Source organism: Lissotriton vulgaris, unplaced genomic scaffold, assembly GCF_964263255.1.
Source record: "Lissotriton vulgaris unplaced genomic scaffold, aLisVul1.2 SCAFFOLD_323, whole genome shotgun sequence".
NCBI classification, from domain to species: Eukaryota; Metazoa; Chordata; class Amphibia; order Caudata; family Salamandridae; genus Lissotriton; species Lissotriton vulgaris.
The window spans coordinates 1,239,707-1,311,795 of record NW_028251421.1 but is presented as its reverse complement, the minus strand read 5'-3'; positions in this window follow the sequence as shown (position 1 = coordinate 1,311,795).

Here is a 72,089-nt window from a genome sequence, read left to right as displayed (position 1 = left end):
CGGGAAGTTAATTAAATACCATTTGGAGGCATTTAATGTTCAAGCAAAAACGGCTGATTTTCGACAAAAGAGATAACACCCCCCCATTACGTCATGCTTCAGAAATGTGGAAAATGGTCCGTTTTCAAATGTTTTATTTTTGAACGTCAGTTCACATTTGTAGGTGGATCATTAGTGTTAGAGCTAATATTAGCATGTTTAAAGTGATTTTCATGCTTCCAGGGGCCCTAAACACAAGATTTATGAAATGGTTAAAAGTGCATGAAAATGGCCAATTTACTCACTCTGAGTTCTCAAAAAGGGTTTCTTTACCCCGGGAAGTTAATTAAATACCATTTGGAGGCATTTAATGTTCGAGCAAAAACGGCTGATTTTCGACAAAAGAGATAACACCCCCCCATTACGTCATGCTTCAGAAATGTGGAAAATGGTCCGTTTTCAAATGTTTTATTTTTGAACGTCAGTTCACATTTGTAGGTGGATCATTAGTGTTAGAGCTAATATTAGCATGTTTAAAGTGATTTTCATGCTTCCAGGGGCCCTAAACACAAGATTTATGAAATGGTTAAAAGTGCATGAAAATGGCCAATTTACTCACTCTGAGTTCTCAAAAAGGGTTTCTTCACCCCGGGAAGATAATTAAATACCATTTGGAGGCATTTAATGTTCAAGCAAAAACGGCTGATTTTCGACAAAAGAGATAACACCCCCCCATTACGTCATGCTTCAGAAATGTGGAGAATGGTCCGTTTTCAAATGTTTTATTTTTGAACGTCAGTTCACATTTGTAGGTGGATCATCAGTGTTAGAGCTAAAATTAGCATGTTTAAAGTGATTTTCATGCTTCCAGGGGCTCGGGAAGTGAATTAAATACCATTTGGAGGCATTTAATGTTCAAGCAAAAACGGCTGATTTTCGACAAAAGAGATAACACCCCCCCATTACGTCATGCTTCAGAAATGTGGAAAATGGTCCGTTTTCAAATGTTTTATTTTTGAACGTCAGTTCACATTTGTAGGTGGATCATTAGTGTTAGAGCTAAAATTAGCATGTTTAAAGTGATTTTCATGCTTCCAGGGGCCCTAAACACAAGATTTATGGAATGGTTAAAAGTGAATGAAAATGGCCAATTTACTCACTCTGAGATGTCAAAAAGGGTTTCTTCACCCCGGGAAGTTAATTAAATACCATTTGGAGGCATTTAATGTTCAAGCCAAAACGGCTGATTTTCGACAAAAGAGATAACACCCCCCCATTACGTCATGCTTCAGAAATATGGAGAATGGTCCGTTTTCAAATGTTTTATTTTTGAACGTCAGTTCACATTTGTAGGTGGATCATCAGTGTTAGAGCTAAAATTAGGATGTTTAAAGTGATTTTCATGCTTCCAGGGGCTCGGGAAGTGAATTAAATACCATTTGGAGGCATTTAATGTTCAAGCAAAAACGGCTGATTTTCGACAAAAGAAATAACACCCCCCATTACGTCATGCTTCAGAAATGTGGAAAATGGTCCGTTTTCAAATGTTTTATTTTTGAACGTCAGCTCACATTTGTAGGTGGATCATCAGTGTTAGAGCTAAAATTAGCATGTTTAAAGTGATTTTCATGCTTCCAGGGGCCCTAAACACAAGATTTATAGAATGGTTAAAAGTGCATGAAAATGGCCAATTTACTCACTCTGAGTTCTCAAAAAGGGTTTCTTCACCCCGGGAAGTTAATTAAATACCATTTGGAGGCATTTAATGTTCAAGCAAAAATGGCTGATTTTCGACAAAAAAAATAACACCCCCCCCATTACGTCATGTATCAGAAATGTGGAAAATGGTCCGTTTTCAAATGTTTTATTTTTGAACGTCAGTTCACATTTGTAGGTTGATCATCAGTGTTAGAGCTAAAATTAGCATGTTTAAAGTGATTTTCATGCTTCCAGGGGCTCGGGAAGTTAATTAAATACCATTTGGAGGCATTTAATGTTCAAGCAAAAACGGCTGATTTTCGACAAAAGACATAACACCCCCCCATTACGTCATGCTTCAGAAATGTGGAAAATGGTCCGTTTTCAAATGTTTTATTTTTGAACGTCAGTTCACATTTGTAGGTGGATCATTAGTGTTAGAGCTAATATTAGCATGTTTAAAGTGATTTTCATGCTTCCAGGGGCCCTAAACACAAGATTTATGAAATGGTTAAAAGTGCATGAAAATGGCCAATTTACTCACTCTGAGTTCTCAAAAAGGGTTTCTTCACCCCGGGAAGTTAATTAAATACCATTTGGAGGCATTTAATGTTCAAGCCAAAACGGCTGATTTTCGACAAAAGAGATAACACTCCCCCATTACGTCATGCTTCAGAAATGTGGAAAATGGTCCGTTTTCAAATGTTTTATTTTTGAACGTCAGTTCACATTTGTAGGTGGATCATTAGTGTTAGAGCTAATGTTAGCATGTTTAAAGTGATTTTCATGCTCCCAGGGGCCCTAAACACAAGATTTATGAAATGGTTAAAAGTGCATGAAATTGGCCAATTTACTCACTCTGAGTTCTCAAAAAGGGTTTCTTCACCCCGGGAAGATAATTAAATACCATTTGGAGGCATTTAATGTTCAAGCAAAAACGGCTGATTTTCGACAAAAGAGATAACACCCCCCCATTACGTCATGCTTCAGAAATGTGGAGAATGGTCCGTTTTCAAATGTTTTATTTTTGAACGTCAGTTCACATTTGTAGGTGGATCATCAGTGTTAGAGCTAAAATTAGCATGTTTAAAGTGATTTTCATGCTTCCAGGGGCTCGGGAAGTGAATTAAATACCATTTGGAGGCATTTAATGTTCAAGCAAAAACGGCTGATTTTCGACAAAAGAGATAACACCCCCCCATTACGTCATGCTTCAGAAATGTGGAAAATGGTCCGTTTTCAAATGTTTTATTTTTGAACGTCAGTTCACATTTGTAGGTGGATCATCAGTGTTAGAGCTAAAATTAGCATGTTTAAAGTGATTTTCATGCTTCCAGGGGCCCTAAACACAAGATTTATGGAATGGTTAAAAGTGCATGAAAATGGCCAATTTACTCACTCTGAGTTCTCAAAAAGGGTTTCTTCACCCCAGGAAGTTAATTAAATACCATTTGGAGGCATTTAATGTTCAAGCCAAAACGGCTGATTTTCGACAAAAGAGATAACACCCCCCCATTACGTCATGCTTCAGAAATATGGAGAATGGTCCGTTTTCAAATGTTTTATTTTTGAACGTCAGTTCACATTTGTAGGTGGATCATTAGTGTTAGAGCTAAAATTAGGATGTTTAAAGTGATTTTCATGCTTCCAGGGGCTCGGGAAGTGAATTAAATACCATTTGGAGGCATTTAATGTTCAAGCAAAAACGGCTGATTTTCGACAAAAGAAATAACACCCCCCCATTACGTCATGCTTCATAAATGTGGAGAATGGTCCGTTTTCAAATGTTTTATTTTTGAACGTCAGTTCACATTTGAAGGTTGATCATCAGTGTTAGAGCTAAAATTAGCATGTTTAAAGTGATTTTCATGCTTCCAGGGGCCCTAAACACAAGATTTATGGAATGGTTAAAAGTGCATGAAAATGGCCAATTTACTCACTCTGAGTTCTCAAAAAGGGTTTCTTCACCCCGGGAAGTTAATTAAATACCATTTGGAGGCATTTAATGTTCAAGCAAAAATGGCTGATTTTCGACAAAAGAGATAACACCCCCCCATTACGTCATGTATCAGAAATGTGGAAAATGGTCCGTTTTCAAATGTTTTATTTTTGAACGTCAGTTCACATTTGTAAGTTGATCATCAGTGTTAGAGCTAAAATTAGCATGTTTAAAGTGTTTTTCATGCTTCCAGGGGCTCGGGAAGTTAATTAAATACCATTTGGAGGCATTTAATGTTCAAGCAAAAACGGCTGATTTTCGACAAGAGATAACACCCCCCCATTACGTCATGCTTCAGAAATGTGGAAAATGGTCCGTTTTCAAATGTTTTATTTTTGAACGTCAGTTCACATTTGTAGGTGGATCATTAGTGTTAGAGCTAATATTAGCATGTTTAAAGTGATTTTCATGCTTCCCGGGGCCCTAAACACAAGATTTATGAAATGGTTAAAAGTGCATGAAAATGGCCAATTTACTCACTCTGAGTTCTCAAAAAGGGTTTCTTCACCCCGGGAAGATAATTAAATACCATTTGGAGGCATTTAATGTTCAAGCAAAAACGGCTGATTTTCGACAAAAGAGATAACACCCCCCCATTACGTCATGCTTCAGAAATGTGGAGAATGGTCCGTTTTCAAATGTTTTATTTTTGAACGTCAGTTCACATTTGTAGGTGGATCATCAGTGTTAGAGCTAAAATTAGCATGTTTAAAGTGATTTTCATGCTTCCAGGGGCTCGGGAAGTGAATTAAATACCATTTGGAGGCATTTAATGTTCAAGCAAAAACGGCTGATTTTCGACAAAAGAGATAACACCCCCCATTACGTCATGCTTCAGAAATGTGGAAAATGGTCCGTTTTCAAATGTTTTATTTTTGAACGTCAGTTCACATTTGTAGGTGGATCATCAGTGTTAGAGCTAAAATTAGCATGTTTAAAGTGATTTTCATGCTTCCAGGGGCCCTAAACACAAGATTTATGGAATGGTTAAAAGTGCATGAAAATGGCCAATTTACTCACTCTGAGTTCTCAAAAAGGGTTTCTTCACCCCGGGAAGTGAATTAAATACCATTTGGAGGCATTTAATGTTCAAGCAAAAACAGGTGATTTTTGACAAAAGAGATAACACCCCCCCATTACGTCATGCTTCAGAAATGTGGAAAATGGTCCGTTTTCAAATGTTTTATTTTCGAACGTCAGTTCACATTTGTAGGTTGATCATCAGTATTAGAGCTAAAATTAGCATGTTTAAAGTGATTTTCATGCTTCCAGGGGCTCGGGAAGTTAATTAAATACTTTTTGGAGGCATTTAATGTTCAAGCAAAAACGGCTGATTTTCGACAAAAGAGATAATACCCCCCCATTACGTCATGCTTCAGAAATGTGGAAAATGGTCCGTTTTCAAATGTTTTATTTTTGAACGTCAGTTCACATTTGTAGGTGGATCATTAGTGTTAGAGCTAAAATTAGCATGTTTAAAGTGATTTTCATGCTTCCAGGGGCCCTAAACACAAGATTTATGGAATGGTTAAAAGTGCATGAAAATGGCCAATTTACTCACTCTGAGTTCTCAAAAAGGGTTTCTTCACCCCGGGAAGTTAATTAAATACCATTTGGAGGCATTTATTGTTCAAGCAAAAACGGCTGATTTTCGACAAAAGAGATAACACCCCCCCCATTACGTCATGCTTCAGAAATGTGGAAAATGGTTCGTTTTCAAATGTTTTATTTTTGAACGTCAGTTCACATTTATTTATTTAGAATTTTATAGAGCGCACGGCTACCTCCAGAGGGGGTGTCCCGGCGCTAAGACTACTTGATTATCACAGAGGGGGATACTGAGTTCATGAAAAATCTAGAGATGTGCAGAAGCTTTGTAGGCTAGTGCTTAGAAAACAGCCATGTTTTCAGTTTACGGCGGAAGACTTGTTCTGATTCAGAAAACCTGAGATCCAAGGGAAGACTGTTCCAAAGCTTAGCGGACACAACGGTAAAGGTTCTGCCACCAGTACGCGTGAGTCTGAAGCGAGGAACCGTCATCAGGCGTAGACTATTAGATCTCAGATGCCTTACTGAAGAAGCTATATTAAGCCTTTTGCTCAAATAGCAGGGGCCAATGCCATTAATTGCCCTAAAGGCAAGGGTCAGAACCTTAAAGTCAATGCGGCGGGCAATTGGGAGCCAATGAAGCTCCTCTCGGTAGGCTCTGACCGAGTTGCGTGGAGGGATGTTGCCAATCAGCCTTGCAGCCGCATTTTGTATAATCTGAAGTCAATCAATAAGGTATTGGGGGGCACCGGCATAGAGGCTGTTGGCATAATCAAGGTGAGACGTAATGAGTCCCTGAACCACTGTTTTACGGGAAGACTGGGGGAGATAGGGAAAAATCTTCCTGATCATGCACAATTTATTAAAGCAAGCAGCCGCCACTTTATTAACCTGGATTTTTCCAGACAAGGTATTGTCAAATATAAAGCCCAGGTTGTGGGCTGAATGCACTGGTACAGGAGGAGGGTCCAGAATGGTAGGCCACCAGAGGGTTGAAGGGGGAGCAGTTTTCTGGCTGAAGAAAAGGACCTCTGTTTTTTCAGTGTTAAGGGCAAGATGGTTAGCAGCCATCCAAGTGCAAATATTGCCAAGGCAGTTTCGAAAGTTGGAAAAGAGGGAGTCAGAATGGTCTCTAAATGAAAAAACAAGTTGTAGGTTGATCATCAGTGTTAGAGCTAAAATTAGCATGTTTAAAGTGATTTTCATGCTTCCAGGGGCTCGGGAAGTGAATTAAATGCCATTTGGAGGCATTTAATGTTCAAGCAAAAACGGCTGATTTTCGACAAAAGAAATAACACCCCCCCATTACGTCATGCTTCAGAAATGTGGAAAATGGTCCGTTTTCAAATGTTTTATTTTTGAACGTCAGTTCACATTTGTAGGTGGATCATTAGTGTTAGAGCTAAAATTAGCATGTTTAAAGTGATTTTCATGCTTCCAGGGGCCCTAAACACAAGATTTATGGAATGGTTAAAAGTGCATGAAAATGGCCAATTTACTCACTCTGAGTTCTCAAAAAGGGTTTCTTCACCCCGGGAAGTTAATTAAATACCATTTGGAGGCATTTAATGTTCAAGCAAAAACGGCTGATTTTCGACAAAAGAGATAACACCCCCCCATTACGTCATGCTTCAGAAATGTGGAAAATGGTCCGTTTTCAAATGTTTTATTTTTGAACGTCAGTTCACATTTGGTGGTTGATCATCAGTGTTAGAGCTAAAATTAGCATGTTTAAAGTGATTTTCATGCTTCCAGGGGCTCGGGAAGTTAATTAAATACCATTTGGAGGCATTTAATGTTCAAGCAAAAACGGCTGATTTTCGACAAAAGAGATAATACCCCCCCATTACGTCATGCTTCAGAAATGTGGAAAATGGTCCGTTTTCAAATGTTTTATTTTTGAACGTCAGTTCACATTTGTAGGTGGATCATTAGTGTTAGAGCTAAAATTAGCATGTTTAAATCTATCAAGGATGCGGAAAGTTGTAGATTTAAGATTCAACTGTCCCCCAACGACTCACTGTCGGGGCTGCTGATTTACCGGCCTCCGGGTAATATCAAGCAGTTCGTGAACTCTCTGCTTGAAGAGGCCCCAATGCTAATAGCGTCGGCACCCAATTTTCTCCTGCTTGGAGATTTAAACCTACATTTCGACTCAGCAGAGGATAAAGTTGCAAACGACCTAAGATCCGAACTTGGGTTGGGGAACATCACCCTCCATAATCAGGAGCCCACCCACGTCAAGGGCCACTTATTGGATACAGTGTTTTCTAATCTTCCCCTTCTCTCCATGTCACCGTCCCTGCCTCTCCCTTGGACTGATCACTTCCTGATCCCCTTTCAAATGGGTTTTGTTACAGCTCCCCCACCTCCCCCGGCAGCCACAGCACAAGTACCAGTAAGGGTTTGGTCGAAACTCCCGGTCAGCGATCTTACACGCAAGCTGACACATACCATCCCGGTGCTTAATGGGGATCCTATAGAGGCAGATGAGGCTTTCTGCGAATGGCTCAGCACAGCCTTAGATGCGGTACTTCCCCTGAAAATAGCCAACAGGAAGACGGGGGGCCCCAAATCCTTATGGTTCACCCCAGAGCTGGGTCTTCTGAGAAAAATTTGTAAAAAGAAAGAACGTGACTGGCGGAAAAACTGGGCAGGAAACTCCAAAGAAGAGTACAGGGCAGCCATGAGAACGTATAAAGTGGCACGCAATGCCACCAAAGCGGCCTACCTTGAAAATAGGATAAAATCATCAGCCAGTTCTTCAAGGGAAACCTATGAAATTCTCAAAGAGCTGCTCAAAGTTCCAGTATCTCCAGAACCCTCAGAGGGGAGTACGGACCGCTGTAACCTTCTGGCCCAGTACTTTGACCAGAAAATTCAAAACATCATAGCCGGCCTCCCCTTGCCCCGTCAGAGCCCGCCCTTAGGGGAGAGCTGTCTGGCCACTGATAGAGTTGTGCTAGACAAGTTTGCCCCGATCACTAGGGAAGCTTTCTGTAAAGAGCTGGCCGCGCAAAAAAGTGGCTCTCCGACGGATCCCATGCCTATGTACATCCTAAAGCAGTTTACGGATGTCATAGCGGGTCCGGCAGTAGATCTACTCAACGCTTCATTTGCCGCCGCCAAGGTCCCCCCCAGTTGGAAGCAGGCTATAGTAAAAGCCCTGCTAAAAAAAGCGGGCCTTGACCCCGCCGATTTGTCCAACTTTCGGCCAATCTCCTTACTGCCAGGGATGGGAAAGATCGCTGAGAAATGGGTTAACCGGCAACTCTCATCCTTTTTGGAATCCAACGAGTTGTTACGGCACACCCAGACTGGCTTTCGGCCCGGTCAGGGCACTGACTCGGCGCTGATCACCATGGTAGAAGAGGGCAGGTGCATCTTAGACTCAGGAGGATCAGCAGCCCTGGTCCTCCTGGATCTGAGCGCGGCATTTGACACGGTGGATCACAAGATCTTGATCCACCGGGTGGAGGAGCTGGGAGTAAGAGGCCTGGCGCTCACCTGGCTAACGTCATTCTTGAGTGATCGAACATATCAAGTGTGCGAGGGCAACAATAGATCAGTGCCCACCCCCCTTCAGTGTGGTGTCCCGCAGGGCTCTTCACTGAGCCCTACGCTTTTTAACATCTACATGGCCCCACTGGAGGGGGAGGTCGCACCCTTTGGAGTGAAACTCGCAACGTACGCGGATGACACCCAATTGATTGTTTCGCTCTCGCTCGCAGAAAACCACGGTGAGAAGTTTGCCGCCTGCCTTACCAACATCATGGCATGGATGGCCGACTCAAGACTCAAGCTTAATGCCTCCAAAACCGAGGTGATGTTGCTGGGAAATCTCTGCACCTCCCTCCCCAAATGTATGTGGCCGGCCTGCTTAGGAGATCCTCCGACCCCGAAGGGATCCATAAAAAGTCTTGGCGTCTGGCTTGAACCGGAGCTGTCGATGCACACTCAGGCGAAAAAAACCGCAGGGTGTTGCTATGGGCTGCTCCGCTCAATACGGAAAGTTATGCCCTTACTCCCACTAGACTCCAGGAAACTGCTGGTACAGGGCCTTATTTTGTCAAGACTGGATTATAACAACGCCCTTTTCCTGGCTGCACCGGAATACACCCTGAACGTGCTCCAGAGGGCACAGAATGCAGCCGCAAGACTGCTGACGAATACACCCAGAAGAACGTCAGCAAAACCGGCCTTGAAAGCACTCCATTGGCTGCCCATAAGAGCGAGAGTGAAATTCAAAGCGCTCTGTACAGTGTTCAGAGTCCTCCAAGGCACAGGCCCTCCGATCCTCAGAGATCTGATCCGCCCTTACAAATCATCACGAACGCTCCGCTCTGGCGAGGAAAACCTGGTAGCTATCCCGAGAGCAAAAAGAGCAAGGGCCGGAGGACGCCGCTTCTCAATAAATGCGGGCCAGCTATGGAACTCCCTCCCAACATCAATGAGGAAAGAACCTAACTTGACCAGATTCCGAAAATCTTTGAAAACGTTCCTTTTCCCCCAGAATGACTAACATCTCGGGATGCGGTTCAGAGGAGGTCTGTCTGTGTGTACACGTAGCGCTGGGACGCTCAAGGGCAGCCATGCGCTTTAGAAATTCCTTTTCATTTCATTTCATTTCATTTCAAGTGATTTTTATGCTTCCAGGGGCCCTAAACACAAGATTTATGGAATGGTTAAAAGTGAATGAAAATGGCCAATTTACTCACTCTGAGTTCTCAAAAAGGGTTTCTTCACCCCGGGAAGTTAATTAAATACCATTTGGAGGCATTTAATGTTCAAGCCAAAACGGCTGATTTTCGACAAAAGAGATAACACCCCCCCATTACGTCATGCTTCAGAAATGTGGAGAATGGTCTGTTTTCAAATGTTTTATTTTTGAACGTCAGTTCACATTTGTAGGTGGATCATCAGTGTTAGAGCTAAAATTAGGATGTTTAAAGTGATTTTCATGCTTCCAGGGGCTCGGGAAGTGAATTAAATGCCATTTGGAGGCATTTAATGTTCAAGCAAAAACGGCTGATTTTCGACAAAAGAAATAACACCCCCCCATTACGTCATGCTTCAGAAATGTGGAAAATGGTCCGTTTTCAAATGTTTTATTTTTGAACGTCAGTTCACATTTGTAGGTGGATCATTAGTGTTAGAGCTAAAATTAGCATGTTTAAAGTGATTTTCATGCTTCCAGGGGCCCTAAACACAAGATTTATGGAATGGTTAAAAGTGCATAAAAATGGCCAATTTACTCACTCTGAGTTCTCAAAAAGGGTTTCTTCACCCCGGGAAGATAATTAAATACCATTTGGAGGCATTTAATGTTCAAGCAAAAACGGCTGATTTTCGACAAAAGAGATAACACCCCCCCATTACGTCATGCTTCAGAAATGTGGAGAATGGTCCGTTTTCAAATGTTTTATTTTTGAACGTCAGTTCACATTTGTAGGTGGATCATCAGTGTTAGAGCTAAAATTAGCATGTTTAAAGTGATTTTCATGCTTCCAGGGGCTCGGGAAGTGAATTAAATACCATTTGGAGGCATTTAATGTTCAAGCAAAAACGGCTGATTTTCGACAAAAGAGATAACACCCCCCATTACGTCATGCTTCAGAAATGTGGAAAATGGTCCGTTTTCAAATGTTTTATTTTTGAACGTCAGTTCACATTTGTAGGTGGATCATCAGTGTTAGAGCTAAAATTAGCATGTTTAAAGTGATTTTCATGCTTCCAGGGGCCCTAAACACAAGATTTATGGAATGGTTAAAAGTGCATGAAAATGGCCAATTTACTCACTCTGAGTTCTCAAAAAGGGTTTCTTCACCCCGGGAAGTGAATTAAATACCATTTGGAGGCATTTAATGTTCAAGCAAAAACAGGTGATTTTTGACAAAAGAGATAACACCCCCCCATTACGTCATGCTTCAGAAATGTGGAAAATGGTCCGTTTTCAAATGTTTTATTTTTGAACGTCAGTTCTCATTTGTAGGTTGATCATCAGTGTTAGAGTAAGAATTAGCATGTTTAAAGTGATTTTCATGCTTCCAGGGGCTCGGGAAGTGAATTAAATACCATTTGGAGGCATTTAATGTTCAAGCAAAAACGGCTGATTTTCGACAAAAGAGATAACACCCCCCCATTACGTCAAGCTTCAGAAATGTGGAAAATGGTCCGTTTTCAAATGTTTTATTTTTGAACGTCAGCTCACATTTGTAGGTGGATCATCAGTGTTAGAGCTAAAATTAGCATGTTTAAAGTGATTTTCATGCTTCCAGGGGCCCTAAACACAAGATTTATGGAATGGTTAAAAGTGCATGAAAATGGCCAATTTACTCACTCTGAGTGCTCAAAAAGGGTTTCTTCACCCCGGGAAGTTAATTAAATACCATTTGGAGGCATTTAATGTTCAAGCAAAAACAGGTGATATTTGACAAAAGAGATAACACCCCCCCATTACGTCATGCTTCAGAAATGTGGAAAATGGTCCGTTTTCAAATGTTTTATTTTTGAACGTCAGTTCACATTTGTAGGTGGATCATTAGTGTTAGAGCTAAAATTAGCATGTTTAAAGTGATTTTCATGCTTCCAGGGGCCCTAAACACAAGATTTATGGAATGGTTAAAAGTGCATGAAAATGGCCAATTTACTCACTCTGAGTTCTCAAAAAGGGTTTCTTCACCCCGGGAAGTTAATTAAATACCATTTGGAGGCATTTAATGTTCAAGCCAAAACGGTTGATTTTCGACAAAAGAGATAACACCCCCCCATTACGTCATGCTTCAGAAATGTGGAAAATGGTCCGTTTTCAAATGTTTTATTTTTGAACGTCAGCTCACATTTGTAGGTGGATCATCAGTGTCAGAGCTAAAATTAACATGTTTAAAGTGATTTTCATGCTTCCAGGGGCCCTAAACACAAGATTTATGGAATGGTTAAAAGTGCATGAAAATGGCCAATTTACTCACTCTGAGTTCTCAAAAAAGGTTTCTTCACCCCGGGAAGTTAATTAAATACCATTTGGAGGCATTTAATGTTCAAGCAAAAACGGCTGATTTTCGACAAAAGAGATAACACCCCCCCATTACGTCATGCTTCAGAAATGTGGAAAATGGTCCGTTTTCAAATGTTTTATTTTTGAACGTCAGTTCACATTTGTAGGTTGATCATCAGTGTTAGAGCTAAAATTAGCATGTTTAAAGTGATTTTCATGCTTCCAGGGGCTCGGGAAGTTAATTAAATACTTTTTGGAGGCATTTAATGTTCAATCAAAAACGGCTGATTTTCGACAAAAGAGATAATACCCCCCCATTACGTCATGCTTCAGAAATGTGGAAAATGGTCCATTTTCAAATGTTTTATTTTTGAACGTCAGCTCACATTTGTAGGTGGATCATCAGTGTTAGAGCTAAAATTAGCATGTTTAAAGTGATTTTCATGCTTCCAGGGGCCCTAAACACAAGATTTATGGAATGGTTAAAAGTGCATGAAAATGGCCAATTTACTCACTCTGAGTTCTCAAAAAGGGTTTCTTCACCCCGGGAAGTTAATTAAATACCATTTGGAGGCATTTAATGTTCAAGCAAAAACGGCTGATTTTCAACAAAAGAGATAACACCCCCCCCATTACGTCATGCTTCAGAAATGTGGAAAATGGTCCGTTTTCAAATGTTTTATTTTTGAACGTCAGTTCACATTTGTAGGTTGATCATCAGTGTTAGAGCTAAAATTAGCATGTTTAAAGTGATTTTCATGCTTCCAGGGGCCCTAAACACAAGATTTATGGAATGGTTAAAAGTGAATGAAAATGGCCAATTTACTCACTCTGAGTTCTCAAAAAGGGTTTCTTCACCCCGGGAAGTTATTTAAATACCATTTGGAGGCATTTAATGTTCAAGCCAAAACGGCTGATTTTCGACAAAAGAGATAACACCCCCCCATTACGTCAAGCTTCAGAAATGTGGAAAATGGTCCGTTTTCAAATGTTTTATTTTTGAACGTCAGCTCACATTTGTAGGTGGATCATCAGTGTTAGAGCTAAAATTAGCATGTTTAAAGTGATTTTAATGCTTCCAGGGGCCCTAAACACAAGATTTATGGAATGGTTAAAAGTGCATGAAAATGGCCAATTTACTCACTCTGAGTGCTCAAAAAGGGTTTCTTCACCCCGGGAAGTTAATTAAATACCATTTGGAGGCATTTAATGTTCAAGCAAAAACAGGTGATTTTTGACAAAAGAGATAACACCCCCCCCCATTACGTCATGCTTCAGAAATGTGGAAAATGGTCCGTTTTCAAATGTTTTATTTTTGAACGTCAGTTCTCATTTGTAGGTTGATCATCAGTATTAGAGCTAAAATTAGCATGTTTAAAGTGATTTTCATGCTTCCAGGGGCTCGGGAAGTTAATTAAATACTTTTTGGAGGCATTTAATGTTCAAGCAAAAACGGCTGATTTTCGACAAAAGAGATAATACCCCCCCATTACGTCATGCTTCAGAAATGTGGAAAATGGTCCGTTTTCAAATGTTTTATTTTTGAACGTCAGTTCACATTTGTAGGTGGATCATTAGTGTTAGAGCTAAAATTAGCATGTTTAAAGTGATTTTCATGCTTCCAGGGGCCCTAAACACAAGATTTATGGAATGGTTAAAAGTGCATGAAAATGGCCAATTTACTCACTCTGAGTTCTCAAAAAGGGTTTCTTCACCCCGGGAAGTTAATTAAATACCATTTGGAGGCATTTAATGTTCAAGCAAAAACGGCTGATTTTCGACAAAAGAGATAACACCCCCCCATTACGTCATGCTTCAGAAATGTGGAAAATGGTCCGTTTTCAAATGTTTTATTTTTGAACGTCAGTTCACATTTGTAGGTTGATCATCAGTGTTAGAGCTAAAATTAGCATGTTTAAAGTGATTTTCATGCTTCCAGGGGCTCGGGAAGTTAATTAAATACTTTTTGGAGGCATTTAATGTTCAATCAAAAACGGCTGATTTTCGACAAAAGAGATAATACCCCCCCATTACGTCATGCTTTAGAAATGTGGAAATTGGTCCATTTTCAAATGTTTTATTTTTGAACGTCAGCTCACATTTGTAGGTGGATCATCAGTGTTAGAGCTAAAATTAGCATGTTTAAAGTGATTTTCATGCTTCCAGGGGCCCTAAACACAAGATTTATGGAATGGTTAAAAGTGCATGAAAATGGCCAATTTACTCACTCTGAGTTCTCAAAAAGGGTTTCTTCACCCCGGGAAGTTAATTAAATACCATTTGGAGGCATTTAATGTTCAAGCAAAAACGGCTGATTTTCAACAAAAGAGATAACACCCCCCCATTACGTCATGCTTCAGAAATGTGGAAAATGGTCCGTTTTCAAATGTTTTATTTTTGAACGTCAGTTCACATTTGTAGGTGGATCATTAGTGTTAGAGCTAAAATTAGCATGTTTAAAGTGATTTTCATGCTTCCAGGGGCCCTAAACACAAGATTTATGGAATGGTTAAAAGTGCATGAAAATGGCCAATTTACTCACTCTGAGTTCTCAAAAAGGGTTTCTTCACCCCGGGAAGTTAATTAAATACCATTTGGAGGCATTTAATGTTCAAGCAAAAATGGCTGATTTTCGACAAAAGAGATAACACCCCCCCATTACGTCATGCTTCAGAAATGTGGAAAATGGTCCGTTTTCAAATGTTTTATTTTTGAACGTCAGCTCACATTTGTAGGTGGATCATCAGTGTCAGAGCTAAAATTAGCATGTTTAAAGTGATTTTCATGCTTCCAGGGGCCCTAAACACAAGATTTATGGAATGGTTAAAAGTGCATGAAAATGGCCAATTTACTCACTCTGAGTTCTCAAAAAAGGGTTTCTTCACCCCGGGAAGTGAATTAAATACCATTTGGAGGCATTTAATGTTCAAGCAAAAACGGCTGATTTTCGACAAAAGAGATAACACCCCCCCATTACGTCATGCTTCAGAAATGTGGAGAATGGTCCGTTTTCAAATGTTTTATTTTTGAACGTCAGTTCACATTTGTAGGTTGATCATCAGTGTTAGAGCTAAAATTAGCATGTTTAAAGTGATTTTCATGCTTCCAGGGGCTCGGGAAGTTAATTAAATACCATTTAGAGGCATTTAATGTTCAAGCAAAAACGGCTGATTTTCGACAAAAGAGATAATACCCCCCCATTACGTCATGCTTCAGAAATGTGGAAAATGGTCCGTTTTCAAATGTTTTATTTTTGAACGTCAGTTCACATTTGTAGGTGGATCATCAGTGTTAGAGCTAAAATTAGCATGTTTAAAGTGATTTTCATGCTTCCAGGGGCCCTAAACACAAGATTTGTGGAATGGTTAAAAGTGCATGAAAATGGCCAATTTACTCACTCTGAGTTCTCAAAAAGGGTTTCTTTACCCCGGGAAGTTAATTAAATACCATTTGGAGGCATTTAATGTTCGAGCAAAAACGGCTGATTTTCGACAAAAGAGATAACACCCCCCCATTACGTCATGCTTCAGAAATGTGGAAAATGGTCCGTTTTCAAATGTTTTATTTTTGAACGTCAGTTCACATTTGTAGGTGGATCATTAGTGTTAGAGCTAATATTAGCATGTTTAAAGTGATTTTCATGCTTCCAGGGGCCCTAAACACAAGATTTATGAAATGGTTAAAAGTGCATGAAAATGGCCAATTTACTCACTCTGAGTTCTCAAAAAGGGTTTCTTCACCCCGGGAAGATAATTAAATACCATTTGGAGGCATTTAATGTTCAAGCAAAAACGGCTGATTTTCGACAAAAGAGATAACACCCCCCCATTACGTCATGCTTCAGAAATGTGGAGAATGGTCCGTTTTCAAATGTTTTATTTTTGAACGTCAGTTCACATTTGTAGGTGGATCATCAGTGTTAGAGCTAAAATTAGCATGTTTAAAGTGATTTTCATGCTTCCAGGGGCTCGGGAAGTGAATTAAATACCATTTGGAGGCATTTAATGTTCAAGCAAAAACGGCTGATTTTCGACAAAAGAGATAACACCCCCCCATTACGTCATGCTTCAGAAATGTGGAAAATGGTCCGTTTTCAAATGTTTTATTTTTGAACGTCAGTTCACATTTGTAGGTGGATCATTAGTGTTAGAGCTAAAATTAGCATGTTTAAAGTGATTTTCATGCTTCCAGGGGCCCTAAACACAAGATTTATGGAATGGTTAAAAGTGAATGAAAATGGCCAATTTACTCACTCTGAGATGTCAAAAAGGGTTTCTTCACCCCGGGAAGTTAATTAAATACCATTTGGAGGCATTTAATGTTCAAGCCAAAACGGCTGATTTTCGACAAAAGAGATAACACCCCCCCATTACGTCATGCTTCAGAAATATGGAGAATGGTCCGTTTTCAAATGTTTTATTTTTGAACGTCAGTTCACATTTGTAGGTGGATCATCAGTGTTAGAGCTAAAATTAGGATGTTTAAAGTGATTTTCATGCTTCCAGGGGCTCGGGAAGTGAATTAAATACCATTTGGAGGCATTTAATGTTCAAGCAAAAACGGCTGATTTTCGACAAAAGAAATAACACCCCCCCATTACGTCATGCTTCAGAAATGTGGAAAATGGTCCGTTTTCAAATGTTTTATTTTTGAACGTCAGCTCACATTTGTAGGTGGATCATCAGTGTTAGAGCTAAAATTAGCATGTTTAAAGTGATTTTCATGCTTCCAGGGGCCCTAAACACAAGATTTATAGAATGGTTAAAAGTGCATGAAAATGGCCAATTTACTCACTCTGAGTTCTCAAAAAGGGTTTCTTCACCCCGGGAAGTTAATTAAATACCATTTGGAGGCATTTAATGTTCAAGCAAAAATGGCTGATTTTCGACAAAAAAAATAACACCCCCCCATTACGTCATGTATCAGAAATGTGGAAAATGGTCCGTTTTCAAATGTTTTATTTTTGAACGTCAGTTCACATTTGTAGGTTGATCATCAGTGTTAGAGCTAAAATTAGCATGTTTAAAGTGATTTTCATGCTTCCAGGGGCTCGGGAAGTTAATTAAATACCATTTGGAGGCATTTAATGTTCAAGCAAAAACGGCTGATTTTCGACAAAAGAGATAACACCCCCCCATTACGTCATGCTTCAGAAATGTGGAAAATGGTCCGTTTTCAAATGTTTTATTTTTGAACGTCAGTTCACATTTGTAGGTGGATCATTAGTGTTAGAGCTAATATTAGCATGTTTAAAGTGATTTTCATGCTTCCAGGGGCCCTAAACACAAGATTTATGAAATGGTTAAAAGTGCATGAAAATGGCCAATTTACTCACTCTGAGTTCTCAAAAAGGGTTTCTTTACCCCGGGAAGTTAATTAAATACCATTTGGAGGCATTTAATGTTCGAGCAAAAACGGCTGATTTTCGACAAAAGAGATAACACCCCCCCATTACGTCATGCTTCAGAAATGTGGAAAATGGTCCGTTTTCAAATGTTTTATTTTTGAACGTCAGTTCACATTTGTAGGTGGATCATTAGTGTTAGAGCTAATATTAGCATGTTTAAAGTGATTTTCATGCTTCCAGGGGCCCTAAACACAAGATTTATGAAATGGTTAAAAGTGCATGAAAATGGCCAATTTACTCACTCTGAGTTCTCAAAAAGGGTTTCTTCACCCCGGGAAGATAATTAAATACCATTTGGAGGCATTTAATGTTCAAGCAAAAACGGCTGATTTTCGACAAAAGAGATAACACCCCCCCATTACGTCATGCTTCAGAAATGTGGAGAATGGTCCGTTTTCAAATGTTTTATTTTTGAACGTCAGTTCACATTTGTAGGTGGATCATCAGTGTTAGAGCTAAAATTAGCATGTTTAAAGTGATTTTCATGCTTCCAGGGGCTCGGGAAGTGAATTAAATACCATTTGGAGGCATTTAATGTTCAAGCAAAAACGGCTGATTTTCGACAAAAGAGATAACACCCCCCCATTACGTCATGCTTCAGAAATGTGGAAAATGGTCCGTTTTCAAATGTTTTATTTTTGAACGTCAGTTCACATTTGTAGGTGGATCATTAGTGTTAGAGCTAAAATTAGCATGTTTAAAGTGATTTTCATGCTTCCAGGGGCCCTAAACACAAGATTTATGGAATGGTTAAAAGTGAATGAAAATGGCCAATTTACTCACTCTGAGATGTCAAAAAGGGTTTCTTCACCCCGGGAAGTTAATTAAATACCATTTGGAGGCATTTAATGTTCAAGCCAAAACGGCTGATTTTCGACAAAAGAGATAACACCCCCCCATTACGTCATGCTTCAGAAATATGGAGAATGGTCCGTTTTCAAATGTTTTATTTTTGAACGTCAGTTCACATTTGTAGGTGGATCATCAGTGTTAGAGCTAAAATTAGGATGTTTAAAGTGATTTTCATGCTTCCAGGGGCTCGGGAAGTGAATTAAATACCATTTGGAGGCATTTAATGTTCAAGCAAAAACGGCTGATTTTCGACAAAAGAAATAACACCCCCCATTACGTCATGCTTCAGAAATGTGGAAAATGGTCCGTTTTCAAATGTTTTATTTTTGAACGTCAGCTCACATTTGTAGGTGGATCATCAGTGTTAGAGCTAAAATTAGCATGTTTAAAGTGATTTTCATGCTTCCAGGGGCCCTAAACACAAGATTTATAGAATGGTTAAAAGTGCATGAAAATGGCCAATTTACTCACTCTGAGTTCTCAAAAAGGGTTTCTTCACCCCGGGAAGTTAATTAAATACCATTTGGAGGCATTTAATGTTCAAGCAAAAATGGCTGATTTTCGACAAAAAAAATAACACCCCCCCATTACGTCATGTATCAGAAATGTGGAAAATGGTCCGTTTTCAAATGTTTTATTTTTGAACGTCAGTTCACATTTGTAGGTTGATCATCAGTGTTAGAGCTAAAATTAGCATGTTTAAAGTGATTTTCATGCTTCCAGGGGCTCGGGAAGTTAATTAAATACCATTTGGAGGCATTTAATGTTCAAGCAAAAACGGCTGATTTTCGACAAAAGAGATAACACCCCCCCATTACGTCATGCTTCAGAAATGTGGAAAATGGTCCGTTTTCAAATGTTTTATTTTTGAACGTCAGTTCACATTTGTAGGTGGATCATTAGTGTTAGAGCTAATATTAGCATGTTTAAAGTGATTTTCATGCTTCCAGGGGCCCTAAACACAAGATTTATGAAATGGTTAAAAGTGCATGAAAATGGCCAATTTACTCACTCTGAGTTCTCAAAAAGGGTTTCTTCACCCCGGGAAGTTAATTAAATACCATTTGGAGGCATTTAATGTTCAAGCCAAAACGGCTGATTTTCGACAAAAGAGATAACACTCCCCCATTACGTCATGCTTCAGAAATGTGGAAAATGGTCCGTTTTCAAATGTTTTATTTTTGAACGTCAGTTCACATTTGTAGGTGGATCATTAGTGTTAGAGCTAATATTAGCATGTTTAAAGTGATTTTCATGCTCCCAGGGGCCCTAAACACAAGATTTATGAAATGGTTAAAAGTGCATGAAATTGGCCAATTTACTCACTCTGAGTTCTCAAAAAGGGTTTCTTCACCCCGGGAAGATAATTAAATACCATTTGGAGGCATTTAATGTTCAAGCCAAAACGGCTGATTTTCGACAAAAGAGATAACACCCCCCCATTACGTCATGCTTCAGAAATATGGAGAATGGTCCGTTTTCAAATGTTTTATTTTTGAACGTCAGTTCACATTTGTAGGTGGATCATTAGTGTTAGAGCTAAAATTAGGATGTTTAAAGTGATTTTCATGCTTCCAGGGGCTCGGGAAGTGAATTAAATACCATTTGGAGGCATTTAATGTTCAAGCAAAAACGGCTGATTTTCGACAAAAGAAATAACACCCCCCCATTACGTCATGCTTCATAAATGTGGAGAATGGTCCGTTTTCAAATGTTTTATTTTTGAACGTCAGTTCACATTTGAAGGTTGATCATCAGTGTTAGAGCTAAAATTAGCATGTTTAAAGTGATTTTCATGCTTCCAGGGGCCCTAAACACAAGATTTATGGAATGGTTAAAAGTGCATGAAAATGGCCAATTTACTCACTCTGAGTTCTCAAAAAGGGTTTCTTCACCCCGGGAAGTTAATTAAATACCATTTGGAGGCATTTAATGTTCAAGCAAAAATGGCTGATTTTCGACAAAAGAGATAACACCCCCCCATTACGTCATGTATCAGAAATGTGGAAAATGGTCCGTTTTCAAATGTTTTATTTTTGAACGTCAGTTCACATTTGTAAGTTGATCATCAGTGTTAGAGCTAAAATTAGCATGTTTAAAGTGTTTTTCATGCTTCCAGGGGCTCGGGAAGTTAATTAAATACCATTTGGAGGCATTTAATGTTCAAGCAAAAACGGCTGATTTTCGACAAGAGATAACACCCCCCCATTACGTCATGCTTCAGAAATGTGGAAAATGGTCCGTTTTCAAATGTTTTATTTTTGAACGTCAGTTCACATTTGTAGGTGGATCATTAGTGTTAGAGCTAATATTAGCATGTTTAAAGTGATTTTCATGCTTCCCGGGGCCCTAAACACAAGATTTATGAAATGGTTAAAAGTGCATGAAAATGGCCAATTTACTCACTCTGAGTTCTCAAAAAGGGTTTCTTCACCCCGGGAAGATAATTAAATACCATTTGGAGGCATTTAATGTTCAAGCAAAAACGGCTGATTTTCGACAAAAGAGATAACACCCCCCCATTACGTCATGCTTCAGAAATGTGGAGAATGGTCCGTTTTCAAATGTTTTATTTTTGAACGTCAGTTCACATTTGTAGGTGGATCATCAGTGTTAGAGCTAAAATTAGCATGTTTAAAGTGATTTTCATGCTTCCAGGGGCTCGGGAAGTGAATTAAATACCATTTGGAGGCATTTAATGTTCAAGCAAAAACGGCTGATTTTCGACAAAAGAGATAACACCCCCCCATTACGTCATGCTTCAGAAATGTGGAAAATGGTCCGTTTTCAAATGTTTTATTTTTGAACGTCAGTTCACATTTGTAGGTGGATCATCAGTGTTAGAGCTAAAATTAGCATGTTTAAAGTGATTTTCATGCTTCCAGGGGCCCTAAACACAAGATTTATGGAATGGTTAAAAGTGCATGAAAATGGCCAATTTACTCACTCTGAGTTCTCAAAAAGGGTTTCTTCACCCCGGGAAGTGAATTAAATACCATTTGGAGGCATTTAATGTTCAAGCAAAAACAGGTGATTTTTGACAAAAGAGATAACACCCCCCCATTACGTCATGCTTCAGAAATGTGGAAAATGGTCCGTTTTCAAATGTTTTATTTTTGAACGTCAGTTCTCATTTGTAGGTTGATCATCAGTGTTAGAGCTAGAATTAGCATGTTTAAAGTGATTTTCATGCTTCCAGGGGCTCGGGAAGTGAATTAAATACCATTTGGAGGCATTTAATGTTCAAGCAAAAACGGCTGATTTTCGACAAAAGAGATAACACCCCCCCATTACGTCAAGCTTCAGAAATGTGGAAAATGGTCCGTTTTCAAATGTTTTATTTTTGAACATCAGCTCACATTTGTAGGTGGATCATCAGTGTTAGAGCTAAAATTAGCATGTTTAAAGTGATTTTCATGCTTCCAGGGGCCCTAAACACAAGATTTATGGAATGGTTAAAAGTGCATGAAAATGGCCAATTTACTCACTCTGAGTTCTCAAAAAGGGTTTCTTCACCCCGGGAAGTTAATTAAATACCATTTGGAGGCATTTAATGTTCAAGCAAAAATGGCTGATTTTCGACAAAAGAGATAACACCCCCCCATTACGTCATGCTTCAGAAATGTGGAAAATGGTCCGTTTTCAAATGTTTTATTTTTGAACGTCAGTTCACATTTGTAGGTTGATCATCAGTATTAGAGCTAAAATTAGCATGTTTAAAGTGATTTTCATGCTTCCAGGGGCTCGGGAAGTTAATTAAATACTTTTTGGAGGCATTTAATGTTCAAGCAAAAACGGCTGATTTTCGACAAAAGAGATAATACCCCCCCATTACGTCATGCTTCAGAAATGTGGAAAATGGTCCGTTTTCAAATGTTTTATTTTTGAACGTCAGTTCACATTAGTAGGTGGATCATTAGTGTTAGAGCTAAAATTAGCATGTTTAAAGTGATTTTCATGCTTCCAGGGGCCCTAAACACAAGATTTATGGAATGGTTAAAAGTGCATGAAAATGGCCAATTTACTCACTCTGAGTTCTCAAAAAGGGTTTCTTCACCCCGGGAAGTTAATTAAATACCATTTGGAGGCATTTAATGTTCAAGCAAAAACGGCTGATTTTCGACAAAAGAGATAACACCCCCCCACTACGTCATGCTTCAGAAATGTGGAAAATGGTCCGTTTTCAAATGTTTTATTTTTGAACGTCAGTTCACATTTGTAGGTTGATCATCAGTGTTAGAGCTAAAATTAGCATGTTTAAAGTGATTTTCATGCTTCCAGGGGCTCGGAAGTTAATTAAATACCATTTGGAGGCATTTAATGTTCAAGCAAAAACGGCTGATTTTTGACAAAAGAGATAATACCCCCCCATTACGTCATGCTTCAGAAATGTGGAACATGGTCCGTTTTCAAATATTTTATTTTTGAACGTCAGTTCACATTTGTAGGTGGATCATTAGTGTTAGAGCTAAAATTAGCATGTTTAAAGTGATTTTCATGCTTCCAGGGGCCCTAAACACAAGATTTATGGAATGGTTAAAAGTGAATGAAAATGGCCAATTTACTCACTCTGAGTTCTCAAAAAGGGTTTCTTCACCCCGGGAAGTTAATTAAATACCATTTGGAGGCATTTAATGTTCAAGCCAAAACGGCTGATTTTCGACAATAGAGATAACACCCCCCCATTACGTCATGCTTCAGAAATGTGGAGAATGGTCCGTTTTCAAATGTTTTATTTTTGAACGTCAGTTCACATTTGTAGGTGGATCATCAGTGTTAGAGCTAAAATTAGGATGTTTAAAGTGATTTTCATGCTTCCAGGGGCTCGGGAAGTGAATTAAATGCCATTTGGAGGCATTTAATGTTCAAGCAAAAACGGCTGATTTTCGACAAAAGAAATAACACCCCCCCATTACGTCATGCTTCAGAAATGTGGAAAATGGTCCGTTTTCAAATGTTTTATTTTTGAATGTCAGTTCACATTTGTAGGTGGATCATTAGTGTTAGAGCTAAAATTAGCATGTTTAAAGTGATTTTCATGCTTCCAGGGGCCCTAAACACAAGATTTATGGAATGGTTAAAAGTGCATGAAAATGGCCAATTTACTCACCCTGAGTTCTCAAAAAGGGTTTCTTCACCCCGGGAAGATAATTAAATACCATTTGGAGGCATTTAATGTTCAAGCAAAAACGGCTGATTTTCGACAAAAGAGATAACACCCCCCCATTACGTCATGCTTCAGAAATGTGGAGAATGGTCCGTTTTCAAATGTTTTATTTTTGAACGTCAGTTCACATTTGTAGGTGGATCATCAGTGTTAGAGCTAAAATTAGCATGTTTAAAGTGATTTTCATGCTTCCAGGGGCTCGGGAAGTGAATTAAATACCATTTGGAGGCATTTAATGTTCAAGCAAAAACGGCTGATTTTCGACAAAAGAGATAACACCCCCCCATTACGTCATGCTTCAGAAATGTGGAAAATGGTCCGTTTTCAAATGTTTTATTTTTGAACGTCAGTTCACATTTGTAGGTGGATCATCATTGTTAGAGCTAAAATTAGCATGTTTAAAGTGATTTTCATGCTTCCAGGGGCCCTAAACACAAGATTTATGGAATGGTTAAAAGTGCATGAAAATGGCCAATTTACTCACTCTGAGTTCTCAAAAAGGGTTTCTTCACCCCGGGAAGTGAATTAAATACCATTTGGAGGCATTTAATGTTCAAGCAAAAACAGGTGATTTTTGACAAAAGAGATAACACCCCCCCATTACGTCATGCTTCAGAAATGTGGAAAATGGTCCGTTTTCAAATGTTTTATTTTTGAACGTCAGTTCTCATTTGTAGGTTGATCATCAGTATTAGAGCTAAAATTAGCATGTTTAAAGTGATTTTCATGCTTCCAGGGGCTCGGGAAGTTATTTAAATACTTTTTGGAGGCATTTAATGTTCAAGCAAAAACGGCTGATTTTCGACAAAAGAGATAATACCCCCCCATTACGTCATGCTTCAGAAATGTGGAAAATGGTCCGTTTTCAAATGTTTTATTTTTGAACGTCAGTTCACATTTGTAGGTGGATCATTAGTGTTAGAGCTAAAATTAGCATGTTTAAAGTGATTTTCATGCTTCCAGGGGCCCTAAACACAAGATTTATGGAATGGTTAAAAGTGCATGAAAATGGCCAATTTACTCACTCTGAGTTCTCAAAAAGGGTTTCTTCACCCCGGGAAGTTAATTAAATACCATTTGGAGGCATTTAATGTTCAAGCCAAAACGGCTGATTTTCGACAAAAGAGATAACACCCCCCCATTACGTCATGCTTCAGAAATGTGGAAAATGGTCCGTTTTCAAATGTTTTATTTTTGAACGTCAGCTCACATTTGTAGGTGGATCATCAGTGTCAGAGCTAAAATTAGCATGTTTAAAGTGATTTTCATGCTTCCAGGGGCCCTAAACACAAGATTTATGGAATGGTTAAAAGTGCATGAAAATGGCCAATTTACTCACTCTGAGTTCTCAAAAAAGGGTTTCTTCACCCCGGGAAGTGAATTAAATACCATTTGGAGGCATTTAATGTTCAAGCAAAAACGGCTGATTTTCGACAAAAGAGATAACACCCCCCCATTACGTCATGCTTCAGAAATGTGGAAAATGGTCCGTTTTCAAATGTTTTATTTTTGAACGTCAGCTCACATTTGTAGGTGGATCATCAGTGTCAGAGCTAAAATTAGCATGTTTAAAGTGATTTTCATGCTTCCAGGGGCCCTAAACACAAGATTTATGGAATGGTTAAAAGTGAATGAAAATGGCCAATTTACTCACTCTGAGTTCTCAAAAAGGGTTTCTTCACCCCGGGAAGTTAATTAAATACCATTTGGAGGCATTTAATGTTCAAGTCAAAACGGCTGATTTTCGACAAAAGAGATAACACCCCCCCATTACGTCATGCTTCAGAAATGTGGAGAATGGTCCGTTTTCAAATGTTTTATTTTTGAACGTCAGTTCACATTTGTAGGTGGATCATCAGTGTTAGAGCTAAAATTAGGATGTTTAAAGTGATTTTCATGCTTCCAGGGGCTCGGGAAGTGAATTAAATACCATTTGGAGGCATTTAATGTTCAAGCAAAAACGGCTGATTTTCGACAAAAGAAATAACCCCTCCCCATTACGTCATGCTTCAGAAATGTGGAAAATGGTCCGTTTTCAAATGTTTTATTTTTTAACGTCAGTTCACATTTGTAGGTGGATCATCAGTGTTAGAGCTAAAGTTTGCATGTTTAAAGTGATTTTCATGCTTCTAGGGGCCCTAAACACAAGATTTATGGAATGGTTAAAAGTGCATGAAAATGGCCAATTTACTCACTCTGAGTTCTCAAAAAGGGTTTCTTCACCCCGGGAAGTTAATTAAATACCATTTGGAGGCATTTAATGTTCAAGCAAAAACGGCTGATTTTCGACAAAAGAGATAACACCCCCCCATTACGTCATGCTTCAGAAATGTGGAAAATGGTCCGTTTTCAAATGTTTTATTTTTGAACGTCAGTTCACATTTGTAGGTGGATCATTAGTGTTAGAGCTAATATTAGCATGTTTAAAGTGATTTTCATGCTTCCAGGGGCCCTAACACAAGATTTATGAAATGGTTAAAAGTGCATGAAAATGGCCAATTTACTCACTCTGAGTTCTCAAAAAGGGTTTCTTCACCCCGGGAAGATAATTAAATACCATTTGGAAGCATTTAATGTTCAAGCAAAAACGGCTGATTTTCGACAAAAGAGATAACACCCCCCCATTACGTCATGCTTCAGAAATGTGGAGAATGGTCCGTTTTCAAATGTTTTATTTTTGAACGTCAGTTCACATTTGTAGGTGGATCATCAGTGTTAGAGCTAAAATTAGCATGTTTAAAGTGATTTTCATGCTTCCAGGGGCTCGGGAAGTGAATTAAATACCATTTGGAGGCATTTAATGTTCAAGCAAAAACGGCTGATTTTCGACAAAAGAGATAACACCCCCCCATTACGTCATGCTTCAGAAATGTGGAAAATGGTCCGTTTTCAAATGTTTTATTTTTGAACGTCAGTTCACATTTGTAGGTGGATCATCAGTGTTAGAGCTAAAATTAGCATGTTTAAAGTGATTTTCATGCTTCCAGGGGCCCTAAACACAAGATTTATGGAATGGTTAAAAGTGCATGAAAATGGCCAATTTACTCACTCTGAGTTCTCAAAAAGGGTTTCTTCACCCCGGGAAGTGAATTAAATACCATTTGGAGGCATTTAATGTTCAAGCAAAAACAGGTGATTTTTGACAAAAGAGATAACACCCCCCCATTACGTCATGCTTCAGAAATGTGGAAAATGGTCCGTTTTCAAATGTTTTATTTTCGAACGTCAGTTCACATTTGTAGGTTGATCATCAGTATTAGAGCTAAAATTAGCATGTTTAAAGTGATTTTCATGCTTCCAGGGGCTCGGGAAGTTAATTAAATACTTTTTGGAGGCATTTAATGTTCAAGCAAAAACGGCTGATTTTCGACAAAAGAGATAACACCCCCCCATTACGTCATGCTTCAGAAATGTGGAAAATGGTTCGTTTTCAAATGTTTTATTTTTGAACGTCAGTTCACATTTATTTATTTAGAATTTTATAGAGCGCACGGCTACCTCCAGAGGGGGTGTCCCGGCGCTAAGACTACTTGATTATCACAGAGGGGGATACTGAGTTCATGAAAAATCTAGAGATGTGCAGAAGCTTTGTAGGCTAGTGCTTAGAAAACAGCCATGTTTTCAGTTTACGGCGGAAGACTTGTTCTGATTCAGAAAACCTGAGATCCAAGGGAAGACTGTTCCAAAGCTTAGCGGACACAACGGTAAAGGTTCTGCCACCAGTACGCGTGAGTCTGAAGCGAGGAACCGTCATCAGGCGTAGACTATTAGATCTCAGATGCCTTACTGAAGAAGCTATATTAAGCCTTTTGCTCAAATAGCAGGGGCCAATGCCATTAATTGCCCTAAAGGCAAGGGTCAGAACCTTAAAGTCAATGCGGCGGGCAATTGGGAGCCAATGAAGCTCCTCTCGGTAGGCTCTGACCGAGTTGCGTGGAGGGATGTTGCCAATCAGCCTTGCAGCCGCATTTTGTATAATCTGAAGTCGATCAATAAGGTATTGGGGGGCACCGGCATAGAGGCTGTTGGCATAATCAAGGTGAGACGTAATGAGTCCCTGAACCACTGTTTTACGGGAAGACTGGGGGAGATAGGGAAAAATCTTCCTGATCATGCGCAATTTATTAAAGCAAGCAGCCGCCACTTTATTAACCTGGATTTTTCCGGACAAGGTATTGTCAAATATAAAGCCCAGGTTGCGGGCTGAATGCACTGGTACAGGAGGAGGGTCCAGAATGGTAGGCCACCAGAGGGTTGAAGGGGGAGCAGTTTTCTGGCTGAAGAAAAGGACCTCTGTTTTTTCAGTGTTAAGGGCAAGATGGTTAGCAGCCATCCAAGTGCAAATATTGCCAAGGCAGTTTCGAAAGTTGGAAAAGAGGGAGTCAGAATGGTCTCTAAATGAAAAAACAAGTTGTAGGTTGATCATCAGTGTTAGAGCTAAAATTAGCATGTTTAAAGTGATTTTCATGCTTCCAGTGGCTCGGGAAGTGAATTAAATGCCATTTGGAGGCATTTAATGTTCAAGCAAAAACGGCTGATTTTCGACAAAAGAAATAACACCCCCCCATTACGTCATGCTTCAGAAATGTGGAAAATGGTCCGTTTTCAAATGTTTTATTTTTGAACGTCAGTTCACATTTGTAGGTGGATCATTAGTGTTAGAGCTAAAATTAGCATGTTTAAAGTGATTTTCATGCTTCCAGGGGCCCTAAACACAAGATTTATGGAATGGTTAAAAGTGCATGAAAATGGCCAATTTACTCACTCTGAGTTCTCAAAAAGGGTTTCTTCACCCCGGGAAGTTAATTAAATACCATTTGGAGGCATTTAATGTTCAAGCAAAAACGGCTGATTTTCGACAAAAGAGATAACACCCCCCCATTACGTCATGCTTCAGAAATGTGGAAAATGGTCCGTTTTCAAATGTTTTATTTTTGAACGTCAGTTCACATTTGTAGGTTGATCATCAGTGTTAGAGCTAAAATTAGCATGTTTAAAGTGATTTTCATGCTTCCAGGGGCTCGGGAAGTTAATTAAATACCATTTGGAGGCATTTAATGTTCAAGCAAAAACGGCTGATTTTCGACAAAAGAGATAATACCCCCCCATTACGTCATGCTTCAGAAATGTGGAAAATGGTCCGTTTTCAAACGTTTTATTTTTGAACGTCAGTTCACATTTGTAGGTGGATCATTAGTGTTAGAGCTAAAATTAGCATGTTTAAAGTGATTTTTATGCTTCCAGGGGCCCTAAACACAAGATTTATGGAATGGTTAAAAGTGAATGAAAATGGCTAATTTACTCACTCTGAGTTCTCAAAAAGGGTTTCTTCACCCCGGGAAGTTAATTAAATACCATTTGGAGGCATTTAATGTTCAAGCCAAAACGGCTGATTTTCGACAAAAGAGATAACACCCCCCCATTACGTCATGCTTCAGAAATGTGGAGAATGGTCCGTTTTCAAATGTTCTATTTTTGAACGTCAGTTCACATTTGTAGGTGGATCATCAGTGTTAGAGCTAAAATTAGGATGTTTAAAGTGATTTTCATGCTTCCAGGGGCTCGGGAAGTGAATTAAATGCCATTTGGAGGCATTTAATGTTCAAGCAAAAACGGCTGATTTTCGACAAAAGAAATAACACCCCCCCATTACGTCATGCTTCAGAAATGTGGAAAATGGTCCGTTTTCAAATGTTTTATTTTTGAACGTCAGTTCACATTTGTAGGTGGATCATTAGTGTTAGAGCTAAAATTAGCATGTTTAAAGTGATTTTCATGCTTCCAGGGGCCCTAAACACAAGATTTATGGAATGGTTAAAAGTGCATAAAAATGGCCAATTTACTCACTCTGAGTTCTCAAAAAGGGTTTCTTCACCCCGGGAAGATAATTAAATACCATTTGGAGGCATTTAATGTTCAAGCAAAAACGGCTGATTTTCGACAAAAGAGATAACACCCCCCCATTACGTCATGCTTCAGAAATGTGGAGAATGGTCCGTTTTCAAATGTTTTATTTTTGAACGTCAGTTCACATTTGTAGGTGGATCATCAGTGTTAGAGCTAAAATTAGCATGTTTAAAGTGATTTTCATGCTTCCAGGGGCTCGGGAAGTGAATTAAATACCATTTGGAGGCATTTAATGTTCAAGCAAAAACGGCTGATTTTCGACAAAAGAGATAACACCCCCCATTACGTCATGCTTCAGAAATGTGGAAAATGGTCCGTTTTCAAATGTTTTATTTTTGAACGTCAGTTCACATTTGTAGGTGGATCATCAGTGTTAGAGCTAAAATTAGCATGTTTAAAGTGATTTTCATGCTTCCAGGGGCCCTAAACACAAGATTTATGGAATGGTTAAAAGTGCATGAAAATGGCCAATTTACTCACTCTGAGTTCTCAAAAAGGGTTTCTTCACCCCGGGAAGTGAATTAAATACCATTTGGAGGCATTTAATGTTCAAGCAAAAACAGGTGATTTTTGACAAAAGAGATAACACCCCCCCATTACGTCATGCTTCAGAAATGTGGAAAATGGTCCGTTTTCAAATGTTTTATTTTTGAACGTCAGTTCTCATTTGTAGGTTGATCATCAGTGTTAGAGTAAGAATTAGCATGTTTAAAGTGATTTTCATGCTTCCAGGGGCTCGGGAAGTGAATTAAATACCATTTGGAGGCATTTAATGTTCAAGCAAAAACGGCTGATTTTCGACAAAAGAGATAACACCCCCCCATTACGTCAAGCTTCAGAAATGTGGAAAATGGTCCGTTTTCAAATGTTTTATTTTTGAACGTCAGCTCACATTTGTAGGTGGATCATCAGTGTTAGAGCTAAAATTAGCATGTTTAAAGTGATTTTCATGCTTCCAGGGGCCCTAAACACAAGATTTATGGAATGGTTAAAAGTGCATGAAAATGGCCAATTTACTCACTCTGAGTGCTCAAAAAGGGTTTCTTCACCCCGGGAAGTTAATTAAATACCATTTGGAGGCATTTAATGTTCAAGCAAAAACAGGTGATATTTGACAAAAGAGATAACACCCCCCCATTACGTCATGCTTCAGAAATGTGGAAAATGGTCCGTTTTCAAATGTTTTATTTTTGAACGTCAGTTCTCATTTGTAGGTTGATCATCAGTATTAGAGCTAAAATTAGCATGTTTAAAGTGATTTTCATGCTTCCAGGGGCTCGGGAAGTTAATTAAATACTTTTTGGAGGCATTTAATGTTCAAGCAAAAACGGCTGATTTTCGACAAAAGAGATAATACCCCCCCATTACGTCATGCTTCAGAAATCTGGAAAATGGTCCGTTTTCAAATGTTTTATTTTTGAACGTCAGCTCACATTTGTAGGTGGATCATCAGTGTTAGAGCTAAAATTAGCATGTTTAAAGTGATTTTCATGCTTCCAGGGGCCCTAAACACAAGATTTATGGAATGGTTAAAAGTGCATGAAAATGGCCAATTTACTCACTCTGAGTTCTCAAAAAGGGTTTCTTCACCCCGGGAAGTTAATTAAATACCATTTGGAGGCATTTAATGTTCAAGCAAAAACGGCTGATTTTCAACAAAAGAGATAACACCCCCCCCCATTACGTCATGCTTCAGAAATGTGGAAAAAGGTCCGTTTTCAAATGTTTTATTTTTGAATGTCAGTTCACATTTGTAGGTTGATCATCAGTGTTAGAGCTAAAATTAGCATGTTTAAAGTGATTTTCATGCTTCCAGGGGCCCTAAACACAAGATTTATGGAATGGTTAAAAGTGAATGAAAATGGCCAATTTACTCACTCTGAGTTCTCAAAAAGGGTTTCTTCACCCCGGGAAGTTATTTAAATACCATTTGGAGGCATTTAATGTTCAAGCCAAAACGGCTGATTTTCGACAAAAGAGATAACACCCCCCCATTACGTCAAGCTTCAGAAATGTGGAAAATGGTCCGTTTTCAAATGTTTTATTTTTGAACGTCAGCTCACATTTGTAGGTGGATCATCAGTGTTAGAGCTAAAATTAGCATGTTTAAAGTGATTTTCATGCTTCCAGGGGCCCTAAACACAAGATTTATGGAATGGTTAAAAGTGCATGAAAATGGCCAATTTACTCACTCTGAGTGCTCAAAAAGGGTTTCTTCACCCCGGGAAGTTAATTAAATACCATTTGGAGGCATTTAATGTTCAAGCAAAAACAGGTGATTTTTGACAAAAGAGATAACACCCCCCCATTACGTCATGCTTCAGAAATGTGGAAAATGGTCCGTTTTCAAATGTTTTATTTTTGAACGTCAGTTCTCATTTGTAGGTTGATCATCAGTATTAGAGCTAAAATTAGCATGTTTAAAGTGATTTTCATGCTTCCAGGGGCTCGGGAAGTTAATTAAATACTTTTTGGAGGCATTTAATGTTCAAGCAAAAACGGCTGATTTTCGACAAAAGAGATAATACCCCCCCATTACGTCATGCTTCAGAAATGTGGAAAATGGTCCATTTTCAAATGTTTTATTTTTGAACGTCAGTTCACATTTGTAGGTGGATCATTAGTGTTAGAGCTAAAATTAGCATGTTTAAAGTGATTTTCATGCTTCCAGGGGCCCTAAAAACAAGATTTATGGAATGGTTAAAAGTGCATGAAAATGGCCAATTTACTCACTCTGAGTTCTCAAAAAGGGTTTCTTCACCCCGGGAAGTTAATTAAATACCATTTGGAGGCATTTAATGTTCAAGCCAAAACGGTTGATTTTCGACAAAAGAGATAACACCCCCCCCATTACGTCATGCTTCAGAAATGTGGAAAATGGTCCGTTTTCAAATGTTTTATTTTTGAACGTCAGCTCACATTTGTAGGTGGATCATCAGTGTCAGAGCTAAAATTAACATGTTTAAAGTGATTTTCATGCTTCCAGGGGCCCTAAACACAAGATTTATGGAATGGTTAAAAGTGCATGAAAATGGCCAATTTACTCACTCTGAGTTCTCAAAAAAGGTTTCTTCACCCCGGGAAGTTAATTAAATACCATTTGGAGGCATTTAATGTTCAAGCAAAAACGGCTGATTTTCGACAAAAGAGATAACACCCCCCCATTACGTCATGCTTCAGAAATGTGGAAAATGGTCCGTTTTCAAATGTTTTATTTTTGAACGTCAGTTCACATTTGTAGGTTGATCATCAGTGTTAGAGCTAAAATTAGCATGTTTAAAGTGATTTTCATGCTTCCAGGGGCTCGGGAAGTTAATTAAATACTTTTTGGAGGCATTTAATGTTCAATCAAAAACGGCTGATTTTCGACAAAAGAGATAATACCCCCCCATTACGTCATGCTTCAGAAATGTGGAAAATGGTCCATTTTCAAATGTTTTATTTTTGAACGTCAGCTCACATTTGTAGGTGGATCATCAGTGTTAGAGCTAAAATTAGCATGTTTAAAGTGATTTTCATGCTTCCAGGGGCCCTAAACACAAGATTTATGGAATGGTTAAAAGTGCATGAAAATGGCCAATTTACTCACTCTGAGTTCTCAAAAAGGGTTTCTTCACCCCGGGAAGTTAATTAAATACCATTTGGAGGCATTTAATGTTCAAGCAAAAACGGCTGATCTTCAACAAAAGAGATAACACCCCCCCCATTACGTCATGCTTCAGAAATGTGGAAAATGGTCCGTTTTCAAATGTTTTATTTTTGAACGTCAGTTCACATTTGTAGGTTGATCATCAGTGTTAGAGCTAAAATTAGCATGTTTAAAGTGATTTTCATGCTTCCAGGGGCCCTAAACACAAGATTTATGGAATGGTTAAAAGTGAATGAAAATGGCCAATTTACTCACTCTGAGTTCTCAAAAAGGGTTTCTTCACCCCGGGAAGTTATTTAAATACCATTTGGAGGCATTTAATGTTCAAGCCAAAACGGCTGATTTTCGACAAAAGAGATAACACCCCCCCATTACGTCAAGCTTCAGAAATGTGGAAAATGGTCCGTTTTCAAATGTTTTATTTTTGAACGTCAGCTCACATTTGTAGGTGGATCATCAGTGTTAGAGCTAAAATTAGCATGTTTAAAGTGATTTTCATGCTTCCAGGGGCCCTAAACACAAGATTTATGGAATGGTTAAAAGTGCATGAAAATGGCCAATTTACTCACTCTGAGTGCTCAAAAAGGGTTTCTTCACCCCGGGAAGTTAATTAAATACCATTTGGAGGCATTTAATGTTCAAGCAAAAACAGGTGATTTTTGACAAAAGAGATAACACCCCCCCATTACGTCATGCTTCAGAAATGTGGAAAATGGTCCGTTTTCAAATGTTTTATTTTTGAACGTCAGTTCTCATTTGTAGGTTGATCATCAGTATTAGAGCTAAAATTAGCATGTTTAAAGTGATTTTCATGCTTCCAGGGGCTCGGGAAGTTAATTAAATACTTTTTGGAGGCATTTAATGTTCAAGCAAAAACGGCTGATTTTCGACAAAAGAGATAATACCCCCCCATTACGTCATGCTTCAGAAATGTGGAAAATGGTCCGTTTTCAAATGTTTTATTTTTGAACGTCAGTTCACATTTGTAGGTGGATCATTAGTGTTAGAGCTAAAATTAGCATGTTTAAAGTGATTTTCATGCTTCCAGGGGCCCTAAACACAAGATTTATGGAATGGTTAAAAGTGCATGAAAATGGCCAATTTACTCACTCTGAGTTCTCAAAAAGGGTTTCTTCACCCCGGGAAGTTAATTAAATACCATTTGGAGGCATTTAATGTTCAAGCAAAAACGGCTGATTTTCGACAAAAGAGATAACACCCCCCCATTACGTCATGCTTCAGAAATGTGGAAAATGGTCCGTTTTCAAATGTTTTATTTTTGAACGTCAGTTCACATTTGTAGGTTGATCATCAGTATTAGAGCTAAAATTAGCATGTTTAAAGTGATTTTCATGCTTCCAGGGGCTCGGGAAGTTAATTAAATACCATTTGGAGGCATTTTATGTTCAAGCAAAAACGGCTGATTTTCGACAAAAGAGATAATACCCCCCCATTACGTCATGCTTCAGAAATGTGGAAAATGGTCCGTTTTCAAATGTTTTATTTTTGAACGTCAGTTCACATTTGTAGGTGGATCATCAGTGTTAGAGCTAAAATTAGGATGTTTAAAGTGATTTTCATGCTTCCAGGGGCTCGGGAAGTGAATTAAATGCCATTTGGAGGCATTTAATGTTCAAGCAAAAACGGCTGATTTTCGACAAAAGAAATAACACCCCCCCATTACGTCATGCTTCAGAAATGTGGAGAATGGTCCGTTTTCAAATGTTTTATTTTTGAACGTCAGTTCACATTTGTAGGTGGATCATCAGTGTTAGAGCTAAAATTAGCATGTTTAAAGTGATTTTCATGCTTCCAGGGGCTCGGGAAGTGAATTAAATACCATTTGGAGGCATTTAATGTTCAAGCAAAAACGGCTGATTTTCGACAAAAGAGATAACACCCCCCATTACGTCATGCTTCAGAAATGTGGAAAATGGTCCGTTTTCAAATGTTTTATTTTTGAACGTCAGTTCACATTTGTAGGTGGATCATCAGTGTTAGAGCTAAAATTAGCATGTTTAAAGTGATTTTCATGCTTCCAGGGGCCCTAAACACAAGATTTATGGAATGGTTAAAAGTGCATGAAAATGGCCAATTTACTCACTCTGAGTTCTCAAAAAGGGTTTCTTCACCCCGGGAAGTTATTTAAATACCATTTGGAGGCATTTAATGTTCAAGCCAAAACGGCTGATTTTCGACAAAAGAGATAACACCCCCCCATTACGTCAAGCTTCAGAAATGTGGAAAATGGTCCGTTTTCAAATGTTTTATTTTTGAACGTCAGCTCACATTTGTAGGTGGATCATCAGTGTTAGAGCTAAAATTAGCATGTTTAAAGTGATTTTCATGCTTCCAGGGGCCCTAAACACAAGATTTATGGAATGGTTAAAAGTGCATGAAAATGGCCAATTTACTCACTCTGAGTGCTCAAAAAGGGTTTCTTCACCCCGGGAAGTTAATTAAATACCATTTGGAGGCATTTAATGTTCAAGCAAAAACAGGTGATTTTTGACAAAAGAGATAACACCCCCCCATTACGTCATGCTTCAGAAATGTGGAAAATGGTCCGTTTTCAAATGTTTTATTTTTGAACGTCAGTTCTCATTTGTAGGTTGATCATCAGTATTAGAGCTAAAATTAGCATGTTTAAAGTGATTTTCATGCTTCCAGGGGCTCGGGAAGTTAATTAAATACTTTTTGGAGGCATTTAATGTTCAAGCAAAAACGGCTGATTTTCGACAAAAGAGATAATACCCCCCCATTACGTCATGCTTCAGAAATGTGGAAAATGGTCCATTTTCAAATGTTTTATTTTTGAACGTCAGTTCACATTTGTAGGTGGATCATTAGTGTTAGAGCTAAAATTAGCATGTTTAAAGTGATTTTCATGCTTCCAGGGGCCCTAAAAACAAGATTTATGGAATGGTTAAAAGTGCATGAAAATGGCCAATTTACTCACTCTGAGTTCTCAAAAAGGGTTTCTTCACCCCGGGAAGTTAATTAAATACCATTTGGAGGCATTTAATGTTCAAGCCAAAACGGTTGATTTTCGACAAAAGAGATAACACCCCCCCCATTACGTCATGCTTCAGAAATGTGGAAAATGGTCCGTTTTCAAATGTTTTATTTTTGAACGTCAGCTCACATTTGTAGGTGGATCATCAGTGTCAGAGCTAAAATTAACATGTTTAAAGTGATTTTCATGCTTCCAGGGGCCCTAAACACAAGATTTATGGAATGGTTAAAAGTGCATGAAAATGGCCAATTTACTCACTCTGAGTTCTCAAAAAAGGTTTCTTCACCCCGGGAAGTTAATTAAATACCATTTGGAGGCATTTAATGTTCAAGCAAAAACGGCTGATTTTCGACAAAAGAGATAACACCCCCCCATTACGTCATGCTTCAGAAATGTGGAAAATGGTCCGTTTTCAAATGTTTTATTTTTGAACGTCAGTTCACATTTGTAGGTTGATCATCAGTGTTAGAGCTAAAATTAGCATGTTTAAAGTGATTTTCATGCTTCCAGGGGCTCGGGAAGTTAATTAAATACTTTTTGGAGGCATTTAATGTTCAATCAAAAACGGCTGATTTTCGACAAAAGAGATAATACCCCCCCCATTACGTCATGCTTCAGAAATGTGGAAAATGGTCCATTTTCAAATGTTTTATTTTTGAACGTCAGCTCACATTTGTAGGTGGATCATCAGTGTTAGAGCTAAAATTAGCATGTTTAAAGTGATTTTCATGCTTCCAGGGGCCCTAAACACAAGATTTATGGAATGGTTAAAAGTGCATGAAAATGGCCAATTTACTCACTCTGAGTTCTCAAAAAGGGTTTCTTCACCCCGGGAAGTTAATTAAATACCATTTGGAGGCATTTAATGTTCAAGCAAAAACGGCTGATCTTCAACAAAAGAGATAACACCCCCCCCATTACGTCATGCTTCAGAAATGTGGAAAATGGTCCGTTTTCAAATGTTTTATTTTTGAACGTCAGTTCACATTTGTAGGTTGATCATCAGTGTTAGAGCTAAAATTAGCATGTTTAAAGTGATTTTCATGCTTCCAGGGGCCCTAAACACAAGATTTATGGAATGGTTAAAAGTGAATGAAAATGGCCAATTTACTCACTCTGAGTTCTCAAAAAGGGTTTCTTCACCCCGGGAAGTTATTTAAATACCATTTGGAGGCATTTAATGTTCAAGCCAAAACGGCTGATTTTCGACAAAAGAGATAACACCCCCCCATTACGTCAAGCTTCAGAAATGTGGAAAATGGTCCGTTTTCAAATGTTTTATTTTTGAACGTCAGCTCACATTTGTAGGTGGATCATCAGTGTTAGAGCTAAAATTAGCATGTTTAAAGTGATTTTCATGCTTCCAGGGGCCCTAAACACAAGATTTATGGAATGGTTAAAAGTGCATGAAAATGGCCAATTTACTCACTCTGAGTGCTCAAAAAGGGTTTCTTCACCCCGGGAAGTTAATTAAATACCATTTGGAGGCATTTAATGTTCAAGCAAAAACAGGTGATTTTTGACAAAAGAGATAACACCCCCCCATTACGTCATGCTTCAGAAATGTGGAAAATGGTCCGTTTTCAAATGTTTTATTTTTGAACGTCAGTTCTCATTTGTAGGTTGATCATCAGTATTAGAGCTAAAATTAGCATGTTTAAAGTGATTTTCATGCTTCCAGGGGCTCGGGAAGTTAATTAAATACTTTTTGGAGGCATTTAATGTTCAAGCAAAAACGGCTGATTTTCGACAAAAGAGATAATACCCCCCCATTACGTCATGCTTCAGAAATGTGGAAAATGGTCCGTTTTCAAATGTTTTATTTTTGAACGTCAGTTCACATTTGTAGGTGGATCATTAGTGTTAGAGCTAAAATTAGCATGTTTAAAGTGATTTTCATGCTTCCAGGGGCCCTAAACACAAGATTTATGGAATGGTTAAAAGTGCATGAAAATGGCCAATTTACTCACTCTGAGTTCTCAAAAAGGGTTTCTTCACCCCGGGAAGTTAATTAAATACCATTTGGAGGCATTTAATGTTCAAGCAAAAACGGCTGATTTTCGACAAAAGAGATAACACCCCCCCATTACGTCATGCTTCAGAAATGTGGAAAATGGTCCGTTTTCAAATGTTTTATTTTTGAACGTCAGTTCACATTTGTAGGTTGATCATCAGTATTAGAGCTAAAATTAGCATGTTTAAAGTGATTTTCATGCTTCCAGGGGCTCGGGAAGTTAATTAAATACCATTTGGAGGCATTTTATGTTCAAGCAAAAACGGCTGATTTTCGACAAAAGAGATAATACCCCCCCATTACGTCATGCTTCAGAAATGTGGAAAATGGTCCGTTTTCAAATGTTTTATTTTTGAACGTCAGTTCACATTTGTAGGTGGATCATCAGTGTTAGAGCTAAAATTAGGATGTTTAAAGTGATTTTCATGCTTCCAGGGGCTCGGGAAGTGAATTAAATGCCATTTGGAGGCATTTAATGTTCAAGCAAAAACGGCTGATTTTCGACAAAAGAAATAACACCCCCCCATTACGTCATGCTTCAGAAATGTGGAGAATGGTCCGTTTTCAAATGTTTTATTTTTGAACGTCAGTTCACATTTGTAGGTGGATCATCAGTGTTAGAGCTAAAATTAGCATGTTTAAAGTGATTTTCATGCTTCCAGGGGCTCGGGAAGTGAATTAAATACCATTTGGAGGCATTTAATGTTCAAGCAAAAACGGCTGATTTTCGACAAAAGAGATAACACCCCCCATTACGTCATGCTTCAGAAATGTGGAAAATGGTCCGTTTTCAAATGTTTTATTTTTGAACGTCAGTTCACATTTGTAGGTGGATCATCAGTGTTAGAGCTAAAATTAGCATGTTTAAAGTGATTTTCATGCTTCCAGGGGCCCTAAACACAAGATTTATGGAATGGTTAAAAGTGCATGAAAATGGCCAATTTACTCACTCTGAGTTCTCAAAAAGGGTTTCTTCACCCCGGGAAGTGAATTAAATACCATTTGGAGGCATTTAATGTTCAAGCAAAAACAGGTGATTTTTGACAAAAGAGATAACACCCCCCCATTACGTCATGCTTCAGAAATGTGGAAAATGGTCCGTTTTCAAATGTTTTATTTTTGAACGTCAGTTCTCATTTGTAGGTTGATCATCAGTGTTAGAGCTAGAATTAGCATGTTTAAAGTGATTTTCATGCTTCCAGGGGCTCGGGAAGTGAATTAAATACCATTTGGAGGCATTTAATGTTCAAGCAAAAACGGCTGATTTTCGACAAAAGAGATAACACCCCCCCATTACGTCAAGCTTCAGAAATGTGGAAAATGGTCCGTTTTCAAATGTTTTATTTTTGAACGTCAGCTCACATTTGTAGGTGGATCATCAGTGTTAGAGCTAAAATTAGCATGTTTAAAGTGATTTTCATGCTTCCAGGGGCCCTAAACACAAGATTTATGGAATGGTTAAAAGTGCATGAAAATGGCCAATTTACTCACTCTGAGTTCTCAAAAAGGGTTTCTTCACCCCGGGAAGTTATTTAAATACCATTTGGAGGCATTTAATGTTCAAGCCAAAACGGCTGATTTTCGACAAAAGAGATAACACCCCCCCATTACGTCAAGCTTCAGAAATGTGGAAAATGGTCCGTTTTCAAATGTTTTATTTTTGAACGTCAGCTCACATTTGTAGGTGGATCATCAGTGTTAGAGCTAAAATTAGCATGTTTAAAGTGATTTTCATGCTTCCAGGGGCCCTAAACACAAGATTTATGGAATGGTTAAAAGTGCATGAAAATGGCCAATTTACTCACTCTGAGTGCTCAAAAAGGGTTTCTTCACCCCGGGAAGTTAATTAAATACCATTTGGAGGCATTTAATGTTCAAGCAAAAACAGGTGATTTTTGACAAAAGAGATAACACCCCCCCATTACGTCATGCTTCAGAAATGTGGAAAATGGTCCGTTTTCAAATGTTTTATTTTTGAACGTCAGTTCTCATTTGTAGGTTGATCATCAGTATTAGAGCTAAAATTAGCATGTTTAAAGTGATTTTCATGCTTCCAGGGGCTCGGGAAGTTAATTAAATACTTTTTGGAGGCATTTAATGTTCAAGCAAAAACGGCTGATTTTCGACAAAAGAGATAATACCCCCCCATTACGTCATGCTTCAGAAATGTGGAAAATGGTCCGTTTTCAAATGTTTTATTTTTGAACGTCAGTTCACATTTGTAGGTGGATCATTAGTGTTAGAGCTAAAATTAGCATGTTTAAAGTGATTTTCATGCTTCCAGGGGCCCTAAACACAAGATTTATGGAATGGTTAAAAGTGCATGAAAATGGCCAATTTACTCACTCTGAGTTCTCAAAAAGGGTTTCTTCACCCCGGGAAGTTAATTAAATACCATTTGGAGGCATTTAATGTTCAAGCAAAAACGGCTGATTTTCGACAAAAGAGATAACACCCCCCCATTACGTCATGCTTCAGAAATGTGGAAAATGGTCCGTTTTCAAATGTTTTATTTTTGAACGTCAGTTCACATTTGTAGGTTGATCATCAGTATTAGAGCTAAAATTAGCATGTTTAAAGTGATTTTCATGCTTCCAGGGGCTCGGGAAGTTAATTAAATACCATTTGGAGGCATTTTATGTTCAAGCAAAAACGGCTGATTTTCGACAAAAGAGATAATACCCCCCCATTACGTCATGCTTCAGAAATGTGGAAAATGGTCCGTTTTCAAATGTTTTATTTTTGAACGTCAGTTCACATTTGTAGGTGGATCATCAGTGTTAGAGCTAAAATTAGGATGTTTAAAGTGATTTTCATGCTTCCAGGGGCTCGGGAAGTGAATTAAATGCCATTTGGAGGCATTTAATGTTCAAGCAAAAACGGCTGATTTTCGACAAAAGAAATAACACCCCCCCATTACGTCATGCTTCAGAAATGTGGAGAATGGTCCGTTTTCAAATGTTTTATTTTTGAACGTCAGTTCACATTTGTAGGTGGATCATCAGTGTTAGAGCTAAAATTAGCATGTTTAAAGTGATTTTCATGCTTCCAGGGGCCCTAAACACAAGATTTATGGAATGGTTAAAAGTGCATGAAAATGGCCAATTTACTCACTCTGAGTGCTCAAAAAGGGTTTCTTCACCCCGGGAAGTTAATTAAATACCATTTGGAGGCATTTAATGTTCAAGCAAAAACAGGTGATTTTTGACAAAAGAGATAACACCCCCCCATTACGTCATGCTTCAGAAATGTGGAAAATGGTCCGTTTTCAAATGTTTTATTTTTGAACGTCAGTTCTCATTTGTAGGTTGATCATCAGTATTAGAGCTAAAATTAGCATGTTTAAAGTGATTTTCATGCTTCCAGGGGCTCGGGAAGTTAATTAAATACTTTTTGGAGGCATTTAATGTTCAAGCAAAAACGGCTGATTTTCGACAAAAGAGATAATACCCCCCCATTACGTCATGCTTCAGAAATGTGGAAAATGGTCCGTTTTCAAATGTTTTATTTTTGAACGTCAGTTCACATTTGTAGGTGGATCATCAGTGTTAGAGCTAAAATTAGGATGTTTAAAGTGATTTTCATGCTTCCAGGGGCTCGGGAAGTGAATTAAATGCCATTTGGAGGCATTTAATGTTCAAGCAAAAACGGCTGATTTTCGACAAAAGAAATAACACCCCCCCATTACGTCATGCTTCAGAAATGTGGAGAATGGTCCGTTTTCAAATGTTTTATTTTTGAACGTCAGTTCACATTTGTAGGTGGATCATCAGTGTTAGAGCTAAAATTAGCATGTTTAAAGTGATTTTCATGCTTCCAGGGGCTCGGGAAGTGAATTAAATACCATTTGGAGGCATTTAATGTTCAAGCAAAAACGGCTGATTTTCGACAAAAGAGATAACACCCCCCATTACGTCATGCTTCAGAAATGTGGAAAATGGTCCGTTTTCAAATGTTTTATTTTTGAACGTCAGTTCACATTTGTAGGTGGATCATCAGTGTTAGAGCTAAAATTAGCATGTTTAAAGTGATTTTCATGCTTCCAGGGGCCCTAAACACAAGATTTATGGAATGGTTAAAAGTGCATGAAAATGGCCAATTTACTCACTCTGAGTTCTCAAAAAGGGTTTCTTCACCCCGGGAAGTGAATTAAATACCATTTGGAGGCATTTAATGTTCAAGCAAAAACAGGTGATTTTTGACAAAAGAGATAACACCCCCCCATTACGTCATGCTTCAGAAATGTGGAAAATGGTCCGTTTTCAAATGTTTTATTTTTGAACGTCAGTTCTCATTTGTAGGTTGATCATCAGTATTAGAGCTAAAATTAGCATGTTTAAAGTGATTTTCATGCTTCCAGGGGCTCGGGAAGTTAATTAAATACTTTTTGGAGGCATTTAATGTTCAAGCAAAAACGGCTGATTTTCGACAAAAGAGATAATACCCCCCCATTACGTCATGCTTCAGAAATGTGGAAAATGGTCCGTTTTCAAATGTTTTATTTTTGAACGTCAGTTCACATTTGTAGGTGGATCATTAGTGTTAGAGCTAAAATTAGCATGTTTAAAGTGATTTTCATGCTTCCAGGGGCCCTAAACACAAGATTTATGGAATGGTTAAAAGTGCATGAAAATGGCCAATTTACTCACTCTGAGTTCTCAAAAAGGGTTTCTTCACCCCGGGAAGTTAATTAAATACCATTTGGAGGCATTTAATGTTCAAGCAAAAATGGCTGATTTTCGACAAAAGAGATAACACCCCCCCATTACGTCATGCTTCAGAAATGTGGAAAATGGTCCGTTTTCAAATGTTTTATTTTTGAACGTCAGTTCACATTTGTAGGTTGATCATCAGTGTTAGAGCTAAAATTAGCATGTTTAAAGTGATTTTCATGCTTCCAGGGGCTCGGGAAGTTAATTAAATACTTTTTGGAGGCATTTAATGTTCAATCAAAAACGGCTGATTTTCGACAAAAGAGATAATACCCCCCCATTACGTCATGCTTCAGAAATGTGGAAAATGGTCCATTTTCAAATGTTTTATTTTTGAACGTCAGCTCACATTTGTAGGTGGATCATCAGTGTTAGAGCTAAAATTAGCATGTTTAAAGTGATTTTCATGCTTCCAGGGGCCCTAAACACAAGATTTATGGAATGGTTAAAAGTGCATGAAAATGGCCAATTTACTCACTCTGAGTTCTCAAAAAGGGTTTCTTCACCCCGGGAAGTTAATTAAATACCATTTGGAGGCATTTAATGTTCAAGCAAAAACGGCTGATTTTCAACAAAAGAGATAACACCCCCCTATTACGTCATGCTTCAGAAATGTGGAAAATGGTCCATTTTCAAATGTTTTATTTTTGAACGTCAGTTCACATTTGTAGGTTGATCATCAGTGTTAGAGCTAAAATTAGCATGTTTAAAGTGATTTTCATGCTTCCAGGGGCCCTAAACACAAGATTTATGGAATGGTTAAAAGTGAATGAAAATGGCCAATTTACTCACTCTGAGTTCTCAAAAAGGGTTTCTTCACCCCGGGAAGTTATTTAAATACCATTTGGAGGCATTTAATGTTCAAGCCAAAACGGCTGATTTTCGACAAAAGAGATAACACCCCCCCATTACGTCAAGCTTCAGAAATGTGGAAAATGGTCAGTTTTCAAATGTTTTATTTTTGAACGTCAGCTCACATTTGTAGGTGGATCATCAGTTTTAGAGCTAAAATTAGCATGTTTTAAGTGATTTTCATGCTTCCAGGGGCCCTAAACACAAGATTTATGGAATGGTTAAAAGTGCATGAAAATGGGCAATTTACTCACTCTGAGTGCTCAAAAAGGGTTTCTTCACCCCGGGAAGTTAATTAAATACCACTTGGAGGCATTTAATGTTCAAGCAAAAACAGGTGATTTTTGACAAAAGAGATAACACCCCCCCATTACGTCATGCTTCAGAAATGTGGAAAATGGTCCGTTTTCAAATGTTTTATTTTTGAACGTCAGTTCTCATTTGTAGGTTGATCATCAGTATTAGAGCTAAAATTAGCATGTTTAAAGTGATTTTCATGCTTCCAGGGGCTCGGGAAGTTAATTAAATACTTTTTGGAGGCATTTAATGTTCAAGCAAAAACGGCTGATTTTCGACAAAAGAGATAATACCCCCCCATTACGTCATGCTTCAGAAATGTGGAAAATGGTCCGTTTTCAAATGTTTTATTTTTGAACGTCAGTTCACATTTGTAGGTGGATCATTAGTGTTAGAGCTAAAATTAGCATGTTTAAAGTGATTTTCATGCTTCCAGGGGCCCTAAACACAAGATTTATGGAATGGTTAAAAGTGCATGAAAATGGCCAATTTACTCACTCTGAGTTCTCAAAAAGGGTTTCTTCACCCTGGGAAGTTAATTAAATACCATTTGGAGGCATTTAATGTTCAAGCAAAAACGGCTGATTTTCGACAAAAGAGATAACACCCCCCCATTACGTCATGCTTCAGAAATGTGGAAAATGGTCCGTTTTCAAATGTTTTATTTTTGAACGTCAGTTCACATTTGTAGGTTGATCATCAGTGTTAGAGCTAAAATTAGCATGTTTAAAGTGATTTTCATGCTTCCAGGGGCTCGGGAAGTTAATTAAATACTTTTTGGAGGCATTTAATGTTCAATCAAAAACGGCTGATTTTCGACAAAAGAGATAATACCCCCCCATTACGTCATGCTTCAGAAATGTGGAAAATGGTCCATTTTCAAATGTTTTATTTTTGAACGTCAGCTCACATTTGTAGGTGGATCATCAGTGTTAGAGCTAAAATTAGCATGTTTAAAGTGATTTTCATGCTTCCAGGGGCCCTAAACACAAGATTTATGGAATGGTTAAAAGTGCATGAAAATGGCCAATTTACTCACTCTGAGTTCTCAAAAAGGGTTTCTTCACCCCGGGAAGTTAATTAAATACCATTTGGAGGCATTTAATGTTCAAGCAAAAACGGCTGATTTTCAACAAAAGAGATAACACCCCCCCATTACGTCATGCTTCAGAAATGTGGAAAATGGTCCGTTTTCAAATGTTTTATTTTTGAACGTCAGTTCACATTTGTAGGTGGATCATTAGTGTTAGAGCTAAAATTAGCATGTTTAAAGTGATTTTCATGCTTCCAGGGGCCCTAAACACAAGATTTATGGAATGGTTAAAAGTGCATGAAAATGGCCAATTTACTCACTCTGAGTTCTCAAAAAGGGTTTCTTCACCCCGGGAAGTTAATTAAATACCATTTGGAGGCATTTAATGTTCAAACCAAAACGGCTGATTTTCGACAAAAGAGATAACACCCCCCCATTACGTCATGCTTCAGAAATGTGGAAAATGGTCCGTTTTCAAATGTTTTATTTTTGAACGTCAGCTCACATTTGTAGGTGGATCATCAGTGTCAGAGCTAAAATTAGCATGTTTAAAGTGATTTTCATGCTTCCAGGGGCCCTAAACACAAGATTTATGGAATGGTTAAAAGTGCATGAAAATGGCCAATTTACTCACTCTGAGTTCTCAAAAAGGGTTTCTTCACCCCGGGAAGTTAATTAAATACCATTTGGAGGCATTTAATGTTCAAGCAAAAACGGCTGATTTTCGACAAAAGAGATAACACCCCCCCATTACGTCATGCTTCAGAAATGTGGAAAATGGTCCGTTTTCAAATGTTTTATTTTTGAACGTCAGTTCACATTTATTTATTTATTTATTTAGAATTTTATAGAGCGCACGGCTACCTCCAGAGGGGGTGTCCCGGCGCTAAGACTACTTGATTATCACAGAGGGGGATACTGAGTTCATGAAAAATCTAGAGATGTGCAGAAGCTTTGTAGGCTAGTGCTTAGAAAACAGCCATGTTTTCAGTTTACGGCGGAAGACTTGTTCTGATTCAGAAAACCTGAGATCCAAGGGAAGACTGTTCCAAAGCTTAGCGGACACAACGGTAAAGGTTCTGCCACCAGTACGCGTGAGTCTGAAGCGAGGAACCGTCATCAGGCGTAGACTATTAGATCTCAGATGCCTTACTGAAGAAGCTATATTAAGCCTTTTGCTCAAATAGCAGGGGCCAATGCCATTAATTGCCCTAAAGGCAAGGGTCAGAACCTTAAAGTCAATGCGGCGGGCAATTGGGAGCCAATGAAGCTCCTCTCGGTAGGCTCTGACCGAGTTGCGTGGAGGGATGTTGCCAATCAGCCTTGCAGCCGCATTTTGTATAATCTGAAGTCGATCAATAAGGTATTGGGGGGCACCGGCATAGAGGCTGTTGGCATAATCAAGGTGAGACGTAATGAGTCCCTGAACCACTGTTTTACGGGAAGACTGGGGGAGATAGGGAAAAATCTTCCTGATCATGCGCAATTTATTAAAGCAAGCAGCCGCCACTTTATTAACCTGGATTTTTCCGGACAAGGTATTGTCAAATATAAAGCCCAGGTTGCGGGCTGAATGCACTGGTACAGGAGGAGGGTCCAGAATGGTAGGCCACCAGAGGGTTGAAGGGGGAGCAGTTTTCTGGCTGAAGAAAACGACCTCTGTTTTTTCAGTGTTAAGGGCAAGATGGTTAGCAGCCATCCAAGTGCAAATATTGCCAAGGCAGTTTCGAAAGTTGGAAAAGAGGGAGTCAGAATGGTCTCTAAATGAAAAAACAAGTTGTAGGTTGATCATCAGTGTTAGAGCTAAAATTAGCATGTTTAAAGTGATTTTCATGCTTCCAGGGGCTCGGGAAGTGAATTAAATGCCATTTGGAGGCATTTAATGTTCAAGCAAAAACGGCTGATTTTCGACAAAAGAAATAACACCCCCCCATTACGTCATGCTTCAGAAATGTGGAAAATGGTCCGTTTTCAAATGTTTTATTTTTGAACGTCAGTTCACATTTGTAGGTGGATGATTAGTGTTAGAGCTAAAATTAGCATGTTTAAAGTGATTTTCATGCTTCCAGGGGCCCTAAACACAAGATTTATGGAATGGTTAAAAGTGCATGAAAATGGCCAATTTACTCACTCTGAGTTCTCAAAAAGGGTTTCTTCACCCCGGGAAGTTAATTAAATACCATTTGGAGGCATTTAATGTTCAAGCAAAAACGGCTGATTTTCGACAAAAGAGATAACACCCCCCCATTACGTCATGCTTCAGAAATGTGGAAAATGGTCCGTTTTCAAATGTTTTATTTTTGAACGTCAGTTCACATTTGTAGGTTGATCATCAGTGTTAGAGCTAAAATTAGCATGTTTAAAGTGATTTTCATGCTTCCAGGGGCTCGGGAAGTTAATTAAATACCATTTGGAGGCATTTAATGTTCAAGCAAAAACGGCTGATTTTCGACAAAAGAGATAATACCCCCCCATTACGTCATGCTTCAGAAATGTGGAAAATGGTCCGTTTTCAAACGTTTTATTTTTGAACGTCAGTTCACATTTGTAGGTGGATCATTAGTGTTAGAGCTAAAATTAGCATGTTTAAAGTGATTTTTATGCTTCCAGGGGCCCTAAACACAAGATTTATGGAATGGTTAAAAGTGAATGAAAATGGCCAATTTACTCACTCTGAGTTCTCAAAAAGGGTTTCTTCACCCCGGGAAGTTAATTAAATACCATTTGGAGGCATTTAATGTTCAAGCCAAAACGGCTGATTTTCGACAAAAGAGATAACACCCCCCCTTTACGTCATGCTTCAGAAATGTGGAGAATGGTCCGTTTTCAAATGTTCTATTTTTGAACGTCAGTTCACATTTGTAGGTGGATCATCAGTGTTAGAGCTAAAATTAGGATGTTTAAAGTGATTTTCATGCTTCCAGGGGCTCGGGAAGTGAATTAAATGCCATTTGGAGGCATTTAATGTTCAAGCAAAAACGGCTGATTTTCGACAAAAGAAATAACACCCCCCCATTACGTCATGCTTCAGAAATGTGGAAAATGGTCCGTTTTCAAATGTTTTATTTTTGAACGTCAGTTCACATTTGTAGGTGGATCATTAGTGTTAGAGCTAAAATTAGCATGTTTAAAGTGATTTTCATGCTTCCAGGGGCCCTAAACACAAGATTTATGGAATGGTTAAAAGTGCATGAAAATGGCCAATTTACTCACTCTGAGTTCTCAAAAAGGGTTTCTTCACCCCGGGAAGTTAATTAAATACCATTTGGAGGCATTTAATGTTCAAGCAAAAACGGCTGATTTTCGACAAAAGAGATAACACCCCCCCATTACGTCATGCTTCAGAAATGTGGAAAATGGTCCGTTTTCAAATGTTTTATTTTTGAACGTCAGTTCACATTTGTAGGTTGATCATCAGTGTTAGAGCTAAAATTAGCATGTTTAAAGTGATTTTCATGCTTCCAGGGGCTCGGGAAGTTAATTAAATACCATTTGGAGGCATTTAATGTTCAAGCAAAAACGGCTGATTTTCGACAAAAGAGATAATACCCCCCCATTACGTCATGCTTCAGAAATGTGGAAAATGGTCCGTTTTCAAACGTTTTATTTTTGAACGTCAGTTCACATTTGTAGGTGGATCATTAGTGTTAGAGCTAAAATTAGCATGTTTAAAGTGATTTTTATGCTTCCAGGGGCCCTAAACACAAGATTTATGGAATGGTTAAAAGTGAATGAAAATGGCCAATTTACTCACTCTGAGTTCTCAAAAAGGGTTTCTTCACCCCGGGAAGTTAATTAAATACCATTTGGAGGCATTTAATGTTCAAGCCAAAACGGCTGATTTTCGACAAAAGAGATAACACCCCCCCATTACGTCATGCTTCAGAAATGTGGAGAATGGTCCGTTTTCAAATGTTCTATTTTTGAACGTCAGTTCACATTTGTAGGTGGATCATCAGTGTTAGAGCTAAAATTAGGATGTTTAAAGTGATTTTCATGCTTCCAGGGGCTCGGGAAGTGAATTAAATGCCATTTGGAGGCATTTAATGTTCAAGCAAAAACGGCTGATTTTCGACAAAAGAAATAACACCCCCCCATTACGTCATGCTTCAGAAATGTGGAAAATGGTCCGTTTTCAAATGTTTTATTTTTGAACGTCAGTTCACATTTGTAGGTGGATCATTAGTGTTAGAGCTAAAATTAGCATGTTTAAAGTGATTTTCATGCTTCCAGGGGCCCTAAACACAAGATTTATGGAATGGTTAAAAGTGCATGAAAATGGCCAATTTACTCACTCTGAGTTCTCAAAAAGGGTTTCTTCACCCTGGGAAGTTAATTAAATACCATTTGGAGGCATTTAATGTTCAAGCAAAAACGGCTGATTTTCGACAAAAGAGATAACACCCCCCCATTACGTCATGCTTCAGAAATGTGGAAAATGGTCCGTTTTCAAATGTTTTATTTTTGAACGTCAGTTCACATTTGTAGGTTGATCATCAGTGTTAGAGCTAAAATTAGCATGTTTAAAGTGATTTTCATGCTTCCAGGGGCTCGGGAAGTTAATTAAATACTTTTTGGAGGCATTTAATGTTCAATCAAAAACGGCTGATTTTCGACAAAAGAGATAATACCCCCCCATTACGTCATGCTTCAGAAATGTGGAAAATGGTCCATTTTCAAATGTTTTATTTTTGAACGTCAGCTCACATTTGTAGGTGGATCATCAGTGTTAGAGCTAAAATTAGCATGTTTAAAGTGATTTTCATGCTTCCAGGGGCCCTAAACACAAGATTTATGGAATGGTTAAAAGTGCATGAAAATGGCCAATTTACTCACTCTGAGTTCTCAAAAAGGGTTTCTTCACCCCGGGAAGTTAATTAAATACCATTTGGAGGCATTTAATGTTCAAGCAAAAACGGCTGATTTTCAACAAAAGAGATAACACCCCCCCCATTACGTCATGCTTCAGAAATGTGGAAAATGGTCCGTTTTCAAATGTTTTATTTTTGAACGTCAGTTCACATTTGTAGGTGGATCATTAGTGTTAGAGCTAAAATTAGCATGTTTAAAGTGATTTTCATGCTTCCAGGGGCCCTAAACACAAGATTTATGGAATGGTTAAAAGTGCATGAAAATGGCCAATTTACTCACTCTGAGTTCTCAAAAAGGGTTTCTTCACCCCGGGAAGTTAATTAAATACCATTTGGAGGCATTTAATGTTCAAACCAAAACGGCTGATTTTCGACAAAAGAGATAACACCCCCCCATTACGTCATGCTTCAGAAATGTGGAAAATGGTCCGTTTTCAAATGTTTTATTTTTGAACGTCAGCTCACATTTGTAGGTGGATCATCAGTGTCAGAGCTAAAATTAGCATGTTTAAAGTGATTTTCATGCTTCCAGGGGCCCTAAACACAAGATTTATGGAATGGTTAAAAGTGCATGAAAATGGCCAATTTACTCACTCTGAGTTCTCAAAAAGGGTTTCTTCACCCCGGGAAGTTAATTAAATACCATTTGGAGGCATTTAATGTTCAAGCAAAAACGGCTGATTTTCGACAAAAGAGATAACACCCCCCCATTACGTCATGCTTCAGAAATGTGGAAAATGGTCCGTTTTCAAATGTTTTATTTTTGAACGTCAGTTCACATTTATTTATTTATTTATTTAGAATTTTATAGAGCGCACGGCTACCTCCAGAGGGGGTGTCCCGGCGCTAAGACTACTTGATTATCACAGAGGGGGATACTGAGTTCATGAAAAATCTAGAGATGTGCAGAAGCTTTGTAGGCTAGTGCTTAGAAAACAGCCATGTTTTCAGTTTACGGCGGAAGACTTGTTCTGATTCAGAAAACCTGAGATCCAAGGGAAGACTGTTCCAAAGCTTAGCGGACACAACGGTAAAGGTTCTGCCACCAGTACGCGTGAGTCTGAAGCGAGGAACCGTCATCAGGCGTAGACTATTAGATCTCAGATGCCTTACTGAAGAAGCTATATTAAGCCTTTTGCTCAAATAGCAGGGGCCAATGCCATTAATTGCCCTAAAGGCAAGGGTCAGAACCTTAAAGTCAATGCGGCGGGCAATTGGGAGCCAATGAAGCTCCTCTCGGTAGGCTCTGACCGAGTTGCGTGGAGGGATGTTGCCAATCAGCCTTGCAGCCGCATTTTGTATAATCTGAAGTCGATCAATAAGGTATTGGGGGGCACCGGCATAGAGGCTGTTGGCATAATCAAGGTGAGACGTAATGAGTCCCTGAACCACTGTTTTACGGGAAGACTGGGGGAGATAGGGAAAAATCTTCCTGATCATGCGCAATTTATTAAAGCAAGCAGCCGCCACTTTATTAACCTGGATTTTTCCGGACAAGGTATTGTCAAATATAAAGCCCAGGTTGCGGGCTGAATGCACTGGTACAGGAGGAGGGTCCAGAATGGTAGGCCACCAGAGGGTTGAAGGGGGAGCAGTTTTCTGGCTGAAGAAAACGACCTCTGTTTTTTCAGTGTTAAGGGCAAGATGGTTAGCAGCCATCCAAGTGCAAATATTGCCAAGGCAGTTTCGAAAGTTGGAAAAGAGGGAGTCAGAATGGTCTCTAAATGAAAAAACAAGTTGTAGGTTGATCATCAGTGTTAGAGCTAAAATTAGCATGTTTAAAGTGATTTTCATGCTTCCAGGGGCTCGGGAAGTGAATTAAATGCCATTTGGAGGCATTTAATGTTCAAGCAAAAACGGCTGATTTTCGACAAAAGAAATAACACCCCCCCATTACGTCATGCTTCAGAAATGTGGAAAATGGTCCGTTTTCAAATGTTTTATTTTTGAACGTCAGTTCACATTTGTAGGTGGATCATTAGTGTTAGAGCTAAAATTAGCATGTTTAAAGTGATTTTCATGCTTCCAGGGGCCCTAAACACAAGATTTATGGAATGGTTATAAGTGCATGAAAATGGCCAATTTACTCACTCTGAGTTCTCAAAAAGGGTTTCTTCACCCCGGGAAGTTAATTAAATACCATTTGGAGGCATTTAATGTTCAAGCAAAAACGGCTGATTTTCGACAAAAGAGATAACACCCCCCCATTACGTCATGCTTCAGAAATGTGGAAAATGGTCCGTTTTCAAATGTTTTATTTTTGAACGTCAGTTCACATTTGTAGGTTGATCATCAGTGTTAGAGCTAAAATTAGCATGTTTAAAGTGATTTTCATGCTTCCAGGGGCTCGGGAAGTTAATTAAATACCATTTGGAGGCATTTAATGTTCAAGCAAAAACGGCTGATTTTCGACAAAAGAGATAATACCCCCCCATTACGTCATGCTTCACAAATGTGGAAAATGGTCCGTTTTCAAATGTTTTATTTTTGAACGTCAGTTCACATTTGTAGGTGGATCATTAGTGTTAGAGCTAAAATTAGCATGTTTAAAGTGATTTTCATGCTTCCAGGGGCCCTAAACACAAGATTTATGGAATGGTTAAAAGTGCATAAAAATGGCCAATTTACTCACTCTGAGTTCTCAAAAAGGGTTTCTTCACCCCGGGAAGATAATTAAATACCATTTGGAGGCATTTAATGTTCAAGCAAAAACGGCTGATTTTCGACAAAAGAGATAACACCCCCCCATTACGTCATGCTTCAGAAATGTGGAGAATGGTCCGTTTTCAAATGTTTTATTTTTGAACGTCAGTTCACATTTGTAGGTGGATCATCAGTGTTAGAGCTAAAATTAGCATGTTTAAAGTGATTTTCATGCTTCCAGGGGCTCGGGAAGTGAATTAAATACCATTTGGAGGCATTTAATGTTCAAGCAAAAACGGCTGATTTTCGACAAAAGAGATAACACCCCCCATTACGTCATGCTTCAGAAATGTGGAAAATGGTCCGTTTTCAAATGTTTTATTTTTGAACGTCAGTTCACATTTGTAGGTGGATCATCAGTGTTAGAGCTAAAATTAGCATGTTTAAAGTGATTTTCATGCTTCCAGGGGCCCTAAACACAAGATTTATGGAATGGTTAAAAGTGCATGAAAATGGCCAATTTACTCACTCTGAGTTCTCAAAAAGGGTTTCTTCACCCCGGGAAGTGAATTAAATACCATTTGGAGGCATTTAATGTTCAAGCAAAAACAGGTGATTTTTGACAAAAGAGATAACACCCCCCCATTACGTCATGCTTCAGAAATGTGGAAAATGGTCCGTTTTCAAATGTTTTATTTTTGAACGTCAGTTCTCATTTGTAGGTTGATCATCAGTGTTAGAGCTAGAATTAGCATGTTTAAAGTGATTTTCATGCTTCCAGGGGCTCGGGAAGTGAATTAAATACCATTTGGAGGCATTTAATGTTCAAGCAAAAACGGCTGATTTTCGACAAAAGAGATAACACCCCCCCATTACGTCAAGCTTCAGAAATGTGGAAAATGGTCCGTTTTCAAATGTTTTATTTTTGAACGTCAGCTCACATTTGTAGGTGGATCATCAGTGTTAGAGCTAAAATTAGCATGTTTAAAGTGATTTTCATGCTTCCAGGGGCCCTAAACACAAGATTTATGGAATGGTTAAAAGTGCATGAAAATGGCCAATTTACTCACTCTGAGTGCTCAAAAAGGGTTTCTTCACCCCGGGAAGTTAATTAAATACCATTTGGAGGCATTTAATGTTCAAGCAAAAACAGGTGATTTTTGACAAAAGAGATAACACCCCCCCATTACGTCATGCTTCAGAAATGTGGAAAATGGTCCGTTTTCAAATGTTTTATTTTTGAACGTCAGTTCTCATTTGTAGGTTGATCATCAGTATTAGAGCTAAAATTAGCATGTTTAAAGTGATTTTCATGCTTCCAGGGGCTCGGGAAGTTAATTAAATACTTTTTGGAGGCATTTAATGTTCAAGCAAAAACGGCTGATTTTCGACAAAAGAGATAATACCCCCCCATTACGTCATGCTTCAGAAATGTGGAAAATGGTCCGTTTTCAAATGTTTTATTTTTGAACGTCAGTTCACATTTGTAGGTGGATCATTAGTGTTAGAGCTAAAATTAGCATGTTTAAAGTGATTTTCATGCTTCCAGGGGCCCTAAACACAAGATTTATGGAATGGTTAAAAGTGCATGAAAATGGCCAATTTACTCACTCTGAGTTCTCAAAAAGGGTTTCTTCACCCCGGGAAGTTAATTAAATACCATTTGGAGGCATTTAATGTTCAAGCCAAAACGGTTGATTTTCGACAAAAGAGATAACACCCCCCCATTACGTCATGCTTCAGAAATGTGGAAAATGGTCCGTTTTCAAATGTTTTATTTTTGAACGTCAGCTCACATTTGTAGGTGGATCATCAGTGTCAGAGCTAAAATTAACATGTTTAAAGTGATTTTCATGCTTCCAGGGGCCCTAAACACAAGATTTATGGAATGGTTAAAAGTGCATGAAAATGGCCAATTTACTCACTCTGAGTTCTCAAAAAAGGTTTCTTCACCCCGGGAAGTTAATTAAATACCATTTGCAGGCATTTAATGTTCAAGCAAAAACGGCTGATTTTCGACAAAAGAGATAACACCCCCCATTACGTCATGCTTCAGAAATGTGGAAAATGGTCCGTTTTCAAATGTTTTATTTTTGAACGTCAGTTCACATTTGTAGGTTGATCATCAGTGTTAGAGCTAAAATTAGCATGTTTAAAGTGATTTTCATGCTTCCAGGGGCTCGGGAAGTTAATTAAATACTTTTTGGAGGCATTTAATGTTCAATCAAAAACGGCTGATTTTCGACAAAAGAGATAATACCCCCCCATTACGTCATGCTTCAGAAATGTGGAAAATGGTCCGTTTTCAAATGTTTTATTTTTGAACGTCAGTTCACATTTGTAGGTGGATCATTAGTGTTAGAGCTAAAATTAGCATGTTTAAAGTGATTTTCATGCTTCCAGGGGCCCTAAACACAAGATTTATGGAATGGTTAAAAGTGCATGAAAATGGCCAATTTACTCACTCTGAGTTCTCAAAAAGGGTTTCTTCACCCCGGGAAGTTAATTAAATACCATTTGGAGGCATTTAATGTTCAAGCCAAAACGGTTGATTTTCGACAAAAGAGATAACACCCCCCCATTACGTCATGCTTCAGAAATGTGGAAAATGGTCCGTTTTCAAATGTTTTATTTTTGAACGTCAGCTCACATTTGTAGGTGGATCATCAGTGTCAGAGCTAAAATTAACATGTTTAAAGTGATTTTCATGCTTCCAGGGGCCCTAAACACAAGATTTATGGAATGGTTAAAAGTGCATGAAAATGGCCAATTTACTCACTCTGAGTTCTCAAAAAAGGTTTCTTCACCCCGGGAAGTTAATTAAATACCATTTGCAGGCATTTAATGTTCAAGCAAAAACGGCTGATTTTCGACAAAAGAGATAACACCCCCCATTACGTCATGCTTCAGAAATGTGGAAAATGGTCCGTTTTCAAATGTTTTATTTTTGAACGTCAGTTCACATTTGTAGGTTGATCATCAGTGTTAGAGCTAAAATTAGCATGTTTAAAGTGATTTTCATGCTTCCAGGGGCTCGGGAAGTTAATTAAATACTTTTTGGAGGCATTTAATGTTCAATCAAAAACGGCTGATTTTCGACAAAAGAGATAATACCCCCCCATTACGTCATGCTTCAGAAATGTGGAAAATGGTCCATTTTCAAATGTTTTATTTTTGAACGTCAGCTCACATTTGTAGGTGGATCATCAGTGTTAGAGCTAAAATTAGCATGTTTAAAGTGATTTTCATGCTTCCAGGGGCCCTAAACACAAGATTTATGGAATGGTTAAAAGTGCATGAAAATGGCCAATTTACTCACTCTGAGTTCTCAAAAAGGGTTTCTTCACCCCGGGAAGTTAATTAAATACCATTTGGAGGCATTTAATGTTCAAGCAAAAACGGCTGATTTTCAACAAAAGAGATAACACCCCCCCCCCATTACGTCATGCTTCAGAAATGTGGAAAATGGTCCGTTTTCAAATGTTTTATTTTTGAACGTCAGTTCACATTTGTAGGTTGATCATCAGTGTTAGAGCTAAAATTAGCATGTTTAAAGTGATTTTCATGCTTCCAGGGGCCCTAAACACAAGATTTATGGAATGGTTAAAAGTGAATGAAAATGGCCAATTTACTCACTCTGAGTTCTCAAAAAGGGTTTCTTCACCCCGGGAAGTTATTTAAATACCATTTGGAGGCATTTAATGTTCAAGCCAAAACGGCTGATTTTCGACAAAAGAGATAACTTCCCCCCATTACGTCAAGCTTCAGAAATGTGGAAAATGGTCCGTTTTCAAATGTTTTATTTTTGAACGTCAGCTCACATTTGTAGGTGGATCATCAGTGTTAGAGCTAAAATTAGCATGTTTAAAGTGATTTTCATGCTTCCAGGGGCCCTAAACACAAGATTTATGGAATGGTTAAAAGTGCATGAAAATGGCCAATTTACTCACTCTGAGTGCTCAAAAAGGGTTTCTTCACCCCGGGAAGTTAATTAAATACCATTTGGAGGCATTTAATGTTCAAGCAAAAACAGGTGATTTTTGACAAAAGAGATAACACCCCCCCATTACGTCATGCTTCAGAAATGTGGAAAATGGTCCGTTTTCAAATGTTTTATTTTTGAACGTCAGTTCACATTTGTAGGTGGATCATCAGTGTTAGAGCTAAAATTAGCATGTTTAAAGTGATTTTCATGCTTCCAGGGGCTCGGGAAGTGAATTAAATACCATTTGGAGGCATTTAATGTTCAAGCAAAAACGGCTGATTTTCGACAAAAGAGATAACACCCCCCATTACGTCATGCTTCAGAAATGTGGAAAATGGTCCGTTTTCAAATGTTTTATTTTTGAACGTCAGTTCACATTTGTAGGTGGATCATCAGTGTTAGAGCTAAAATTAGCATGTTTAAAGTGATTTTCATGCTTCCAGGGGCCCTAAACACAAGATTTATGGAATGGTTAAAAGTGCATGAAAATGGCCAATTTACTCACTCTGAGTTCTCAAAAAGGGTTTCTTCACCCCGGGAAGTGAATTAAATACCATTTGGAGGCATTTAATGTTCAAGCAAAAACAGGTGATTTTTGACAAAAGAGATAACACCCCCCCATTACGTCATGCTTCAGAAATGTGGAAAATGGTCCGTTTTCAAATGTTTTATTTTTGAACGTCAGTTCTCATTTGTAGGTTGATCATCAGTGTTAGAGCTAGAATTAGCATGTTTAAAGTGATTTTCATGCTTCCAGGGGCTCGGGAAGTGAATTAAATACCATTTGGAGGCATTTAATGTTCAAGCAAAAACGGCTGATTTTCGACAAAAGGGTTAACACCCCCCCATTACGTCAAGCTTCAGAAATGTGGAAAATGGTCCGTTTTCAAATGTTTTATTTTTGAACGTCAGCTCACATTTGTAGGTGGATCATCAGTGTTAGAGCTAAAATTAGCATGTTTAAAGTGATTTTCATGCTTCCAGGGGCCCTAAACACAAGATTTATGGAATGGTTAAAAGTGCATGAAAATGGCCAATTTACTCACTCTGAGTGCTCAAAAAGGGTTTCTTCACCCCGGGAAGTTAATTAAATACCATTTGGAGGCATTTAATGTTCAAGCAAAAACAGGTGATTTTTGACAAAAGAGATAACACCCCCCCATTACGTCATGCTTCAGAAATGTGGAAAATGGTCCGTTTTCAAATGTTTTATTTTTGAACGTCAGTTCTCATTTGTAGGTTGATCATCAGTATTAGAGCTAAAATTAGCATGTTTAAAGTGATTTTCATGCTTCCAGGGGCTCGGGAAGTTAATTAAATACTTTTTCGAGGCATTTAATGTTCAAGCAAAAACGGCTGATTTTCGACAAAAGAGAAAAGGGTTTCTTCACCCCGGGAAGTTATTTAAATACCATTTGGAGGCATTTAATGTTCAAGCCAAAACGGCTGATTTTCGACAAAAGAGAACACCCCCCCATTACGTCAAGCTTCAGAAATGTGGAAAATGGTCCGTTTTCAAATGTTTTATTTTTGAACGTCAGCTCACATTTGTAGGTGGATCATCAGTGTTAGAGCTAAAATTAGCATGTTTAAAGTGATTTTCATGCTTCCAGGGGCCCTAAACACAAGATTTATGGAATGGTTAAAAGTGCATGAAAATGGGCAATTTACTCACTCTGAGTTCTCAAAAAGGGTTTCTTCACCCCGGGAAGTTATTTAAATACCATTTGGAGGCATTTAATGTTCAAGCCAAAACGGCTGATTTTCGACAAAAGAGATAACACCCCCCCATTACGTCAAGCTTCAGAAATGTGGAAAATGGTCCGTTTTCAAATGTTTTATTTTTGAACGTCAGCTCACATTTGTAGGTGGATCATCAGTGTTAGAGCTAAAATTAGCATGTTTAAAGTGATTTTCATGCTTCCAGGGGCCCTAAACACAAGATTTATGGAATGGTTAAAAGTGCATGAAAATGGGCAATTTACTCACTCTGAGTGCTCAAAAAGGGTTTCTTCACCCCGGGAAGTTAATTAAATACCATTTGGAGGCATTTAATGTTCAAGCAAAAACAGGTGATTTTTGACAAAAGAGATAACACCCCCCCATTACGTCATGCTTCAGAAATGTGGAAAATGGTCCGTTTTCAAATGTTTTATTTTTGAACGTCAGTTCTCATTTGTAGGTTGATCATCAGTATTAGAGCTAAAATTAGCATGTTTAAAGTGATTTTCATGCTTCCAGGGGCTCGGGAAGTTAATTAAATACTTTTTGGAGGCATTTAATGTTCAAGCAAAAACGGCTGATTTTCGACAAAAGAGATAATACCCCCCCATTACGTCATGCTTCAGAAATGTGGAAAATGGTCCGTTTTCAAATGTTTTATTTTTGAACGTCAGTTCACATTTGTAGGTGGATCATTAGTGTTAGAGCTAAAATTAGCATGTTTAAAGTGATTTTCGTTTTTCCAGGGGCCCTAAACACAAGATTTATGGAATGGTTAAAAGTGCATGAAAATGGCCAATTTACTCACTCTGAGTTCTCAAAAAGGGTTTCTTCACCCCGGGAAGTTAATTAAATACCATTTGGAGGCATTTAATGTTCAAGCCAAAACGGTTGATTTTCGACAAAAGAGATAACACCCCCCCATTACGTCATGCTTCAGAAATGTGGAAAATGGTCCGTTTTCAAATGTTTTATTTTTGAACGTCAGCTCACATTTGTAGGTGGATCATCAGTGTCAGAGCTAAAATTAACATGTTTAAAGTGATTTTCATGCTTCCAGGGGCCCTAAACACAAGATTTATGGAATGGTTAAAAGTGCATGAAAATGGCCAATTTACTCACTCTGAGTTCTCAAAAAAGGTTTCTTCACCCCGGGAAGTTAATTAGATACCATTTGGAGGCATTTAATGTTCAAGCAAAAACGGCTGATTTTCGACAAAAGAGATAACACCCCCCCATTACGTCATGCTTCAGAAATGTGGAAAATGGTCCGTTTTCAAATGTTTTATTTTTGAACGTCAGTTCACATTTGTAGGTTGATCATCAGTGTTAGAGCTAAAATTAGCATGTTTAAAGTGATTTTCATGCTTCCAGGGGCTCGGGAAGTTAATTAAATACTTTTTGGAGGCATTTAATGTTCAATCAAAAACGGCTGATTTTCGACAAAAGAGATAATACCCCCCCATTACGTCATGCTTCAGAAATGTGGAAAATGGTCCATTTTCAAATGTTTTATTTTTGAACGTCAGCTCACATTTGTAGGTGGATCATCAGTGTTAGAGCTAAAATTAGCATGTTTAAAGTGATTTTCATGCTTCCAGGGGCCCTAAACACAAGATTTATGGAATGGTTAAAAGTGCATGAAAATGGCCAATTTACTCACTCTGAGTTCTCAAAAAGGGTTTCTTCACCCCGGGAAGTTAATTAAATACCATTTGGAGGCATTTAATGTTCAAGCAAAAACGGCTGATTTTCAACAAAAGAGATAACACCCCCCCCATTACGTCATGCTTCAGAAATGTGGAAAATGGTCCGTTTTCAAATGTTTTATTTTTGAACGTCAGTTCACATTTGTAGGTTGATCATCAGTGTTAGAGCTAAAATTAGCATGTTTAAAGTGATTTTCATGCTTCCAGGGGCCCTAAACACAAGATTTATGGAATGGTTAAAAGTGAATGAAAATGGCCAATTTACTCACTCTGAGTTCTCAAAAAGGGTTTCTTCACCCCGGGAAGTTATTTAAATACCATTTGGAGGCATTTATTGTTCAAGCCAAAACGGCTGATTTTCGACAAAAGAGATAACACCCCCCATTACGTCATGCTTCAGAAATGTGGAGAATGGTCCGTTTTCAAATGTTTTATTTTTGAACGTCAGTTCACATTTGTAGGTGGATCATCAGTGTTAGAGCTAAAATTAGGATGTTTAAAGTGATTTTCATGCTTCCAGGGGCTCGGGAAGTGAATTAAATGCCATTTGGAGGCATTTAATGTTCAAGCAAAAACGGCTGATTTTGGACAAAAGAAATAACACCCCCCCATTACGTCATGCTTCAGAAATGTGGAAAATGGTCCGTTTTCAAATGTTTTATTTTTGAACGTCAGTTCACATTTGTAGGTGGATCATTAGTGTTAGAGCTAAAATTAGCATGTTTAAAGTGATTTTCATGCTTCCAGGGGCCCTAAACACAAGATTTATGGAATGGTTAAAAGTGCATGAAAATGGCCAATTTACTCACTCTGAGTTCTCAAAAAGGGTTTCTTCACCCCGGGAAGATAATTAAATACCATTTGGAGGCATTTAATGTTCAAGCAAAAACGGCTGATTTTCGACAAAAGAGATAACACCCCCCCATTACGTCATGCTTCAGAAATGTGGAGAATGGTCCGTTTTCAAATGTTTTATTTTTGAACGTCAGTTCACATTTGTAGGTGGATCATCAGTGTTAGAGCTAAAATTAGCATGTTTAAAGTGATTTTCATGCTTCCAGGGGCTCGGGAAGTGAATTAAATACCATTTGGAGGCATTTAATGTTCAAGCAAAAACGGCTGATTTTCGACAAAAGAGATAACACCCCCCCATTACGTCATGCTTCAGAAATATGGAAAATGGTCCATTTTCAAATGTTTTATTTTTGAACGTCAGTTCACATTTGTAGGTGGATCATCAGTGTTAGAGCTAAAATTAGCATGTTTAAAGTGATTTTCATGCTTCCAGGGGCCCTAAACACAAGATTTATGGAATGGTTAAAAGTGCATGAAAATGGCCAATTTACTCACTCTGAGTTCTCAAAAAGGGTTTCTTCACCCCGGGAAGTGAATTAAATACCATTTGGAGGCATTTAATGTTCAAGCAAAAACAGGTGATTTTTGACAAAAGAGATAACACCCCCCCATTACGTCATGCTTCAGAAATGTGGAAAATGGTCCGTTTTCAAATGTTTTATTTTTGAACGTCAGTTCTCATTTGTAGGTTGATCATCAGTGTTAGAGCTAGAATTAGCATGTTTAAAGTGATTTTCATGCTTCCAGGGGCTCGGGAAGTGAATTAAATACCATTTGGAGGCATTTAATGTTCAAGCAAAAACGGCTGATTTTCGACAAAAGAGATAACACCCCCCCATTACGTCAAGCTTCAGAAATGTGGAAAATGGTCCGTTTTCAAATGTTTTATTTTTGAACGTCAGCTCACATTTGTAGGTGGATCATCAGTGTTAGAGCTAAAATTAGCATGTTTAAAGTGATTTTCATGCTTCCAGGGGCCCTAAACACAAGATTTATGGAATGGTTAAAAGTGCATGAAAATGGCCAATTTACTCACTCTGAGTTCTCAAAAAGGGTTTCTTCACCCCGGGAAGTTAATTAAATACCATTTGGAGGCATTTAATGTTCAAGCAAAAACAGGTGATTTTTGACAAAAGAGATAACACCCCCCCCATTACGTCATGCTTCAGAAATGTGGAAAATGGTCCGTTTTCAAATGTTTTATTTTTGAACGTCAGTTCTCATTTGTAGGTTGATCATCAGTATTAGAGCTAAAATTAGCATGTTTAAAGTGATTTTCATGCTTCCAGGGGCTCGGGAAGTTAATTAAATACTTTTTGGAGGCATTTAATGTTCAAGCAAAAACGGCTGATTTTCGACAAAAGAGATAATACCCCCCCATTACGTCATGCTTCAGAAATGTGGAAAATGGTCCGTTTTCAAATGTTTTATTTTTGAACGTCAGTTCACATTTGTAGGTGGATCATTAGTGTTAGAGCTAAAATTAGCATGTTTAAAGTGATTTTCATGCTTCCAGGGGCCCTAAACACAAGATTTATGGAATGGTTAAAAGTGCATGAAAATGGCCAATTTACTCACTCTGAGTTCTCAAAAAGGGTTTCTTCACCCCGGGAAGTTAATTAAATACCATTTGGAGGCATTTAATGTTCAAGCCAAAACGGCTGATTTTCGACAAAAGAGATAACACCCCCCCATTACGTCATGCTTCAGAAATGTGGAAAATGGTCCGTTTTCAAATGTTTTATTTTTGAACGTCAGCTCACATTTGTAGGTGGATCATCAGTGTCAGAGCTAAAATTAGCATGTTTAAAGTGATTTTCATGCTTCCAGGGGCCCTAAACACAAGATTTATGGAATGGTTAAAAGTGCATGAAAATGGCCAATTTACTCACTCTGAGTTCTCAAAAAAGGTTTCTTCACCCCGGGAAGTTAATTAAATACCATTTGGAGGCATTTAATGTTCAAGCAAAAACGGCTGATTTTCGACAAAAGAGATAACACCCCCTTTACGTCATGCTTCAGAAATGTGGAAAATGGTCCGTTTTCAAATGTTTTATTTTTGAACGTCAGTTCACATTTGTAGGTTGATCATCAGTGTTAGAGCTAAAATTAGCATGTTTAAAGTGATTTTCATGCTTCCAGGGGCCCTAAACACAAGATTTATGGAATGGTTAAAAGTGCATGAAAATGGCCAATTTACTCACTCTGAGTTCTCAAAAAGGGTTTCTTCACCCCGGGAAGTTAATTAAATACCATTTGGAGGCATTTAATGTTCAAGCAAAAACGGCTGATTTTCGACAAAAGAGATAATACCCCCCCATTACGTCATGCTTCAGAAATGTGGAAAATAGTCCATTTTCAAATGTTTTATTTTTGAACGTCAGCTCACATTTGTAGGTGGATCATCAGTGTTAGAGCTAAAATTAGCATGTTTAAAGTGATTTTCATGCTTCCAGGGGCCCTAAACACAAGATTTATGGAATGGTTAAAAGTGCATGAAAATGGCCAATTTACTCACTCTGAGTTCTCAAAAAGGGTTTCTTCACCCCGGGAAGTTAATTAAATACCATTTGGAGGCATTTAATGTTCAAGCAAAAACGGCTGATTTTCAACAAAAGAGATAACACCCCCCCCATTACGTCATGCTTCAGAAATGTGGAAAATGGTCCGTTTTCAAATGTTTTATTTTTGAACGTCAGTTCACATTTGTAGGTTGATCATCAGTGTTAGAGCTAAAATTAGCATGTTTAAAGTGATTTTCATGCTTCCAGGGGCTCGGGAAGTTAATTAAATACCATTTGGAGGCATTTAATGTTCAAGCAAAAACGGCTGATTTTCGACAAAAGAGATAATACCCCCCCATTACGTCATGCTTCAGAAATGTGGAAAATGGTCCGTTTTCAAATGTTTTATTTTTGAACGTCAGTTCACATTTGTAGGTGGATCATTAGTGTTAGAGCTAAAATTAGCATGTTTAAAGTGATTTTCATGCTTCCAGGGGCCCTAAACACAAGATTTATTGAATGGTTAAAAGTGAATGAAAATGGCCAATTTACTCACTCTGAGTTCTCAAAAAGGGTTTCTTCACCCCGGGAAGTTAATTAAATACCATTTGGAGGCATTTAATGTTCAAGTCAAAACGGCTGATTTTCGACAAAAGAGATAACACCCCCCCATTACGTCATGCTTCAGAAATGTGGAGAATGGTCCGTTTTCAAATGTTTTATTTTTGAACGTCAGTTCTCATTTGTAGGTTGATCATCAGTGTTAGAGCTAGAATTAGCATGTTTAAAGTGATTTTCATGCTTCCAGGGGCTCGGGAAGTGAATTAAATACCATTTGGAGGCATTTAATGTTCAAGCAAAAACGGCTGATTTTCGACAAAAGAGATAACACCCCCCCATTACGTCAAGCTTCAGAAATGTGGAAAATGGTCCATTTTCAAATGTTTTATTTTTGAACGTCAGCTCACATTTGTAGGTGGATCATCAGTGTTAGAGCTAAAATTAGCATGTTTAAAGTGATTTTCATGCTTCCAGGGGCCCTAAACACAAGATTTATGGAATGGTTAAAAGTGCATGAAAATGGCCAATTTACTCACTCTGAGTTCTCAAAAAGGGTTTCTTCACCCCGGGAAGTTAATTAAATACCATTTGGAGGCATTTAATGTTCAAGCAAAAACAGGTGATTTTTGACAAAAGAGATAACACCCCACCCATTACGTCATGCTTCAGAAATGTGGAAAATGGTCCGTTTTCAAATGTTTTATTTTTGAACGTCAGTTCTCATTTGTAGGTTGATCATCAGTATTAGAGCTAAAATTAGCATGTTTAAAGTGATTTTCATGCTTCCAGGGGCTCGGGAAGTTAATTAAATACTTTTTGGAGGCATTTAATGTTCAAGCAAAAACGGCTGATTTTCGACAAAAGAGATAATACCCCCCCATTACGTCATGCTTCAGAAATGTGGAAAATGGTCCGTTTTCAAATGTTTTATTTTTGAACGTCAGTTCACATTTGTAGGTGGATCATTAGTGTTAGAGCTAAAATTAGCATGTTTAAAGTGATTTTCATGCTTCCAGGGGCCCTAAACACAAGATTTATGGAATGGTTAAAAGTGCATGAAAATGGCCAATTTACTCACTCTGAGTTCTCAAAAAGGGTTTCTTCACCCCGGGAAGTTAATTAAATACCATTTGGAGGCATTTAATGTTCAAGCCAAAACGGCTGATTTTCGACAAAAGAGATAACACCCCCCCATTACGTCATGCTTCAGAAATGTGGAAAATGGTCCGTTTTCAAATGTTTTATTTTTGAACGTCAGCTCACATTTGTAGGTGGATCATCAGTGTCAGAGCTAAAATTAGCATGTTTAAAGTGATTTTCATGCTTCCAGGGGCCCTAAACACAAGATTTATGGAATGGTTAAAAGTGCATGAAAATGGCCAATTTACTCACTCTGAGTTCTCAAAAAAGGTTTCTTCACCCCGGGAAGTTAATTAAATACCATTTGGAGGCATTTAATGTTCAAGCAAAAACGGCTGATTTTCGACAAAAGAGATAACACCCCCCCATTACGTCATGCTTCAGAAATGTGGAAAATGGTCCGTTTTCAAATGTTTTATTTTTGAACGTCAGTTCACATTTGTAGGTTGATCATCAGTGTTAGAGCTAAAATTAGCATGTTTAAAGTGATTTTCATGCTTCCAGGGGCTCGGGAAGTTAATTAAATACTTTTTGGAGGCATTTAATGTTCAAGCAAAAACGGCTGATTTTCGACAAAAGAGATAATACCCCCCCCATTACGTCATGCTTCAGAAATGTGGAAAATAGTCCATTTTCAAATGTTTTATTTTTGAACGTCAGCTCACATTTGTAGGTGGATCATCAGTGTTAGAGCTAAAATTAGCATGTTTAAAGTGATTTTCATGCTTCCAGGGGCCCTAAACACAAGATTTATGGAATGGTTAAAAGTGCATGAAAATGGCCAATTTACTCACTCTGAGTTCTCAAAAAGGGTTTCTTCACCCCGGGAAGTTAATTAAATACCATTTGGAGGCATTTAATGTTCAAGCAAAAACGGCTGATTTTCAACAAAAGAGATAACACCCCCCCATTACGTCATGCTTCAGAAATGTGGAAAATGGTCCGTTTTCAAATGTTTTATTTTTGAACGTCAGTTCACATTTGTAGGTTGATCATCAGTGTTAGAGCTAAAATTAGCATGTTTAAAGTGATTTTCATGCTTCCAGGGGCTCGGGAAGTTAATTAAATACCATTTGGAGGCATTTAATGTTCAAGCAAAAACGGCTGATTTTCGACAAAAGAGATAATACCCCCCCATTACGTCATGCTTCAGAAATGTGGAAAATGGTCCGTTTTCAAATGTTTTATTTTTGAACGTCAGTTCACATTTGTAGGTGGATCATTAGTGTTAGAGCTAAAATTAGCATGTTTAAAGTGATTTTCATGCTTCCAGGGGCCCTAAACACAAGATTTATTGAATGGTTAAAAGTGAATGAAAATGGCCAATTTACTCACTCTGAGTTCTCAAAAAGGGTTTCTTCACCCCGGGAAGTTAATTAAATACCATTTGGAGGCATTTAATGTTCAAGTCAAAACGGCTGATTTTCGACAAAAGAGATAACACCCCCCCCATTACGTCATGCTTCAGAAATGTGGAGAATGGTCCGTTTTCAAATGTTTTATTTTTGAACGTCAGTTCTCATTTGTAGGTTGATCATCAGTGTTAGAGCTAGAATTAGCATGTTTAAAGTGATTTTCATGCTTCCAGGGGCTCGGGAAGTGAATTAAATACCATTTGGAGGCATTTAATGTTCAAGCAAAAACGGCTGATTTTCGACAAAAGAGATAACACCCCCCCATTACGTCAAGCTTCAGAAATGTGGAAAATGGTCCGTTTTCAAATGTTTTATTTTTGAACGTCAGCTCACATTTGTAGGTGGATCATCAGTGTTAGAGCTAAAATTAGCATGTTTAAAGTGATTTTCATGCTTCCAGGGGCCCTAAACACAAGATTTATGGAATGGTTAAAAGTGCATGAAAATGGCCAATTTACTCACTCTGAGTTCTCAAAAAGGGTTTCTTCACCCCGGGAAGTTAATTAAATACCATTTGGAGGCATTTAATGTTCAAGCAAAAACAGGTGATTTTTGACAAAAGAGATAACACCCCACCCATTACGTCATGCTTCAGAAATGTGGAAAATGGTCCGTTTTCAAATGTTTTATTTTTGAACGTCAGTTCTCATTTGTAGGTTGATCATCAGTATTAGAGCTAAAATTAGCATGTTTAAAGTGATTTTCATGCTTCCAGGGGCTCGGGAAGTTAATTAAATACTTTTTGGAGGCATTTAATGTTCAAGCAAAAACGGCTGATTTTCGACAAAAGAGATAATACCCCCCCATTACGTCATGCTTCAGAAATGTGGAAAATGGTCCGTTTTCAAATGTTTTATTTTTGAACGTCAGTTCACATTTGTAGGTGGATCATTAGTGTTAGAGCTAAAATTAGCATGTTTAAAGTGATTTTCATGCTTCCAGGGGCCCTAAACACAAGATTTATGGAATGGTTAAAAGTGCATGAAAATGGCCAATTTACTCACTCTGAGTTCTCAAAAAGGGTTTCTTCACCCCGGGAAGTTAATTAAATACCATTTGGAGGCATTTAATGTTCAAGCCAAAACGGCTGATTTTCGACAAAAGAGATAACACCCCCCCATTACGTCATGCTTCAGAAATGTGGAAAATGGTCCGTTTTCAAATGTTTTATTTTTGAACGTCAGCTCACATTTGTAGGTGGATCATCAGTGTCAGAGCTAAAATTAGCATGTTTAAAGTGATTTTCATGCTTCCAGGGGCCCTAAACACAAGATTTATGGAATGGTTAAAAGTGCATGAAAATGGCCAATTTACTCACTCTGAGTTCTCAAAAAAGGTTTCTTCACCCCGGGAAGTTAATTAAATACCATTTGGAGGCATTTAATGTTCAAGCAAAAACGGCTGATTTTCGACAAAAGAGATAACACCCCCCCATTACGTCATGCTTCAGAAATGTGGAAAATGGTCCGTTTTCAAATGTTTTATTTTTGAACGTCAGTTCACATTTGTAGGTTGATCATCAGTGTTAGAGCTAAAATTAGCATGTTTAAAGTGATTTTCATGCTTCCAGGGGCTCGGGAAGTTAATTAAATACTTTTTGGAGGCATTTAATGTTCAAGCAAAAACGGCTGATTTTCGACAAAAGAGATAATACCCCCCCATTACGTCATGCTTCAGAAATGTGGAAAATAGTCCATTTTCAAATGTTTTATTTTTGAACGTCAGCTCACATTTGTAGGTGGATCATCAGTGTTAGAGCTAAAATTAGCATGTTTAAAGTGATTTTCATGCTTCCAGGGGCCCTAAACACAAGATTTATGGAATGGTTAAAAGTGCATGAAAATGGCCAATTTACTCACTCTGAGTTCTCAAAAAGGGTTTCTTCACCCCGGGAAGTTAATTAAATACCATTTGGAGGCATTTAATGTTCAAGCAAAAACGGCTGATTTTCAACAAAAGAGATAACACCCCCCCATTACGTCATGCTTCAGAAATGTGGAAAATGGTCCGTTTTCAAATGTTTTATTTTTGAACGTCAGTTCACATTTGTAGGTTGATCATCAGTGTTAGAGCTAAAATTAGCATGTTTAAAGTGATTTTCATGCTTCCAGGGGCTCGGGAAGTTAATTAAATACCATTTGGAGGCATTTAATGTTCAAGCAAAAACGGCTGATTTTCGACAAAAGAGATAATACCCCCCCATTACGTCATGCTTCAGAAATGTGGAAAATGGTCCGTTTTCAAATGTTTTATTTTTGAACGTCAGCTCACATTTGTAGGTGGATCATCAGTGTTAGAGCTAAAATTAGCATGTTTAAAGTGATTTTCATGCTTCCAGGGGCCCTAAACACAAGATTTATGGAATGGTTAAAAGTGCATGAAAATGGCCAATTTACTCACTCTGAGTTCTCAAAAAGGGTTTCTTTACCCCGGGAAGTTAATTAAATACCATTTGGAGGCATTTAATGTTCAAGCAAAAATGGCTGATTTTCGACAAAAGAGATAACACCCCCCCATTACGTCATGCTTCAGAAATGTGGAAAATGGTCCATTTTCAAATGTTTTATTTTTGAACGTCAGTTCACATTTGTAGGTTGATCATCAGTATTAGAGCTAAAATTAGCATGTTTAAAGTGATTTTCATGCTTCCAGGGGCTCGGGAAGTTAATTAAATACTTTTTGGAGGCATTTAATGTTCAAGCAAAAACGGCTGATTTTCGACAAAAGAGATAATACCCCCCCATTACGTCATGCTTCAGAAATGTGGAAAATGGTCCGTTTTCAAATGTTTTATTTTTGAACGTCAGTTCACATTTGTAGGTGGATCATTAGTGTTAGAGCTAAAATTAGCATGTTTAAAGTGATTTTCATGCTTCCAGGGGCCCTAAACACAAGATTTATTGAATGGTTAAAAGTGAATGAAAATGGCCAATTTACTCACTCTGAGTTCTCAAAAAGGGTTTCTTCACCCCGGGAAGTTAATTAAATACCATTTGGAGGCATTTAATGTTCAAGTCAAAACGGCTGATTTTCGACAAAAGAGATAACACCCCCCCATTACGTCATGCTTCAGAAATGTGGAGAATGGTCCGTTTTCAAATGTTTTATTTTTGAACGTCAGTTCACATTTGTAGGTGGATCATCAGTGTTAGAGCTAAAATTAGGATGTTTAAAGTGATTTTCATGCTTCCAGGGGCTCGGGAAGTGAATTAAATACCATTTGGAGGCATTTAATGTTCAAGCAAAAACGGCTGATTTTCGACAAAAGAAATAACCCCCCCCCATCACGTCATGCTTCAGAAATGTGGAAAATGGTCCGTTTTCAAATGTTTTATTTTTGAACGTCAGTTCACATTTGTAGGTGGATCATCAGTGTTAGAGCTAAAATTTGCATGTTTAAAGTGATTTTCATGCTTCTAGGGGCCCTAAACACAAGATTTATGGAATGGTTAAAAGTGCATGAAAATGGCCAATTTACTCACTCTGAGTTCTCAAAAAGGGTTTCTTCACCCCGGGAAGTTAATTAAATACCATTTGGAGGCATTTAATGTTCAAGCAAAAATGGCTGATTTTCGACAAAAGAGATAACACCCCCCCATTACGTCATGCTTCATAAATGTGGAGAATGGTCCGTTTTCAAATGTTTTATTTTTGAACGTCAGTTCACATTTGAAGGTTGATCATCAGTGTTAGAGCTAAAATTAGCATGTTAAAAGTGATTTTCATGCTTCCAGGGGCCCTAAACACAAGATTTATGGAATGGTTAAAAGTGCATGAAAATGGCCAATTTACTCACTCTGAGTTCTCAAAAAGGGTTTCTTCACCCCGGGAAGTTAATTAAATACCATTTGGAGGCATTTAATGTTCAAGCAAAAATGGCTGATTTTCGACAAAAGAGATAACACCCCCCCATTACGTCATGTATCAGAAATGTGGAAAATGGTCAGTTTTCAAATGTTTTATTTTTGAACGTCAGTTCACATTTGTAGGTTGATCATCAGTGTTAGAGCTAAAATTAGCATGTTTAAAGTGATTTTCATGCTTCCAGGGGCTCGGGAAGTTAATTAAATACTTTTTGGAGGCATTTAATGTTCAAGCAAAAACGGCTGATTTTCGACAAAAGAGATAATACCCCCCCATTACGTCATACTTCAGAAATGTGGAAAATGGTCCGTTTTCAAATGTTTTATTTTTGAACGTCAGTTCACATTTGTAGGTGGATCATTAGTGTTAGAGCTAAAATTAGCATGTTTAAAGTGATTTTCATGCTTCCAGGGGCCCTAAACACAAGATTTATGGAATGGTTAAAAGTGCATGAAAATGGCCAATTTACTCACTCTGAGTTCTCAAAAAGGGTTTCTTCACCCCGGGAAGTTAATTAAATACCATTTGGAGGCATTTAATGTTCAAGCCAAAACGGTTGATTTTCGACAAAAGTGATAACACCCCCCCATTACGTCATGCTTCAGAAATGTGGAAAATGGTCCGTTTTCAAATGTTTTATTTTTGAACGTCAGCTCACATTTGTAGGTGGATCATCAGTGTCAGAGCTAAAATTAACATGTTTAAAGTGATTTTCATGCTTCCAGGGGCCCTAAACACAAGATTTATGGAATGGTTAAAAGTGCATGAAAATGGCCAATTTACTCACTCTGAGTTCTCAAAAAAGGTTTCTTCACCCCGGGAAGTTAATTAAATACCATTTGGAGGCATTTAATGTTCAAGCAAAAACGGCTGATTTTCGACAAAAGAGATAACACCCCCCCATTACGTCATGCTTCAGAAATGTGGAAAATGGTCCGTTTTCAAATGTTTTATTTTTGAACGTCAGTTCACATTTGTAGGTTGATCATCAGTGTTAGAGCTAAAATTAGCATGTTTAAAGTGATTTTCATGCTTCCAGGGGCTCGGGAAGTTAATTAAATACTTTTTGGAGGCATTTAATGTTCAATCAAAAACGGCTGATTTTCGACAAAAGAGATAATACCCCCCCATTACGTCATGCTTCAGAAATGTGGAAAATGGTCCATTTTCAAATGTTTTATTTTTGAACGTCAGCTCACATTTGTAGGTGGATCATCAGTGTTAGAGCTAAAATTAGCATGTTTAAAGTGATTTTCATGCTTCCAGGGGCCCTAAACACAAGATTTATGGAATGGTTAAAAGTGCATGAAAATGGCCAATTTACTCACTCTGAGTTCTCAAAAAGGGTTTCTTCACCCCGGGAAGTTAATTAAATACCATTTGGAGGCATTTAATGTTCAAGCAAAAACGGCTGATTTTCAACAAAAGAGATAACACCCCCCCCATTACGTCATGCTTCAGAAATGTGGAAAATGGTCCGTTTTCAAATGTTTTATTTTTGAACGTCAGTTCACATTTGTAGGTTGATCATCAGTGTTAGAGCTAAAATTAGCATGTTTAAAGTGATTTTCATGCTTCCAGGGGCCCTAAACACAAGATTTATGGAATGGTTAAAAGTGAATGAAAATGGCCAATTTACTCATTCTGAGTTCTCAAAAAGGGTTTCTTCACCCCGGGAAGTTATTTAAATACCATT